Source organism: Leiobunum rupestre, chromosome 3, assembly GCF_980474605.1.
Source record: "Leiobunum rupestre chromosome 3, qqLeiRupe1.1.hap1, whole genome shotgun sequence".
Lineage (NCBI taxonomy): Eukaryota > Metazoa > Arthropoda > Arachnida > Opiliones > Sclerosomatidae > Leiobunum > Leiobunum rupestre.
In genome coordinates, this window is record NC_143386.1 from 76,736,168 (window position 1) to 76,808,256 (window position 72,089).

At 36.0% G+C, this 72,089-nt stretch overlaps 2 protein-coding genes across 2 annotated transcripts; both read right to left on the reverse strand.

The window, feature by feature from the left end:
• Positions 1 to 33,940: 33,940 nt before the first annotated feature.
• On the reverse strand, positions 33,941 to 34,381 carry LOC149954624 (uncharacterized). The gene has a single exon (XM_090169996.1). It carries the CDS (start codon positions 34,379 to 34,381, stop codon positions 33,941 to 33,943), a length of 441 nt encoding a protein of 146 aa, XP_090026122.1.
• Positions 34,382 to 34,621: 240 nt separating this feature from the next.
• On the reverse strand, positions 34,622 to 37,442 carry LOC149954625 (uncharacterized). The gene is made up of 5 exons (XM_090169997.1): positions 36,824 to 37,442; positions 36,509 to 36,775; positions 35,906 to 36,159; positions 35,405 to 35,648; positions 34,622 to 35,361 (listed from the first exon to the last, which is right to left on the reverse strand). The coding sequence occupies exons 1-5, from the start codon at positions 37,440 to 37,442 to the stop codon at positions 34,622 to 34,624; spliced, it is 2,124 nt and encodes a 707-aa protein (XP_090026123.1).
• Positions 37,443 to 72,089: the final 34,647 nt, after the last annotated feature.

The window sequence follows — 72,089 nt, forward strand, 5'->3', positions numbered from 1 at the left end:
TTTTTCCTCTTTGGCGGCCCCAATTTAAGTTGGCCCCGATATGACCGGCGATCACCGGTTAGCCACCCGGGCCAGACCGGGCCTGCAAACAAACTTAACACATCAGGAGGATTGTGTGTATTCTGACCGTCGTACGTCTTGTTCTTAACTTTTGAAAGACACAAAATAAAATAAATAAAGCATAAGTAACATAACAGCCAGAAGTATGACACTTCCTAATGCTAATTTTCAAACCGAACCTTTTTTAGGCACTGATACTCTCTTTAAGCTGCGACTTGGATTCGCAACTTACCGTTCTGAATGAATAGTTTTTCATAAGAAAATAAGCCTAATATCGGAGAGCACGTTTTGAAGCCCGCGTGCGAATCATACGAGCCAAAAAACATACTTCAGCTCGTAGCGCCGAGAAAAATTTTGATCATTTAAGCCTAATATTCCGCCTATCTATCGGAAACCAGATATTTCGGCTTAGGCAAAAGTTCGGCATATTTTAGACTCTAGGGGGCGCTGTGCCGATAAAAACATCCTGATTAGGCGTTTACTTTGAAAATCAGTTTCGTTGTAAACCTCGTTAATTGTCATACTTATTGTTATTATGTTACTTATGATTCAATATCTCTCAAGACTCAAGTGAAATAGTAAATGAGAGAAAGATACGTTGGCCAAACAGTAAATTACGATTAAATCGACTTAATGTGAAAACATGTAAGGAATCCTAATTTCAATTTCTGTCTAAAGTCACGTATCTCGACTTTCATTTCCAAACACAATGACAAATCAATGATATTACGATCATAGAAATAGAAATGAGACTAGAACCACTGCGCTATCAGGGGCGGATCCAGACCATCAGATAAGAAAAACGTCAATGGTGCGCTAGAAATAAGCCCTAAAAACCAGGGCAAAACAAACCATGTGCTGCACTTGGATCGTTTCGCCATGTGTTTTCAAAATCCCACGGCAAAACGTAATAAAAAGTGTAGAAAGTTCGTTATGCTCTGGGTTTCTTTTGCAAAAATATAAAATGGCAAAACGTTTTTTAATTATAATTACGTTTCTAATAATTTTTTCGTTTGAAAATATCACTCAAGGCGTAAAACTACAAAAGAAATCCAAATTTACTCATTTTTCATAAAAATGTTGGATATTTCGTTTTGCCATGGGACAGCCGTTCTAGTATGGAGGGGCGATCTTGGGCGCCCGCAGACATTTTTGTAGGGTGGGGCAGTGGCGCACTTAGCAACTTGTCGGGGGGGGGGATTGGCAATCAGTCCCAAAACCTTCGATTTGCACCCCTTCTCGAACCCTGAATACATTTCGCTGGGATCTACCCCCACTGCGCGGTCCTGACAGTGGCGTAGCCGGTAGTCCGCAGGAGCCCCACTCACCATAAAAAAATTGATACATAGAGACTTGTCTCAGCTAAGCCAGTGTGTCTTGCGGGGTCTTCGGTTATGCTATCTTCTTCTTTGGTGGGGCAAAATGGGCGAGCTCGGCGAAATATAATTGAAAAATAACGATAAAATTCAATATATGGAATGTGAAAATGTAACAAGGGGCTCTCATTTTCGTTTGCTTAAACAAAGTTTCCACACCTTGTATTCTCTAATCTCTAGAACTTGAAAAAACTAGAAAAAGTTATTGAGCGTTTTGCGCAGTCGGGAAATCTCAAACTAGAATTTAGATACATTACTAGGTTAACAACTATACTCTGTAGTCTTCATCAAATACATATATTTCCTCGTATATTTCAATAACTTGCAAAATTGGAGAGAAAAAAAACTTCTAAGGGGGGTGGGGAATTACAATTTTGTGTATTCAACAGTACACTTACTAGACGATATATACAGGGTGTAGTTAAAAAAAAGATACAGGGCCAAAAACTCAAAATGTGTTTTAGCTGATAATTTTAAATTTTCAGCAACGTAAATTTTTATTTCAAAGTTTATGTCAAGAACCAATGGGCTTAAAGAAATGGTTCCAATTTGGAACGTTTTCATCATGGTGTTTTGCATCGGGTCCGAGACATTTCGACTTGAAATTTCAATTCACACACACTTTACAAATTGGAACTATTCCTTTATATCCATTGGTTCTCGAGATTAACCTTGAATGACCTAGGCTTGAACCATGAGTTGAATGTAATGAGTTTGCAAATTCTTAAGACACCCTACCAGATTAGTTCGGCTAGCAAATTTTGATAATCTAGCATGAATACTTTTCTGAGTGAATAGCCCTTCAACCTGCTCTCTAGTACATTATTTGTATCACGACCTTCTTGTATTTGTCTAATATTCTGCAACTTGTTATTGGTCAAATTATAGGTAGGATCAAAGTAACGTATACCTATAATGTGACGGAGAACACTTTGGCAATTGAAATCAGCTTTGTATCTCTAATGGTACTCGAGCTAAATGTTTAATGACCTTCATGGCATGGTTCAAGGTCATGAAAATTTTCAATGGGTCCTGAAAATTTAAAATTTGTACCTAAAACGCATTTGGAGTTATTGGCCCTGTATCGTTGTTTATGTAACAGCCCGGAATTGAAGTGTTTCCAACATTCCGGTTAAGAAGACTGCCTTACCAGGCTTCGGTAGTAAAACAATGAATGGATTTCAATATTGCAAATTTTTTATCGTGTCTTCCTGAGACTGCAGTACATGTATTAGGAACACTTACACGGGTCCATAACAACCATATCTTTAAAAGTAAAAATTATGTTTAGAATCTATAGAAATGTTTTCATTCAACATTTACCTTCTGTGCCTTCTTAGTAAATTGTCATTTACGATTTGAAACAGTTCAAATAATGAAATTGTATTAAACATTACCATTACTACAATTGTCATTAACTTTACGGTATTCAAAAGTCCACAAAACTTATATTTCAAACCTACTAAAATACAATCGATGTCTTCTTCTGTCCACTAAATAAGTTATTTAGTTTTTCACTCGAAGACCTATCGGTACAAGCTATTTGTAAGTTTTTAAATTTCTTCAAATTTGTTTAGGGTTTAGATTTTTATCCCTTTTCATAATGAACTAATCTACGTATTCGCTAATTTTATCATCCTTTGCATTGCAGTCCATAGGTGGTTTTTTTAACGTTATTTATCGTCTTTATTATTTCCTTTACGTGTGACGGTGTGAGTGACTGATGTCACCAAAGAAAAAGGGCTAGCTAGATAAATGTCTTCGGATAATGGCTTAAGAAAAAAACTTTAATTCGTTACACAAAACATGATTTTGTGCCAACCTCTGGAAACAGGATCGTTTTTAAGCGGTCACGTTCTCACTTGTCTTGGCGAAGTTCTCCTTAAATTGGCCTTGTTCTCACTTCACTTGACCAAATTCTCACTTATTTTGGCTAAGTAAAGTACGCTTCGCAAATCAGACGAAACTGTCATATAAAAAAGTAGAGAGAAGTTTGATAGCGCGAGGGTATAAAAATTTGACAGCGAGAAGGTATAAAAATTTGACAGCGAGAGGGTATAAAATTTGATAGCGAGAGGGTCAATAATTTGATAGCGAGAGGGTATAAAAATTAGACCGCGAGAGGGTCAATAATTTGATAGCGAGAGGGTATACAAATTTGATAGCGCGAGGGTATAAAATTAGATAGCGAGAGGGTCAATAATTTGATAGCGAGAGGGTATAAAAATTAGATAGCGAGAGGGTATAAAAATTTGATAGCGAGAGGGTATAAAAATTTGATAGCGCGAGGGTCAAAAATTTGATAGCGAGAGGGTCAAAAATTTGATAGCGAGAGGGTTAAAAATTTGATAGACCCCAAAAATTTGATAGCGCGTGAGTGTATGAATTTTGTCCGGTTTGGCGTGCCATAAATTTTGTCCGGTTTGGCGTGCCATAGTATTTCAAATATGCATTGACATCCTTCTTAATTCTTTTCATTAGGTGCAACGCATTCTTCTTTATTTTGATTTTCTGAGAAGATATGGAAGACAATAACACTTGTGTGATCATCAATTCATTGTGTGATGATAAATTAAGCATCATTTTATCAAAATATCATTTCATTTTAACTATTTTGGAAAATAATTACACGGTTCTATTACTTATTGCAATGTTTTTGTATTTAATGTACAAATTCTTAAAGGTAAGAAATTTAATTTTTTTTATCACAAAATAATTATCAAAGTAGGAGAGTAACGTAAAATATAAGATTCTGTAAAATATAAATGTGTTTTTTGTAAAACAAATTATCTTTAAAAAAGAACGTTACTTATTTTTAGACGGTACTACGTCTTGTCTTTTTTAAATGAAGCAATACGGTATTTAATCAGGTGGAGACCAAACAAAATTCTTTACAAATCGGGTTTAAGTTTCAATTGACTCATTTAATTTTTTTATAATTTCAAATATTTATGAACAAATCAGTAAAATGGAAGTATGAAGAAGCCCCACACAAAAAAGCCTTGTAAGGATACCGAATAAGGCACCTTTTTCATCCGTAACTTATTATTATGACTTTTTGCACCCGTGGTTTTTAAAGGAAGGTCAAATTATTTTCGCCGGGTTCGGGTTCAGGTTCGAGTACGGGTTTAGGGATTTAAGGGGTTAAATAGGGGTATAATCGTTGAAAAGTCAATGTTTTTATGATATATTTCGCGACGATTTGTTTTTTCTCATATCAATATATGTTTTTCAGGACCCTCTTGTTTTTACATTATCTTTATCTCCGCGTATCTCGAAGAGTACACTTATATGGTACTTGAACGTACGGCTTGTTTATCTCGCGTTTTATCGTATGGAATAAGTTGAAATTATGTTATGATACTTAATAACCTAAAAGACACCATTTTCATCCTTATCGAGCGACACTTCACCAAGGACTGCATGACGGTGATATACATCGCCGACTCGACTTCTGCAATTGGTTTTGCCTCATGGCTGACGCACATCAGGATTTTCACGATCAACTACTGATGTCCGACGAATGTTCATTCGGAAGAGATGGGCCTTTCAACCGTTAAAACCAACATATGTGGGACTACGAGAATCCACACTGGGGATTTCCTCACCGCCACCAAGTGCAGTTTCGCTTAAATGAGTGGGCTGGTCTGTTAGTTGACAGAATTATTGGCCCGTTCTCCCTGCCAAATCGTCTGAACGGTCAAAACTACTTGGAGTTCCTTCAAAATGAAATATCCAACGTGTTGGACGACATTCCTCTGGCCGAGTACAGACGCATCTGGTTCCAGCAAGATGGGGCGCCACCTCACCAATATCGTGACGTGGTTGCATATCTAAACGACGAGTTTCCTGGAAGATGGATCGGAAGAACTGGTCCTGTTCGTTGGCCTGCAAGATCCCCTGATGTAACACCACTCAACTTTTTTCTTTGGGGATTCGTAAAGGACTACGTATACCAAACACCTGTGACGAGCGTTGAAGATTTACGACAAAGATTCATCGAAGCATGTCGCCGGGTGACTCCAGAAATGGTTCGGGGAGCATTTCCAATATGCAACATCGTGCATATTTGTGCATTGCATCAGAAGGTGGCATTTTTGAAAACATTTTGTAGAAGTAATTAAAAAACATTTGTCACTCGGGCTAATTATTTGTTTATTTTTCGAAATCTTATAACTGAAATGCATGTTACCTACAATTCGTTAAAGGCTATTTACTGCTAGTACAACTTGTTTTTCCCCCGACCTCCAAACTCAGTGAAAACTAGGTCTTTTTCAAAATTATTTTTACACTTTCGACTATGCCCTACAACTTTTCTATTGAAACATTTTGCGTGACACCTACCGGTGAAAAAATAAATTTTCCAAAACGGCACAAAATCGTTCGATTTTTCTGAGATTTAGTAACCAAAGCCTTCCATACCTAACAAATAAACCCTGAAAATTTCAGAACCCTAGCATAAATACATTTTGAGAAATATGGCCTGATTGAGCAAATTGAGACACCCTGTATAACAGTTTATATCTTTAAAGTATTGACACACTTGAGAAAAAAATAAGCAGAGGTAAAGATAACGCAAAACAAGCCGGACCTGTGTAACCAAAAATAGACCAAAATGGACTAAAAGTACCCTAAAAGCGACCAAAGTCACCATTACCGGCTCTATGTACCCTATTTCGGACCAAAAGTACCCTAAACTGGACCTATTAGCTTTATTGTAATGTTAAACTCTCATAGAGATTCACCTAAAAGAAAAAAAACTTGCGGTCCAATGTTGGGTACATGAAGTATTTCGGAAAGAGAACCCTCACTACCGCGGTAGGCGTGAATACGTGGATGTGGATTTCACAATGTTTACTTGGAAATACCAGTCTAAAGGCTTACACACCGGTTTTCCCTCGTAACTTCCTATAAACTATCAAATATTCCATGACGTCACTTTTCAACAAAATCCATGTTTTAAATTCAAATTAACCGCGTCCCAATCCGCGCACATGAAAACCGCGCCCCAGGTAATTCGCGCACGCGCACTATCTCCCACTTAAGTTATTAAGTATCGTAACATAATTTCAACTTATTCCATACGATAAAACGCGAGATAAACAAGCCGTACGTCCAAGTACCATATATGTGTACTCTTCGAGATAAGCGGAGATAAAGATTACGTAAAAACAAGCTGGTCCTGAAAAACATATGTTGATATGAAAAAAAAAACAAATCGTCGCGAAAAATATCATAAATACATTGACTTTTCAACGATTTTACCCCTATTTCACCCTTTAAATCCCTAAACCCGTACTCGAACCTGAACCCGAACCCGGGTTCAGAGTGTCGACCTTACTTTCCTTCTACTTTGGTGCATTTTTATTTATACAAGTATATAAGATAAGGAAATAGTACTATTAGACTGAATGCAAGTCCCGAAGAGAGTTAATTTTTAAAATTTTTAGCCCATCGTCCTTAGGTAATAAAATTTGGCCATTATTAGACCAAACATATTTAAATCCCTTAGTTTTGGTATAAGCCTTAGTTTCATACAAAAGTTTTTTAACAGTGGACGGAAGTATTTCGTTGACATAAAATCTATCGTGTTTAAGACGTGGATTAATATTATTACAGTAGAGTTGAACTCTATTTGTTTTAGCGTTTTCAAAAAATTTATCCCGCTGGGTATTATCTTGAAATTTTATTACTAAATGCAGTTTATTAGCATTAGTATAGCTGTAGGAGGTATATATCTTCGGTAACATTTTACAATTTCATTAGTTTGGATTTTTATATTGATTATTTTGCCTACTGTTTCTGCAATTAATAATAAATCTTCGTTTTGAGTTTCTTGAACTCCTGATATTTCTAGACAGTCTTTATTTTGATTGAATTCCAAATCAGCTACTTTGCCTTCCAAAAATTGAATTTTTACATCTTATTCTTTATTTTTAAACAAGACGATATCAAATTATTTTTTAATGTCAGAAAGGGATTTTTTAAAATCAAGTATACGACTACCAAAGTCGTCAATTTTATCAGAATAGAATTGAAGAGAATTTTCAAAATCGTGAATCTTGGTTTTAATAAGATCTAAAGTGTCAAGCTTCTGGGACATTCATTAATCTTATTCATAATTGCATTCAAGGCATCAGGTGGGGTTTGACTTACAACATTAATTGCGGAATCCTCTCGTTTACATGGTTCGCACTTCCATGTTGTTTTTTTTTCGCACCCAATTTACGTAAATTTTCCTCAGTCTTCAGATTGGTACATTTGGCATGAAAATATTCAACGCAATCTCCTGTGCACTGAATGATATCTTTAGTTGAGATAAATTCATCGCTACAACCCGTACATTTTTCCGCCATGATTCAGGACAACAATATTTAATTTAATTATAGATAAGACGGAACCAGAAAAAGCATGACCGCCATCGCCGAATTTTTTCTATATTTGATCGAGCATAGGTGCCGGTATTTTTACCACCTCCCTAGACCGTTGCGTAGTCGGGTGAGCAATTCAGGCCAGTTACGGGCATCGAACGCCTTTGAGTTACCGAGGAAAGTCCTCAGTAATAGGCCGCCATCAGAGCGGGAAGGTATTCCAAGAGGAGAATCGGTGCGTCCTTTCCACGAGCCACAAAATAGTTTAATTATTATTGTTGAAGACATTGTTGAAGCAAGGCAAATTCGTGGTCTCTCTGTAAGAGAAAGTAAGTCTTCGGCGAAAGTACCATTGATGACGCAGTAGTGAGTCGGGCCGATACGGAGTCCGATACGCGCACGTAGGAAACACTTGAGTGGCTCCAATGCCAGGGAAAAAAGTAATCCCGAGAGAGGGCACCCTTGGCGGATATCTGAGCGGAATGGAATAGTTTCGGTGATAGTGTTGTTGTAACGGACTCGAAATAACGAGCTAGTATTAATCACACACAGAATTGATAAACTGGTCGGGAATGCCGAGACACGAGAGCACGCGAAAGAGATATTCGTGGCCGATGCGGTTGATCGCTTTTTCAAGGTCAACGTTAACGATGGCGAGTGTTTCGTCGAGACCATTGGCTAAGGCAATGAGGTCGTGGATAACTGATTAGGTGTCGTATATGGTGAGACCTGGTAGAGCGTACGTTTGCGAAGTGTGGATGACGGATGTAGCGGCTGATCGCAAGCGAATGGTTAACAGCTCGGCGTAAATCTTGTGGTCAGCGTCAGATACCGAGATCAGACGCCAATTTCGAAAAATGTGAAGGTCTCCTTTTTTTGGAATCAGAGAGACGAGCGACTCAGCGAAAACGGGGCCGAAACGAGGATTCATTTATAGATCACTGTAAACTAGTTAAAGAATCGGCACGAGAATATCTTGATAGAGGCTGTAGTATTCGATGGGTAACCCTTCAATGCCGGCAGCTTTGCCACTCGGCAGAGATGAGATCAGCTACTTCACGTACTGTTATAAGGATAGTCAGATTATCCGGGTCAGCTTCAATTAGTGTAGGGAGATCCCGCAGAAGATAAGCCTCCGAGGATTCAGAGGTAAGGGAGAAGATAGGAGGTAAGTAGAGGTCGGTGTAGAAATCATCAATTACGTCACGCATTGATTCGGTGTCACGCATGAGAGGCGTCGTATAGACTTTGAACTACGGACGAAGAGCGAATCTTCTTGTCTAGGCCGTAAAATTGTTTCGGTGGAGTGTCGACAGCGCGAGCGAATTGGATACGGGAGCGAGTAAAGGCCCAAACACACATACGGTTCGCAAGCGATTTCGCCTGCGAATTTTCACGCACGCGCCCATGCGCCATGACTTCCATTCTATTTAAGTCACGCGACGCGACACGATTTGCCAGTGAAATTTCGCGCACGAAGGCTTTGTGTGCATCCGCCTTTAGTCATTCCCGCGCTTTCCCGAGAAGATGATAATTTAACCGTTCCGACATATGAAGTAGGCTGGGGAGTCTGGGTATGAGCGGACAATTCGATCTCGAGGACAGTTCGATGAAGAGCCTCGTTGACACGAAGTTCGTGAGACAGATGGATGAGGAAAGACTTAATGGAGGGTTGGAAAATTCGAAGCCATCGGTAACTCCGGGTGATAAACTCGGGACGTGCGCGAATTAGGGCTAGAATCTCGGTACGGACTTTGGCGGCAAAGTCAGTGTCGAGAAGCATTTCTGAAGGTAGGCGCCAAAAAGGTGGTCGTGGTAAGGGGCGTCCGGGGTACCACGGGGCAGCCTTACGTAGAAACAATGACCGGGAAAGGTGTCATGAAAGATGACCGAATGGGCGAGGGTCGGGGATTTGCCTTAAGAGACGCCAGCGCCTCGGACGGAGACGGCGTAACTGTGATAAAAATGGGAAGGCCACGTGGTCCAAAGTAATGAATTCGTAAAGGCGGGAGAGACATTGGTTTCTTGCGTACAAATAACAGTGGGATTGTGACGAGCGCCAAAGTCGCGAATATGCAAATTTGTGACACCGGTTCCAATGCCACGAACGTAAACGGACGAGACAGAAAACGTAAGGGAAAAATACAAAAGGGTGGAAGGAGTGAGAGAGGAGAGAAACAAGGACCAAAACATGATGGTAAATTAGGAAGAGGGAATCGAGTCCGATGGCTGAAAATCCGGAAACGCACGCATGAGACTTAGAAAGGTCGGTGAAATGGCGTTAATTTCAGGATCGGTAGAATAGGCAGTGCAGAAAGGGAGTTAAAGACGGCTGTGGTGGAGAAGGCTTGACAGCGGCGGCGACTTTAGCCGGCTTCTTCGCCTTTTTTGACGGAGCGTGCTGAGTAGGTTTGAAAGCTGTAACCAGCAGCTCCACACTTGAAGCACGAGGGCGATGTTAGAAACGGTGGCCGGCAGAGCAAATTTTCCCATGGACCGTACCGAACAGAGATAAAACGTCGGAAATCACAGAGTCTAGAGTAAAAGTGGGTACGCGAGACAGAGTGACACGTTGAGGCGTGATACCGACCGGAAGGACGTCGAGACTTTGGCCGCGAAACATTAAACCACCAGCAATAAGTTGGAGGGCAGAATGAGAGGTCGTAAAATGAATTTGAGCAGAGTCACCGAGACGGGAGGCGTTCGTGATGGAAGCGGCGGGGATACCGGTCGCGACAATAGCATCTAAATAGTCACGAACCCTTACGTTCTTGGTGTGGGTCAGAATTGATATTCCACAGTCAATCGGAGCAAGGCCAGCATCCGGTAGAAAGGTGCAGCTCAACGATAAAGTTTTCTTTCCGTTAGCGTTCTTGTAGAACCGAGGTGGGCAGTTAGCGATAACCTTTGCCGCCGGGTTCGTGTTGGAGATAGCCGGCCGAGTAGCGCTGGCCATCACTTAACGAAGGTTTGGTGCGAAACCTGTGTACACTTGGCTGCATTTGGCGAGCCGTTGCTAGAAGGGGTAGAGGCTCCAGTTAGCGAACCGGAAGAAAACGAGAGTGGAGTCCCTCCAACTGTTGTGGAATTGCCGGGAAGTACGCCGCTGGCATCTTCCCCGTCTGGATGATTTCCGTCTAAATTTCAGACCGACGAGTGTTCGGTTGCCCAGAAAACTATTTCGAAAAAACCAAAAGGGGGCCAAGGCCCGGAAGCCGCGTTGGCGACCTCAGAAAAGATCAGGTTAACGCGAAAATTAATTAATTAATTAATGCTTACGAGTGACTAAGACACTAATAAAAACTAAACGTTAGGTAGAAAAAGACTGTAAAACCGTTGAACGGGAAATAAGAACCGGAGCTAAAGTGGCACCATACCAAGGGGGCACATTCAATATACGCGTTTAGTAGTTTTCCCGATACGGCTAGGATAAAATTTATCTCCGACGAACTCACGTCATATGTGGGCTACTCATTGAGCGTAGCTCTCTAAGCAGCGAGTTCTATGAGAAAGTTTTGTCCGTCCGTCCGTCCGTTAGTAAGTTTCTAAGGAGGGGGGGCGCAACATAAAGAGGAATGGTATGAGCCACGGGTTGAGAGAGAGAGATAGCGAGAGGGTAGGGGGCGCTAGACGGGGATAGGAGCGAGTTGTACGGAAACGTTTTGTAGAGAAGTGGAGGGAGATGGTAAGGGGGTGCTAAAGGGTGTGTGAGTCTAAAGGGGGTGTCCGAGGCCAACGTATAGCGTTAGAAGAAGAGAGAAAGAACGAGAGCTGGTGGAAATTTTGTCCGTTCACGCTCCGCGGGGATGCTTGAGAAAAGGGGTAGATAGATAACGACAGCATAAAACCATTTCGAATTTTTAGATATTTATTCTGCGATTGGATTACACATTTTTTACACTCTTATTTCAACTTATTTAAAATAAAACTCATGACATCTTAAACTTCAATGGGTATACCACCACTGCCAGTTTCCTCCACCTCAACTACTCTTCTCCCTAATTTAATCACAGTTTCCCCAGACTGTAAAGTGAACGGTATCGAACTGGCCAATTTGTCGAATTCGTCGTCACTGTCGACGTTAAACTCCAGATAGTCCGAAAGGTTTCTCCTTTTAGAATAACGTTATTTAATAATAAATACCATATTTTAGAAATTAATTAACGGGAAAAATATTTACTTTACTGGAGGGGCGGCTGCCTTTTAACGGGCGTTTTGTGGGCCGGAGAAGTATTGAAATCAACGGCTGGCGACGACGGAGTAGGGAAGCGGGTTGATTTGGTGGTTGTAAGTGGTCACGCACCAGAATTTCAAAGGGAATGCCTAAGAATATATTAGAAACGGAAGGCAGACGTAATTTTATAATGACAAACGTACCTTAATTTCTTTAAATTTGTGTTCAATATTTGAATTATTTATATTGTCGCTAGCTCGCCCCGCTCAGGTTTTTGTCAAAAATACCCGTTGGGGTTTTGTGACACCCTAGTATTTTAAGGGAGGCTTATTTTTATATATCTAGTGGTCTGTCAGAAGCAGCCATTGAATTGAGTATTTTTATAGATGTTAAAGCATATTATTTCTATGCTGCCTCAAATACATGATTTTATTACCATCTTCAATAATTTGTTCCAATACTACCTAAATAGTTTACTTAATAGGCTTAAGGTGTAATTAAAAACTAGCTATTTAAAAAATTAAGTGTTAAACATTATATTAATATGGTATTTTATCAATATAAAAAATGCTTATTAGGAATGCATATCAAATTAAAAAAATTAAATTTACGGAACATTTATTAAAATACATTTTTATAGACTTTAAAAAAAATTACAGTCAAATTTTAGAGATAAAATGACTTAACTAGAAAATATTAGTTATTATTTAGCACGAGATTTTTTCGAAATACGTAATAATTAACCAAAATACATAGGAGACAAAATAACCTATTAACATAAAACCTGTAGTGAATGAATTTCTAAGATTTTTTTTAAATATCACAGTCATTTTATCAATATAAAAAACTTAACCTTCAGGTACATTAAAAAGAGATTCCACGAGATAACATGACTTAAAAGAAACCTCTTCATAGGATTGATTTCTTATATAAATATAACAGACATTTTATCAATAATAAAACTTAACCTTCAGGTACATTACAATGAGATTCCACGAGATAACATGACTTAAAAGACCTTTAACAGGATTGATTTCTTATATACAGTTTGAAATATCAGAGTCATTTTATTAATATAAAAACTTAACCTTCAGGTACATTACAAGTTCAAGTTCAAGTTATTAATTGTTATCAGTAGAGTTACATTTTAATGTTTAATTGCCAAGTCATGAGTGACTTATAGCCATAATAGCCCTGCTTATATTATTTAAAATTTAATAACATTTGTCTATTTTATTGACATATAAAATCTTGTAAATAGAGTCTCATATATTTTTTTCATAAAAATTGGATATAAGTTAAACAAAAATAACATACCTTTAAATTTATACTAATATATCGAGTCTAAAGAAATAAGTTAACTAGTTTGTAGAGAATTCTTGTCCAAAATATGTTTCTTTAGTACATTTTTTAACAACGCGGCTGATGTGATATCTTTCAACTTAGTATACAATGCATTAAATTGCTTAACTCCCGAATAGAATATCGATATTAGTTTTTTTTCTGTATGACATTGGGGGAGTTTTAAAAAATCAAAAGATATCGTATTGCTTTTAACATTATTTCCAGGAAATAAATTGATAATTTTATCTTTTATATATTTTAAAATAAACAAAATACTAGCGCTCCAATAAATTTGTTCGATGTTTAGCAATTTGCGTTTTCTGGATAGTTCTTTGTGGGGTGTTGCCGCTCGACTTTCTAAATGTTGCGTATCGCACGTTTTTGCATTATTAAAATTTGATTAAGATAGTTTTTTGTAGTGTTACCCCAAGCTACTATACCATACAATAGGAGAGAGTGAAATAAAGCTGTTCTGGGAAATATATCTTTGTATTTAAAGATTTAATATGCAGAACTGGCAAATTTTTTGCAATTTTTTTTAACATGTTCATTCCAATTAAGGTGGTTATCAAACCAGACTCCTAGATATTTGTAATTGTAAACTCTTGTAATGACGTCACCTATTATTTTAATAGTGCACATATAATCTGGTATAATTTTACCGCTGTTGGAGAAAATAATATATTGAGTTTTCTTTTTGTTTAACTTTAGACCATTGTTTAGGAGCCACGCGTTTATTGAGTACAAAATTTTATTACCGGCCTTAATTAAAGAGTCTAGCTCATAGCCCTCTAGTAGGAGTAGGGCATCATCGGCGTACAGGGTCAGGTACCCAAATGGAAGAATGCATATAAGGCAGGGGCGTAGGAACCGGGAGGGGCAGGGGGGGGGGGCAATGCCCCTCCCTAGAATTTTGTTGGGAGGGGCAACTAATGTTATTGCCCCCTCCAACATTTTGGTCAGTTGAAATTTTCAAAAGGCTCAAATTATCATTTTAAAAGCATATACAGTTTATAGAACCTCAACTGTGTTTAAATTTCAGTCTTTTCCCGCCAATTTACATAGTAGTAAACAGTACACGTGCATTCGGAGTAGCTACACCCCTTTAAAAATTCAAAACCATTCTCCAGACCACTTTTTGTTTCTCTTTGCCCCCTCCAACTTCTAGAACGTTCCTACGCCCCTGATACAAGGTCATTAATATGTAAATTAAACAATTGTGGTGAGAGTACAGAGCCTTGGGGAACTCCAATTTTTATGGGCTGTTGGTCGGATAGTAAATTTCTAATTTTTGTAACACATTGCCTCTGGTTCAAATAACTCCTGATCCAACTTAGCGCCGTGCCTCTTATACCCAGACATTCTAGTTTGCGAAGGAGTCTGTCATGGGAGACACTGTCAAAAGCCTTCTCTGGGTCAAGAAAAATGCAAAGGCAGTACTTGGAATAATCGATTGCGTTGAGAATGAATTTATAAACAGTAGCTATTGCTGATTCGGTATTACGTCCTGTCCTCAAACCAAATTGGCGGTCTGAAAGTATTTTATTCTTCTTGCAAAACGCGTTTAGCCTTACTAAATGGCATTTGTCTTAAACCTTGGCGAAAAAAGAAAGTACGGAGATAGGGCGGTAATTATTGGCAACATTTCGGTCACCCTGCTTTAATATTGGAGTGACCACAGCATTTTTTAATCTGTCAGGATAAATGCCCGAAGTGAATGATAAATTTATTGTAAAGACCAACGGAGCGAGAATGAGGGACCCAATAAATTTCATGGGTTTTGGGTGTAACCCGTCAATACCCGGGGCACTATCGGGGGTAGAGAACTCAATAATAAAAATAGGGCACAAGTTGACTAATTTTTTTTTAAAGGCAATGGACAATCTAACTATTGTGGTAAAGTGGACATTCAAGTTGTTAGGGCTAGTTGAATTTGGAATTGAGTTGGAAATTTTCTCTATACCTAGTACCTTATTGATCACACGCCACTTCTCCCTTATCGAGTTAGCTGATTCTAATTTATTCCTTATAAAATTTGACCAGGTTTTTCTTATTATATTGTTAGAATGGTTCCAAAGGGTTATATAATACAATCTGTTACTCTCGTACGCGCTTGTAACGTGTGTATGCTTTACGTTGAAGTTTAATGACTTCCAGGATTTTGCCCGTAATCCAAGATTCGCGAGATAATTTAATTTTTTTGATGGGGAATCTTTGGTTGTAAGCCTGCTGTAGTGTATCACTGAAATAGTTGTAGGCTTCATTAACATTATTCATTTTAAACAATTTATCCCATTTAATTTTAGAGACAAGTTTAGAAAATTCTATAATTCTTTTATGTGAAAGGTCTTTAGTCAATATTATAGGGGTCTCATCAATAATAGAGTTGTAAGAAAAAATAATCGGCGTGTGATCAGAAACTTGAAATTCGTTAAGTACGGTAGTGGTTGCTGTGACATTGGAGAAAATATTATCAATGCATTTTCCGGACGCCGGCCTAGTAGGCACAAACACTTTTCTAAGAAGGCCATAACTTTTAAATATACTAATGATTGTTAGCGAATCAAAGTTAAAATCGCCTGTAATAATTTTTTTTACGTTATCATTCCCCAGTTTCCTAACTAAGGTCTCACATTTAGCTAGAAATTCCTGAATTTTTGAAGAGTGAGGACGGTAGATCACAAGAAAAACATCATTAGACGGTTCAAGGGTAACGCAGTGGCTTTCTGTGTCTGAGTCAAAGAGGCATAATTCATTCCAGGTTGATGGAGATAAATTGGAGAATCCTATCAACCAATTATAGAAATTACATCAAGGTTTCATAAATACAACAATATTATGGAATAATAATAAATGAAATTAATTAAACATTTGTTTTGGAGGCTCTGACGTTACAAAATTTGCCAACACTATCAGGATACTGAAACCATTTTCTTTGCGCAAGCTACCATATAACGCAAGCTGTATCGTTGTGGCCACAAAGAATAACTATTCGTTCTTTTAAAATATTTCTTCTTTCAACATATCGTATCACTATCCCAGCAGATATATTGGTGAGGCTTTAACGTTGAGACAATTTAATTTTAAGCTACCCTGACCAAGGGCTTGGGCTGGCGCTGTTGACAGTGTTGACAAAGTTTCGTATGAATCTACAAAGGCTTAAGGTGAAGCGAACCACTGTTTCATTTTCGGATAAAAAAAGGTCAAGTAATGCAATAGAGTCAGTCACGATGAGTTACTGGTGGTTTAATATTTTAAAGCTATCCATGAAGTCTTTTCTAATCCGCCTCTCTCACCAGTTTCGCGTTGAAGAGGCTATACAAGTTTTAGTGCTCCGCAGATCCGGATCCTAAGTCGGAGCCGGAGCCGACACGGTCGGAACCGGAGCTGTATTGGAGCCGGAGCCATGCGGAGCACTATATACAACGCACTACCCTAGAGATAGAAATATTCTCGTATTCACCTGACTCTATAGCTTATTCCGAGTGTTGGGAGAAATTATTCTCTCTACTTCTGGGCAGGGCCCAAGACAGTTTGGTTCGCTCTCGCGCGGAATACGCTTGGGCGACAGACTTCCCTTCTAAGCAATTTTGTGGCTTGGAGAAAAAGGTTCGAGCCTCCTCTGTGGTCCAAGGGTTATACAATCCCTCTAACGTGCTGATTCGTGACACCGTTTCCATACGCGACGTCGTTGTCGATAGCTATTCAAATCTCTACTCACCCCCCCTTTCGTCCCCCACGGCTGATCTTTCTCTAGTTCTCCCCACTCTCAGTGGGATCGATGCCAAGAAATTAACTCTCCCCATTACGGCACTGAAATTTTGGAGTCGCTGTCGCCATTACCTCATGACAAAGCCTCCGGAATAGATGGTTTGCCCGTGGAGTTCTACTTTTTATATCAAGACCTCCTCGTGCCTCTTCTTCTAAGCGTTTATCATGATCTCCAAGAAAACTCGGCTTTTACGCGTGCATTCGTGGAGTCGGTAGGTTCACTTATACCCAACAAAGGATATTTATTCAGCCTCCTCAATTGGCGCCCCATCTCCATCACCAACGTGGACTACAAAATCTGCGCGAAATCTCTGACCCAGCGCCTAAAGACTATCGTTACGTCAATCGTCCATGAGTCCCAACCTTACGCCATTCAGGGCCGAACGATAAACGACACCCTATCTGTTCTTCGAGACCTCATTTCGTTAGCTAATAGTCTCGACGAGCCGCTCACCGTCGTCAACATCGATTTTGAGAAGGCATTTGACCGGGTTGGCCACGACTACCTTTTTCGTTTGCTATCTCGTTTCGGAAATCTGAAATAATTAACGGACTCGATACGGGTCATCTACACCAATTCAGCCTTCCGCTTCCATTTTAATAACGCGCTAACAGACCTAATTCCGTTCCGTCGCGGCAACCGTCACGGTTGCCCTCTGTCCGGTCTACTCTTCTCACTGGCCCTTGAGCCCCTCATGTGCCTACTTCGTCACCGCATACGGACCCATCTCGGTCCAGCTCATTTCCGTATCATCAACGCCACGTACGCGGACGATTTTAACTCGTTTAAGCGCGATAATGCTGACTTCGATACCCTTCGTCAGTGCCTCGACCAATATTGTGACGCGTCAGGTGCGGTGGTGAATTTTATAAAATATTTCGTCTTGGAAAGGCCGAGTGGATACTCCACTTGATATTCCTTCTCGTTCCCCTGGAGGATACGAAGCCCAAAACGGCCCGAACTTCTCGACCGTCTCCGCAAAGTTTTGGGGAGCTGGCTCAAACACCGTCACCTCTGCTCTCTCGAGGGCAGGGTACTTTTCACGAACTCTTTCGCATCTAGTGTCTTGTACCAGAGACTTAAAATTCTTCAACCCCCAGCCGAATTTGTATCCGCCGCCCAAAAATTGCTGGTCAATTTTCTCTTGAACGGCATACATTGGGTGTCCACCTCCTCGCTGTATCCTGACAAGTGCGCTGGTGGTCTCGGCCTCGTCGTTATCACCGCCAAAGTGAAAGTATTTCGCGTCGTTGAAGCTCTCTCTATATCCAACGGTATTGGAGCTACCATGCCTCGAGCAGTTACCGCCGCTGACATTCTCCGCGAGTGCGTCTCTGATTTTGAGTCGCATGGAGCGCTTCTACTTCGGTGCCCCCGTTTTCCTCTCACGAACACTTTTTTCGACGCCATCTACCATAACTGGCATTCTTCCGGAGTGCGCTTTTCGACACACACGGTCACTTCGGACACCCTTGTATCCTTTCCTGTACTGGACTCTCCTTTTGTTCAATCGGTGCAAGGCGCTACGCTCTCCACCGCGTCCTACGGCTTCTTCGTTCGTTTTTGCTGCGTTCACCTCTCTGACTTTCTGGACCCCGGCTCTGGGTCTGATTTTTCACCACCCAATATCTTCCTAGACTCTCGACCCACTCGTGGTATGTTTCTCGCCCTTCGGGAATACCACGCCGCCAGTATTCGCTCTTTCCCCGGCGCGTTCGCTTCTTCAGGAATCGTTCGTACTTTAACATTCGGTACCTCCACAACGCATGGCTACGTCATGGAATTCCCCTCATTTCGGGGTATATCATGTGTTGCTCTCGACCACAACATCATCACCAGGTCGGTTTACTATCTCTCTCACTCACTCTCGCTATCCTGCAATACAGCTCTTCAATTTCGGGTTGACGATACGATGCGTAAGGCTTGGTGCTGTCCTCTAGTTGCGTTATAGATGGCTCATAGCTTCTTTAGTAGGGGGAAAACCGCCCAACTGGCAACCCTGAGAGAGAGCTAGAGATAGAGATAGATCGCTGTAAAAACGCTACTTTACATTGTTGAAAGTTGCGGGGTTCGTATAAGAGTCGAAAAAACCTAACTTTGAATTAAATATAAGTTACGAAATTTTAAATCTAGGTTATATGGAGCCACATGTATTCAAAATTAAAACTTTAATGATAATCGGACTTAATTTTAGGAACGTTATGTAGATTTTTAAGCGAAAAAAAATCACGAAAATGGGGGTCCCGTAAATTACTCTCAACACCTAACATAAGTCTGAAGTTTCCTATTCTTCACATGCACAAGTTTTCCTGAGAGCTATTCACCGGACAGACTGCATTACGGGCTTTGCCACCGTATCACGCGTAGCTTTTGAGAGCGCCTCGTCTGGGAAGATTTTCATCTGGTGATGACCTCACTCCTTTACTAGCTCAAAGTGAAAAATTTATGGAAAGGTATTATAGACTTATGGTACAAATATAACCGAAGATATAGGTACTCTGGGTCCTGACCTAACCAAAAATATATTTTTTGACGTTATCGGACCTTATTTTAAATAAAATATATAATACACAAAGCGTAAACATTAAGTAAATTATAATGCTACGAGAAACCAAAACACACAAATCACTAGGGTTTGTGTGAAAAAAAGCCTTTTGTTCATTTGAAATTTTCTCTATACAACAATAAAAATGTAGCTGAAAAGTGTAAATGTTACGATTTTTCCTATTTTTGAATAATTTTTCTGGTAGTATGGGTTAGGATAGATGATATTATAGTAGCTTTATATTTGTTTAATTTTTTCTACTAGATGGAATCACATGCTTATGTTGTATTTTCCTTATTTCCCTTTTTATTTATAGAACCAACACTTGCATTACAAAAATCCTCCTCGTACACGTGGTATTGCTACCACCCCTGCAGCACAAATGAATTGTTTCAGAGTCGGGCCGACGTCGACGAATTATTAAAAATATGTGGTCGGCCGACCGTACTATTTTGAGTCGAAATGTCCTACCCGAAAAAGGGTCGGCCGACGGTCGGCCTACCTTTAACGTTTGACTGTATGCCAACTTAAAAAAGTAATCCCCTGTAGCAATTTGAGGTCGGGCCGACGTCGACAAAAAAGGTCGATCAGCATGGTCGGCCGACAGTTGGCCGACCTTACTTTTTTTAGTCGAAATGTCCTAGCCGCATATGGGGAAGACAAATATTGTCCTAGTAGAATAGTGGTCGGCCGACCGTCGATCGACTACAAAATTTTACTTAATATGGATATATAACCGACTCTTAAATGACTACTGGCCGAATCTGAAATAACTCTGAGCCGACTCCGAAACGACGTTGGGCCGACGACCAATTTAACCGTATTTCCGACTCGGATCAAAAAAATATACCAATTTTATTTCCTAAAAGATATTCAGCTGTGTTTGTATTGGTAACATTTTTTTATTAGTTTGTAAACATGAATAAACGATTTATCGTAATTTCAGATTTAATCCTAGCAGCTTAAGAGGCAGAAAATGCTTTAGTAGTGCCCCCAAAACATTACCTCGATTTGAATTAACAATATATTTCCCTAAAATATTTAATAACACGAATATGACCTACTTGAGTTTAGAGATTTTTGAAAAAGCAAACATTTTCAGGCTGAATATATGATCTTTTTCGACAAAATAGAGTAAAGAAAAGAAATTATTTAAAAAACTGTTTTAATTTGTTTCATTAAATCGCTAATTTTCACAGTTCTGCGCGATTAATTTAAAAATAAACTGTTGGATATAAGTCGACTATTAGTCGTGTTATAAATGTGCAATGGCTTTTTCAAGTCACGACAGCAATTACAATTTAAGGTCCACGTTCGGACTCTAATTAATAGTTGCATTGATAAGACTTATTGGATCGGTAAGTGGTCCAATCTATTAGGTCACCATACCGACTTTAAAAGGGATAAAAAACGTTCTTACCTGCAATTATCGCCAAAACGTTTACGACTTTTAGAGTCGGCATCTGGACTAGGACCGAAAAGCGACTTTACGAACAAAGCCCGAGCCTAAATCAACTCTCTGTAATTAAGGCGCGGCATTACAGGGTTAACAGACTTACCAAAGATTGTCAAAACACGTGGAATAAAAGCGACTACTCATATTTTATTCTACGTGTTGGTTGGGTTCGAGTAACAATCTTTTAAACATTGGCGGCTATTTTCCAAGATGGCGGAAAATCCTACTAGAATTGATTCCGGTGTCTTGGTTTTTCGTATAAGCCCTCTAGCATCAGAATCGATACGCAATAGAAATACGCAATTTTAGGCAGTCGGCCCGACGAAGTTTTGGAGTCGGTTAACCATCACATTAATAGTCGTTATAGAGTCACGGTTTGAAATTGGGCCAACTGTGGCCCAACGTCGTTTTGGAGTAAGAAACAGGTGCATTTCGACTGAAAGACCAAAGGTCGGCCAACCGTCGGCCAGCCTAGCCATTTCAGGGCTTTGTCCGACGTCGGCCCGAATTAAATGTGCTACAGGGCATAATAAAAAAGTGTGTTTCTTATTTACTACCTTAATTTCGTTACTCATATAAATTAATACTAAACTTAGTAAGGTCGTTTTTGAGTCGGCAAGTAGTTGAAAATATTAGGTCACCATACCGACCTTAAAAGGGATCAAAAGCGTACTTACGCGAAATTATCTCAAAAAGGTTTAAGACTTTTAGAGTCGGCATTTGGACCAGGACCAAAAAGCGACTATTCGACTAAAGCCCGACCCTAAATCGACTCTTTGTTCTACAGGGGCAGGGGCCGACTATCGACCTTTTAGTCAGTTGGCATTGCTATTCAAATCTTATTAGGGCACAAGGCCTCTGTAGTATTCAAAATCGACAATAGATCGCACCACACTTCTACTTAGTTTAAAAATAAAATGCTAATATAAAAAAATTATTACCTTGTATAAAAGCAGCGATCTGAATAGTTTGGTATGGCAGTATAATATGAAAGTTATGACAACCAAAGTCTAAAGGAATATACTAGGTTTATTTATTAAGTATGTTTATTTGAATACTATTCTTACCTTTTTAATGCATCAACAAAAGTTAATGATTTATGCGTAACTATTTCATCATTCACCGACAAACTTAACAGCACCTTAAAACATTTGTTCGGCAACTGATTTCTCACTAAGTAACGTTGTAATCTATATAAATTACCATATTACTGGATTTCCTAAATTGAATATAAGTCAGTGAAAACAAATTTTGTTAACAACCAGAAAATGTAACTTTTCGGTCAGTATTCATGACCACTGTATTTCTGCTAACGATAAACCGAACAAAGACAAATTCATACTTTCGTAAGGTCTTAAATATAATATTTGAAAAGCGATACAATGACCATGTAAGTTATCTTTCTAGACGGCCCCTAATTGATAACTTAGTTCAACTAAACCTTGAGTACGCTAAAATGAGGAATGATGGATAATTGTTTAAAATATAGTGTAATATTTGATAAATATGAAGAACCCCTTACTTTCATTGTTTATTCGAAAATTCGACTGACCAAACCGTTTTGAAAATTTTATAAATTTATTTACAAAAATTCGAATTTTTATCAAGAGTTTATCCGTTCCATTTGATCACATATTGATTTAAAATTTTCTTTATGGCAATCGACACTACCAACAGAGATAATTGAAATTTTATTTATTTTTAATATAACGAGTAGACCTTTTTAGATTACCCCAACTTAACTATATAAATAAGCGAAGCATTATCGCGAAACTTGGATACACTTAAATGAATAATTTCCGAGAATAAATAATTTTTGGTAACGTTTCAGCCGAAATGAACAACCTCTGAATAACGGACACTACCGAGTGATATACATTTAAAATCTTGCGAATTCTAGAAAAAGCTCTTGTGCGGTAAAGTTTTTTAAATTAAATAATTTTTTTTCTTTTAGAGACGACCCCTACTTGAGTATTTGAAAAAGCCGAGGCTCCGAGCAGCCATAAGACTAAAAAAATCTAATTTGCTGAAATTAAAATTAGTATTATTACATTGCTCATTATCAATCGAAGCATTGAAATGCAAGCCCCGACTCTCGGGGGTAAATAGCACGACACGCGCGGCCAAGACTTTTCACCACCGAAACAGAGAAACGTCAGATTTAGGTTGGAAAATAGCATCGATCAGTAGTGAGACTAATAACCACCGAAAGCAGGGCTGGCGTTAGGGAATGGGTAAGCGTGGAAAAGTACCCCAGGCCTGGTCCTCCGAAAGTGTCCCGCCGCCCGAGTGACTTACTAAAATTTTCTGACTATTTCCACAAAAAAAAACATTTTGGAGTAAACAAATTTGGGTGGATGGCAGGGGCCCGAGAACGCTTACCTGGGGCCCGAAAATCCTAGCGCCGGCACTGACCGAAAGTAGGAGCTTCGGCCGTGCGATCGAGTCTTTTTGCCAACGAAAATAAGATTAATTAAGGATAACAAACAAGAAGGTTATTAAAGTAGTGTTGTCCTGAAAATACTTGAAAGACAAGAGTGTACTGAATTACGTGGAAAAGCATAAAACATATCCTCGAAGGCGAACTAATCTTCATAGGAGATTTCGGAGAAGATTTTTACGAAGCCAAAAGACAAATGAAGAACCGTATTATATCTTGTTTATTTTAGTTTGAGGATACAATTTTGACTAGGACGTCTCAAACCCGGAACCGGTTTTATCCACAAAACGTTGAGCGGAACGCGCGCGCAACCATAATCATTTAATATATTTCACATATTTTATAAGGTTAGTAATAATGTCTAAGATCTTAATTATAAGTTTTGTAAGATGTTATTTATAATGTTAATAATTATGTACAAAATAGAACCTTTTTTGAAAAAAAATCCTGTACACGTATTAGTATTTTGGGCACAACGACAAATTTTATCTCTACTCGCCCCCGTTGTCCTCACCCCTGTCCCCACGTATCCCTCCGTTGGCGTGGCCGTTACACATATATCGCCCTGTTCAATCAGATGGTGCCTTCGCCGGGCTCGTGGTCTTCTCAGACTCAAATCAGCCCTTTCTTCTTTGAATAAAAAAAAGGCGTCGGACGAACACACAGTCAATTTTTCTCTTTCCTCTCTTGTACCGGCCCCGTTCTTTCCTCCCCCAAAGACAACGGACGAACAAACAAAAATTTTCCCATCGAGATCACGACAATGAGAGCTCCACTCATTCGCTTCGCTCGCTCGTTCTGCTCAATTAGGTTTTTAACAATCATATGATTTTCAACTTTAAAGAATTTTTATGGTGGCTTATGTAACTTTTCTTAAAATGTTAAATACTCAACCACCGAAGTAAATTATTTTTATGGTGGTGTATATAATGTTTCATAAACATAATTTTAAACAGTTGAATGCATTTAAAAAAATAAAAAAGGCAAACAACAGATTAGATACGTAAGTATGCTTGTTAGAGGTAAAACGCTTTCAGATAAAAATTTATAATTCTTTGTATGCCGAAACAACAAACAAAATAAGTATTGAACAAAATTACAGAAAAACTAGAGAATCAATACGCTGGTAGCACTCTATTTAAGGTTTTCACCAGATAAGGAAGACAACATTGCCGGCAATTCGAGAAAGTACAGAACCTTAAATTGAAAAACGAATACTTAAGCAACCCGATACTAGTTGGCAATTCCAAAATTAAATTTTAGTTTCTCGATATTACTTTTGAACGACCTTCAAGGTTTGGTTTAAACTCATATTAATTTTCATTATCTAATGATCCTTTGCGTGATTTCTGTCATCTTAAACTTTCAACTGACACTAATATAAACCGTGTCTCATTTTACTAAACCCGGTTGATAATTGTGCGCGAATAAAATATTTTCAGAAATCTGATAAAAATTTTTTGAATGCAAATGAAAGCTTTAAAACTAATATGAGATTGAGCAAATTGGCACCAGTCTATCCTAATGGGTGGATTCCAATTGTAGCGTCGAATTTAGTCAAAAAAGGAAAGAGCACGTCAGTAACAGCCTTGGGTAAGTAATCTTTTAATAACAATTTTCAACTGTAGATAAATGTGTCAAATAATTAAATTTATGATTGTTTCTTGTATACAAATGTATTTAAATCGAAACAAATGAGTACCAACAAAAATTTTTGAGATGAAGTTGTTGAGTTGAAGCTTCAGACAATATAAATTATAATTTGTGTTTTAGAGCAAATTTACAATTTTTATTCAAAATCTATGAAGTGATCATTGAGAACTCAAGCAAGTTTGGTAGTTTCTATACACTCCGTTTTAGTTTATTTATAAATTAATTTAGTTCATAAGCGTACACCATGACGGTGAAATTATGAAAAATGTACAAGATAAAAGTTATCATTTGCAAATAGTAAGTGACAGGGCAACCAAGGTAATGTATGGGGCTACTGATAAAAAAATGCATTTGACTCGTGACAGGTTTTTTGCTGTCTTTGTCTACACATTCTTTTTCTGACGCCGTTTTTACAACATTATGTATTTTTTTCATATCTCCCAATGCAGGTCGAGAAGGTTGACCGCAATCATGTATGAGACCCTAATATAATACTCTGTTACTATTTTAGTGTAACAGGATTTCCTCTTTTTTCTACTCTAGTCACCCGAATAAAAGAGGCTGCACTAGAGCAAAAAACGATTAGGAAGAAATTGTTTGTTTGTAGAGCAAGTCTTTTTGTGCCATACAGTGGGAGGGATTGATAATTTTCAACTTCGCAAAACGAAGTTCACTAGTCTTACATTGATAACTTATGTGTAATTCCAAATACAATAGCCACTCCTTAGTTTAAATAAGAATTGCGTGCAATACCCCTTTCTTCAGTGTTATATGGGACACAATTATTTTGCATTAAAAAATACTTACACCACAAACCTTTCTTTTAGAATAACTTTAGTTAACAAGGGGAGCATTACACAGAACACATAAATACTCAGAATTAAATTCTTAAACTAGCTAAGATTACTCATTTTAGCCTCTCGTTAATTCGTTGTAATAACTTAAGAAATATCAACGGCGTCATCCGCGTATCAAACCAGTTGCGTTTGCATAATTCCCTAAATTTTGTATTTGCAATTTAGTTATACTATCAGTCTCCCGAAACAGCTCTTATCCAAACAAACAAACTGACAAACCAGCAAACCTACAAACATTCTCTTTCATTTAGATTTATTTTACTTGTTCCTTAGGCTTGGTTAGTTAATTCGGCTTATTGATAAGACTTCCTTAATAAGTGACGCGTTCTATTTTTACGTGAGGCTGCGAACTGGTCGTGTTTCGAGGAGAAGGAGGGGAAGCATTTGTTCTGGACGCTTACTGCCCACACAACGGAGCTCATTTGGGAGTCGGCGGAATTGTGAAGGCCGACTGCATCGAATGCCCCTTCCACGGATGGACTTTTGAGGGTTCTACCGGTGACTGTAAACATATTCCGTATGATGATAAGAGTAAGTCTAACATCGAAAGAACAATCGAGAAGCTCTTTCATTTGAAATTCCCTGTTTGTTTAGATAAAGCTACATAATTCCTTCAGAAATGTCTGAAAATTTCTTTAATTCATTTAATTTTAAAATGGTCTTCTTTGTGAAATGGGGATTTTTAAACAGTGACGTAACTCTACAAGGGCTGCAACTCGAGTTAATTTCCATCGTGTAATGGCCCTAATCTCCCAATCAGTCACCACTGAGGGCGTTACAAGATCTACTTACGTTATTTTGGATTCTTTAAATTCGATTTAAAAAAAAGAAAATTAGTTTCTTTTATCTTCATGGTTTTCAAAACACTACTATGACTTAGTATTTCTTCATCAATTCAGCCTGCAAGGCACAAAATAATATAAGGGCTCTAAAGAAGGCTTTTTATATATTATTTGGAACTTCTTTAAGAAAAAATATGTGTAAGCCATTCTCATGAGTTACAAAGTTATTTATAAATTTTATAAATACCAAATTATACATGTAAAAATATTTTCGTCGGTTTTTCAGAGCTTAAATGTTAATAATCAAAGTTCAGCATTTCAAAATTTAAATTTTATTAAATGTTTAGTTTCGGGACTAATAGCTTCATTAATGTGAAATTTTTCTGAATTGACAAAGAATTTATCTATACAAACAGATTTGAAATATCTTTAAAATATTTTAAATGTGTCTTAAAAAAATATCCTAAAGTTTCTACACTCTAAAAAAGATTGAGTCCCAGTTGAGTAAAATGTTACCCAGAATATGCGGCCGTATTACTCCTATCCAAAACTTTGGTTAAAGTCAAAACAACCCACCTTTGGGGGTGGGGACCAGGGGAGAGGCTCCCCCCCCCAATGCTTTGGAGAGTTGGCAAATCAAGGTGGACTTGGCAAAATAAAAATTATGAAACATGTTTGTTAATTAAAAAACTACTAAATGATGTTGCAGCAAATCATTTAGAATTTCCCAGCAATTTACTTCCCTAAAGTCATTAACTATGTTTGAGATTTCTATGTAGTTGTTTCTCCTTATGTATAACTTACAAGACCTGATTTCTATGCTAGGCAGCTAGTTTGTCGGAGCTTTAGTTCAGCCTTGGGGTAAAAGCTTTTAAAATAGTCATTTTTCCTACAGCACCTTATAAAAATCAAAGGCAGATAGACGCGTGATAGAGAATATCGGTTGTTCATTATTATTTGAGTGTTAATTTTCTACGTTAAATTTGGCAATCTGTATAAAATTTATAAAAATACCTAGTTTTAATTTCTATAGGAGATGTTAGTTTTTTTAACTTTGGGTAAATTAGGTAAGTCGTGAATATTATAATGATATTCTTTAGGAAAGTGAAAATTTTACAAGCCAATATTCCTAAAGTTGCGTTGGGTAAAGATAACGTGTGATACAGTGTAGGTTGTTCTTACGTTAATATTTCAGTAACAAGTGTTTGAATTGTTTATGTTATATTTGGGTATGAATAATTCCAGTAATTCAAAGCTGTTCAGTTAAACATCTACTAGTATTCGTCAGGATGAAATGTATCTATTTTTTACTATAGCGGGTACACGACGAGAAAATAGTAAGCGGGTTTAATGCGATTTTTAAATTGCTGTAGCATCGTTCAATCTCTTTTTTCTTCTTCGTGTATGATGTATTTCGTTTTATATATAAAGAGAGTACGCAAATGCTTCACTCACTATAACTAGACGCCGAACCGTTTTCGCCATTGAATTGGGAATTGTACCGCTAGAATGAAATAGGCGCGTTCGGTAGTCGTGGTTTCGCGAAATATAATATATAATAATTTTAATAAAACATTAGAATTTAAATCTACAGTAACAATCCAAACTTAGACGACTTGACAAACTTTGTTCTTTACTTGGCAAATTTCACTTACCTCCCCCCCCCCAAACGTACTCTATTCGGTACGCCCCTGGGTGAAACAGAAATTACCTAAGAATTGGGTACTAAAAATTCATACAATAAAATAACCCAAATGAGAAGGATAGAGGTTTTTTTTAACTCAAATAATTGGGTTATTGTTTTTCCTCATTTTTTTGGTTTCATCTCAAATTTTCGTAATTTCGAAGTTAAGATTTACATAAAGTAGCCATGAGTGAAGTGGGGGTAAAAAATTATCAGAATAAGCTGGCAGCTCTGCACTTGGACGGACATAAGTTTTGTAGCTTCTATCTGTACATTTCCTCTTTCGTGTCACTGTTCGTAGCCTCATTACCTTCCTAATCAGCTTCCGCTTCGTAATCTTCAACTTCTCCATTTCAATTATCTCTTCGCCATTGGCAGTGGCGGCCTAAGGGGGGGGCGTCTGCCCCGGGTACCAGGGCAGCAGGGGGTGCCATCGGAGAAGCTCGAGGGGGGGTGCAAATCAGAACGATTAAACTTGAAGAAGACGGACCCGTGAAAATTTCTGCATGGTCCTGGGGGGGTGTCACAAAACACTGCCGCCGCCCCGGGGACCCAGCCTTCTTAAGCCGCCACTGGCCATTGGAGTGCTCTTTCTCACTTTCTTTGTTTTCAACCACAGCTTTTATATTTATGTTCATAGAAAAAGCAAAATGCCGGAATATATAATAAAAAAGATTTCCACATTTTCCCATTTTGGATCAAGTAATATTTATTTAGCCAACAAATTAGTCAGAAGAAGCTCGCAGATGAGTTACGCTATGCATAGAATATAGACCTATATTCTATAGGTCTATATTCTATCAGCTATGTTATATCTTGGAATTTGGTCATTTCTAGGTACATTTTCATTTTGGCCGAAGTTTTAAATGAAAATAAGACTGAGATATTTTGGCAATTTTCCAGAAATATCACATGAATATTTTGAACTAATCTTATAACCCTACCTTACACTTGACTTAAGTTTGCCAAAAAAAAATTAATTTATCAAGTTTGATAAATTTTAGGATTTATTATCGTTAATCATAATAAGGATTAGCCATGGGGTATATATGTGGTTTAGGCTACCGATAAAACGTACAAATGTTGGCACCTTGATTTTAGGCTTAGCTTCTGATAGGCTTAAAGATTAATTATATGCTAGTTATTTACTACATCATTTCCATAACCGTATATTTAACCAGTATAGTCTCATTTAAAAGTAAAACAATTTTCACAACGACGGATACTTCATGGTACTATTTTTATTAAAATAATTAAAATAATTAAAATAAAGTAATTGTATTACTTTTAAATTATATATTAACCATGGTAAAAACATTTAACCTATATGACAGTATAGTCTCAATTATTAAAAACAAAAAGAAATGTCAAAGTGAAGAAAAATTTTAACTATTCAAGAAGAATTAAAATATTTGGCTAGCTACTAGTAGCTAGGAGCTTTATGTTTTCGTAAAATGGTAAGAAATAGGAGGAGTTTATACGTTTGAGCGGGAGACGTTATCAAATGATGTTACAGAATTTCAAGTGGAAGAAGCTATAGCAGACTATCAATTTGTTGTCACTAAATGTTTGGGTAATACTTACCCCAGCTGGGCTAGACATGTTCTTTCCATATTGACCCAAATGCATAGGGTTTAAGTGAATTACCATAATTACTGATAATAACCCAAAATTGGTTACTTTACCAAATTTTGGTCAAAAGAATTTTTTCCGAAACTTTTTACCCAACCTTTTTTAGAGTGTGCAATCGTATATATAGTTTTTGACATAATTAATTATTTGATGTTCATTTTTCTCAATCCTAATTTTCAGTTATCAAATTTCCTTTTTTGCGATTGAATTCGGATATTTAAATAAATGACGAGTGTTTATGGAAAATATTTTAGACTCTTGCGAGAAACCCTTCAAAAATAGTATGACTTTTTATAAAATTTTTAAGACTTCATTAAAAGGAAGTAATTTTCCCTAAATTATTATGTTAACTTGACTCATAATGTAACCTTTTTAAAATTTTTAAATATAAACTTTTTAAAAACTTAATCTTTTGTCAGATCTTTTTCCTCGCCACCTTCGTTAGTACTGTAAATAATGTCGTACGTGGTATTTTTAAAATAAAATTGCCTTATATTACATATTATATTATATCTGAAACCATTTTGAAATCTACGAGAATACCTATCACGGCATTAAAAACCTGCTTGTACCTAAGTTAATACTTATATTTCGTTCTTAAACTAATCATTCGATCGTTAAAGTACTTTTTTATTGTTTAAAGTTCCTAAAGGAGCTGGAGTAAAGGCTTGGACGACTTGTGAAAATATTGGCTTTGTTTTTATTTGGTATCACGCTGAAGGCGAAGGGCCAACTTGGAATATTCCAGATTTCCCGAACATCTCTTCTGGTCAATGGACCGAAAAATGGACAAGCGAGGAATACGCTTATTGTCATATTCAAGTAATTTCTTGTGTCGGCTAAGATTTATTTCTACGTATTAATTTTTAAGCCAATGTTTATATTTGTAATGACTGGTTAAACTCGTTTCTAAACATTATGCTTTGGCGTTTTATAATTTGTGAATACAGGAAATAATGGAAAATGGTGCAGATGTGCATCACTTTAATCAAATTCACAAGGAAAATATTTTATCTGGAGGAAATTTGAAAAAGAAAACTGGACTATACACTTGGCTTCGGCATACCTACAATTTTCGATTCAAAGTAGAAGATTTTGCTAACAAACATATGTGGACTATAAATGTTAAAGGAAGCAGCAAATTTTTAAATCAAAGACTACCTATCTTAAATTTGGATACCTCTTCTTGTCAAGTTAGTTGCTATTTGGTTTATATTTCTTTGTACTATGTTTTTAAATAGAGTTTTTAACCCTTGAGGCTAGCTAAAGAGTAAATTTAAGTGGCATTATTTGGGACAAGAAGTTCTCGTACACATCTTTAAATTGAATAAAACGATTCGCAGTCGGGTTAGATTTCAAATATGTTTATATGTATGAAAAACCTTTCTTGGTGAACACCCTACTGTAAACGGTAAAATAACGAAATCTCAAAAACTATAATTTATACTAATTCAGTAACAGATTTTTATTTGATTTGGTTTACCCGAGTTAAAACTAACTTTAGTTTGAGTTATTTTTTTTTTCCTATTATATTTTGTTGATACATTTCTTAACCAAATATGTAATACCTGTCACTAAGAATGAACCGCCTGTGGCTTAAGCCTTTTGAATTTTCAATTAGTGGGAATGGCTATGTGGAGAATAAAATGCCGTGCTGATTTGAATGGTTTCGGTTAAAAATAGCGTACACTTTTAGCGTGAGGGGGACTTGGAACGGCTTTAAAAATCATCTCATTATAATCATTCTTCCAAATATTAAGAAATTAATTCTTGAAACGTATATGCAGGCCTACGTATTCTCTTATAAATATTTTATACCGACATTTTCTTCGGTAAGCTAAGTACTGATACATAGTTATATTTGTTTTGATGTTCCAGATTGGTCCAGCATTAGTGCATATATCGTTTTCATATTCAATTGTTCATTGTTCATTGTTTATATTTCTTACACCGGTTGCAGCACTTCAACAAAAATTTAAGATGTGTTGTTATTGCGATTGGAAATTTCCCAGCATTGTTGCGAAAATACATTTACCTATAATTAAGCTCCAAGTAAGTTTTATTTTCCGACGATTATTTGAAATAAGGAAATTTTTTGTTAAAAGAGAAATTGAAGTTGTTACTAAAACTTTTAATGCAAATATTATCCAGCTACTTAAGGAGAAAGCCTACGATCGTAATAATATCCCCTTCGCCAAAGAAGTGATCCATCCTAGGGTCCCGACCTCATGGCTTTTTTTAAGGATTCCAAAATTCCCAAAGCGCAAAGTGACCAGTGGCACTATGCTGCTATTGTAGCCTTAGTTAAAATCTAGTTAAAATGCAAATAAAGCAAAGTGGGCAAGTAATTTCTTGTGTATCGTCTACATCTTTGTTGAAAACGTCAAAGCTATCTATTGAAAACTACGACAGCTATCGCGGTACGCTGAGCTCAGGCCAAATGGTTTTCCCCTCGCATAGTCCCTAAAATACTGGGTAAAAATAATAATACAGAAATATGATTTATAGACTGTTGGTCTTCGTTTAGTTTTCCCTGAGCGAAACTCAGTAAGTTGTTTTGCTGATTAAAGCGCACTTATTCTAGTCACCTCTGATAAAACGAGGATGAAGATACGTGTTCTGAATAAGAAAAAAATTGAAGAAAGACCATAATTTTCGTTTCAGCTAGAGCCTCACATTTTATTTAGTAGATAGAACATCAGAGACTGAAATTAAGCACACCTTTCAGTGTCAATAAAGAAAGTTTTAAAAGTTGGAAGAGCCTTTATTTTCTAAATTCAAAGTGAAAAGTAAACCAAATCATTCCGGATGATAATGGACACCCTAGTACAGGTTGTAATCTAATAGCAAAAGGATGAAAGTAGGGCCAAGCTGCAGCTTTGGGTATAGTTCACATGTTATTTCTTGAGCGGACGATGCTTTTTTAAATTTATCATTCAAAATAAGCTAATTGCTTAAAAGAATAGGTGTGACGTAGTTAAAGTAGTACCTAGATCGAAATCTAGTTCCTTATTGGTCATTCAAACACTCTGTCGAAAGAAAAATATGAATTCAAGAATTCCGGGATGTTTTTAGAAATAACTGTTTAAGATTGCAATATAAACGAAATTTTAAACATATCACAACATTTATTGGTATCAGGTATATAAACAATTGTAATCTGAAACTTTATTTGTTGAAATTGTTTTATATTATATCATAGACTTTTTATAGATGTTTTAACTACAAACCTTGGCCATGCCTCCGAGCAAAACTGAAAGACCCTCAACCTCTACTCCAGCTATTCAATTTAAGAATCAGTCCACCCAGTGCAATTTTGACCTAAAAGAAACTGCAGCTAAAGCAAAACAGAAAGATAGCCCATTTTCGAGAAACAAAGAAAGATAACAATATTCTAAAATGCTCCAACACTGTAGAATACTTTTGGTTGGGAGAGACTAAATTTACTTAAAAACCGACTGAAAAATTTCCAAGTATTAGTTGTAGGTATGAAGTGGAGACGACGAGGTTATTAACATTTAAACACAATTTAATACTTTCGATACAGTTATTAAGTTTAACAACTTGCTCTTATCGAGCAACCGTGACTTGAATTTAAAATGGCATTCCTCTCCTTTTCTGGAGAGGTTAGGAAGTTTGGACCTTCTGGGTCCCGCGCCGAAATTGCAAGTGAGAAGCCTCGAGAATATTTTCTCGGGGCTTTCTCAAAGAGATGGAAAGTTTTAGGGTTATTCATTTTTATTTACTTCTAAAGCGTATAGGAGGGATGTGGGACGTCGGATAATATTCCCGTTTCAACCGTTTGGGGTGCGGACTAAATACGATCTCACGCTTCCATCGCTGCTTTTCTTAACCTCACTTTTAATGACTAGTTTCCACATTTGCTTTGAGACCTTCTCTTCGTGGATTATCACAACATCTCCTACTGCCATCTCTCTGTGGGATTTCTTCAGAAGGACTTGGTGTGCATTACGTAGTTCCATCGGGTATTCTTCTTTCCATCTCTTCCATAGGCGCTCTACTAAAGCTACACGTATCTTTAAGTTTCTTGACAATTGTTTTTGGGAGGATGGTATGTGGCTTTCCTTTGGTCGCTGTGGTGGCATGCAAGTGAGTCTTTGTCTGATTATATATTGCGAAGGTGTAAGTGGTGTAGGATCATGGGCGTCGCTGAAGACGAATGCCATTGGGCGTGAATTGATGATAGCCTCTGTTTCGGCTAGCACCGTTTCCATCTCTTGGTACGATAAGGTGACGCGTCCAAGAATTTTTCTTAAGATGGTTTTCCCTGACTTTACGAGCCTTTCCCAAAAACCACCCCACCATGCGGCATGGTAAGCTATAAATTATCTCGTGGTGTCGTCTTTGATGGCTTTCCAAATTTGCTTTAGGTCTTCACTTCCTCGGATAAACGTTTTGGCGTTATCGGAGTCAACGAAATGAGGTACTCCTCGTCTGAAGGCCACGAGGAATTCCTATGTGGTCTGGTAAGGAAATAATTCTAGATGGATTGCACTGGTTGTAGCGCAAGTAAATAAGCATATGTCGGCTTTGATGATCTCTTGTCCAATTTTTACGTAAAGAGGCCCGGCCAAATCTATGCCGACCGTCTCAAATGGTGGCGTGTAATCCACTCGGGTGGCGGGTAAAGACGCCATGGGTGCTTCTCCTGGCTTCGCTTGTTCTCTTCTGCAAACCATGCAATTTCTCGTCACGAATTTTGCAATCTGTCTTCCTGTGATGACGCAATATTTGCCTCGAGCTTGGGTTAGCGTAGCTTGTACCCCCGAATGCAGGACTTCCCAATGACTGCGTGTCATTAATAGAAAGGTCAAGTGTTGCTTTTTGTGCAAGATGATTGGGTGCTTTTCATCCTCTGTGAGTCTGGATCCGTGCAAGCGTCCCCCTACGGCTAACAGTCCATTTTGGTTTATTATTGGTCTTAGTTTGGTTGTTTCGGATTCTCTTGGAACGGTTGCTCCTTCTGACAAGGCTTTGATTTCTTTTGCGTAATCAAGTTTCTGAACGCTTGTGATCCTCACGATTTCTGCTTCTGCCATTTCCGTTGCTGTGATGAGTTCATTTTCTTTGGTGATTTTCTTTAGGGCATTGATAAAACGGTGGATGTAGGCTGTGATTCGCATAACTTTGTTAATCGAGCTATAGGCTTTCAGGTCCATTACATTGGACATTCCCCTCCCAAAGTCTTCGGTTTCTGTTAGAATGGCAAGAGCAGGTTTTCTGGCTTCGGTTTGTACCCTTTGAGCACTTAACTTCTATTTTTTCAGATGGCCAGTGCCTTGGGCCTTCCTTCAACCTGCGGGGTCCATCCCACCAAAGTCTGTTTTCCGCTAAATCTGCTGCTTTCGCTTCTCGACTAGGGATGTCGGCCGGATTTTCTTGACCGGGACAGTGATTCCAGTCTTTGGGTTTGGTTAGCTCTACGATTTCTTTCACACGGTTTTGGACAAATGGCTTCCAGATTTTAGAGTTTCCTTTTACCTAGTAGAGCGCCACCATCGAGTCACTCCACAAATACTCATCCATGGCTTCGACCTTAAAAGCTGATATGACATTCCTGATGAGATGAGCTCCCAAGAGGCAAGCCATTAACTCTAGTCAGGGTAGTAGGAGGTCCTCGAGTGGCGCTACTCTAGCCTTACAAGTTTCGAATGAAACTCCTAGTTTGCCGGATCCGGTGATGTAGCGTAGGCTTTGCCGCTTGCGTCGCAAAAGGTATGAAGTTCTTGTTTGATTACCTTTTCTTCGGGGTAGTAACATCTGTTTAACTTGATTTTGCTAACTGTTGGCATTTCTTCCCGCCATTGATCAAACTCTTCGTTGATGATTTGGGGTAGGTTTTCATCCCACGTGAGTTTCTCCTTCCATAGCTTCTGGAATAGCATCTTACCACGTATTACGTAAGGAGCTAACATCCCGATGGGATCGTAGATTTGTGCTACGGCGCTGAGGATGTGCCGTTTGTTCGGTTTGACTTCTTGAATTGCTATTTCTATGTTTGAGAGATCGAATGAGAACTTGTCTAATTAAGGGCTCTATTGTAATCCTCAGATTTTTTCGGTGTCTGACTTAACATTTATCTTCATTGTTTCATTGGACGGCTGCATTTCACTTCCCCATTTTTCTCTCAATTCCGAAGAGTTTTTCTTCCATTTTCATAAGGTCATATTTGCACCTTCCTTGCTTCAGCTGGTGTTTAACGATGGCTTTGTAGTCGTGTTATAGGATCGGGTCTCTCTTGAATATTTGTACGAGACTTCTGGCTCTCTTGGTGGCTAGGGTTAGGTTGCTAGGTAGGTCTTCTTCGGGGCGACTCCAAGGGAATTTGACTTGGTACCTACCCTCCTCGAAGGTGGTTTCTTTCTCAAATCGCTCTAGAACTTCTTGTCCGTTGGGATTTGCTTCTGTTTTGTCTGTTATTCCTAGTGATTCAATATTCCAGAACTTGCTCATGGCGTCCTCCAATACGGCTCCTGTTACGCTGTTTTTTAAAAGGGTTACGTGGTTCGAATTTACCGGAACATTATTGAGGTTTACGGGTCCATGGATGACCCATCCGATAGTGGTTTCTGGGGCGGCTAGTTTTCTATCTATCATCTTGGTTCTTCCTTTGGAAAAGTCGTTATATTGGTCCGCTCATATTAAAAGCTCTATACTGCTGGCGTTCGGCGTATCAGTTGATTTTTCGTCTGCCAGGATCATATTTCTCTCTCGGGCTAACTCTTGCACTTGGTTGCAATTTACTAGGGTTAGGGCGTTACATAGGAACGGCACCTCTATAGCGTTGATCTGGATCACTCCGTCTGGTTCTCTAGTATTTCTCCGGGCTACTCGAACGACTTGTCTGGTGCTGGTTCTTGGGCTGTCGTTCATAAATTCGGCTATCTGAATGGATTTTTCTCCAATGGTGGGCAGTTTGAGTTTTCTAGATATCTCCTCTATTATAAAGGTGGCTTGACTTCCGTTATCCAAGAGGCTTCTGATTTTCTTCGAGCTTCCGGTATCATCCGGCGAGCTGATTAAGGCCATGGCAGTTTGTAGGACAGCCATGTTTTGGCTTCCCTTGACGGTGCTTACGTTTATTTTCTTTATTGTGGTTTCTTCGCCGACTTGTTTTTTCTCTTCTCGGGTGGGCTTACGGAATCGGTTTTCTTCACAGATAACGGCGTGGTGACGACCGCGACAAAGCTTGCAAATCTGAAAATTAGAGCCGCAAACACGTGCATCGTGTTCTATCCTCGTACATATATAGAATCTTCCTTGGCTTCTTATCATTTTCTTCTTATCTTCTAGGGTGTAGTTCTGCCATTCTACAGTAGGGTGTTGGGATACCTTGCAGAAAATGCTAAAGATTCGGGGTCATGGGGCGACGTTGACGTTTAGAGCTGATGTGCTTGGTGGGTTTAAGTATCTTGGAGTGTTTAAGTAGCTTGAAAGAGTTGAATAGCTAGATCTTGATTTTTCGCGATATTCGAATTTGGGCGCGAATTTTGGCTTTTCAAATTTTGCCGTGCGCTTTTCAATTTTTGACGTTTTAAGCATAGCGCTAGTTTCTCGACCTTCAACTTCAATCTTTAGAAATATTAACAATTTGTCCACATCCCAAGCCTCATTATTACTTCTCTGCATACTAAACTTTAATCTAATATCGTCCGGTAAACACCAAACAATAGCTGGGCATAAGGTAGATGAATTAACCTTTATCTCTATATCTAAACCATTTAAACTTCGAATATTGGTTTCGCAAGCATCGTAAAGCTTCCTTAAAGAGGCACTGTCATGTGAACTTTCTACGGGATCTAACCTCAACAGCTGGTTCATTATAGAGTGAATTACTAGATCAGTCCTATCGTAATGTTATTTAGTAATGCTACTGCGTGCTCATAGTTGGTATCTGACACAATAAACCCATTTACGGCGCTAAGCGCCTCCCCTTCCAAAAGTGACAAAAAAGAGTTGACTTAGATAATTTCCTTCCGTCTACGATTAATGAGTTAATTTGACTCTAGAATTGTGACCACTCTTTTACGTCTTCTTTGAACTTTCTTACGGTGATTTGTGGAAGCCTGGATTCCTCTCGGACGGTAACTACAGTTGAGTTTCCCGCTCCAGTTCCTGATGGCATGGTTGATGATCCTCTTGCATTCGCTATTGACGCAATCTTTCGTTTGAGGTTGTTTTTCGCCAGGGTTATTTCGTCGTGGTAGTCTTCTGCAGCACCGGTTTCCTTGGCGATTTCAGGATCGTCCTCCGACTGGGCTACCATTAGTTTTGCGATAGTAGCGTCCAACTCCTTTAAAGATCCTTCCCTTAATTCGAGTAGGGACATCTGGTCTTCGTGATCTTCAATGGTGGTTGCCGGTAGTGTGGATTTTGGTGGTGCTGGCTCTGACCTTTTTACGAATCTTTTTAAATTTCTGGAAAGGTGCTTCTCTCTGCGCGTCCGAGTCTGCCATTGTTCACGTTCACTTTAACAGTCCGATTAAACTTAGAATATTCCAATTTGCACCACTAGTTCACGTAGTCCGGTTTACCGTTTAATTTTAATTATAGGATCCTTGCGTTTGTTGTGTATCCCGGGTTAAGGCACCAAAATTATGAAAAATACTTTTGGTTGGAAGAGACTAAATTTACTTAAAAATCGACTGAAAAATTTCCAAGTATTAGTTTTAGCATGAATTTCAAAATACCGCTTGACGAGGGGTCTCGAACCCGAAAGTTTCGGAAACATGTAAATTTTAACTGTTTTTAATAAAATCAAGAATACCATGAAGTATCAGTCATGCTTTAAACAACTATTAAATGAATTTATTCATTTACCCATGAATATGGATCCGTAGGCTATAGCTATGGTACCTTCATCGTCAAAAGGAGGTTGGACTAACTTTCGATTTACGTCATTCAAAGTTTTAAATAAACCAATCGGAGGTTACGATTTTATTTTCGGAATTCGAATAGCAGACGACGCGTACCAGAAAGGGCGGAGCCGCGAATGGCGCGAAGTTTATAGACCAACCTCGTTTTGACGAGGATGCCTACAGCACTATAGCTGATCCATATTCATGGGTAAATGATTAAATTCCTGGTTTTAGGTATTAAGTGGAGACGACGAGGTAATTAACATTTAAACAAAATTTAATACTTTCAATACAATTATAAAGTTCAACAACTTGCTCTTATCGAGCGACCGCGACTTGAATTTAAAATGGCATTTCTCTCCTTTTCTGGAGAGGTTAGGAAGTTTGGACCTTCTGGGTTCCGGGCCGAAATTGCAAGTGAGAAGCCTCGAGAAGATTTTCTCGGGGCTCTCTCAAAGAGATGGAAAGTCTTAGGGTTTTGTTTGAGGGGCAGAAATTCTGCAAGCTCCGAGCGTCACTAAGTCGGGCTGCCACGGTCATTTATGGACCGTCCGAAGGGATTACAGGGAAAAACCCAGGAACGCTCGGCGCCAGCGGAATTTCTTTACAATTGCTTTTCTTGGGTCGGAACAAATTTACAGATTTTATTTTACTACCTTTACGGTTTACAGAAATCTTAATATAAAAAATTAGGTTACAAATCGGTTTTTATTAATTAAGCAATATTATAAATTACAAGTTATATTTAAGTCACATTTAATTATTGAGTGGAGCTCTCACTGTGGTGACATCAATGGGAAAGTTGGCTGTGTGTGTGTGGGTGGGTATGTGTGTGTGTCGCACTTGGGGGAGAAGAGAAAGGGACCCTGAACGAGACGGAGAAGAGAGAGGGAAATTCGCGGTAATGTCCGGAAAAGAGGGGGACAAGAAAAGAGAGGGGGGGACAAGGCACTGCCGTTCAGGATATAATTTTAGCGAAAAATAAAGTGGACTAATTATAAGTTATAAAAAAGATTGGACTAATAAAATATTATTTAGGCGAGGGAGACCTTCGCCGGGAGAGAGGGGGGGACAAGAAAAGAGAGGGGGGAGCGAAAAATAAAGAGTGGACTTATTATAAATTATAAAAAAGATTGGACTAATAAAATATTATTTAGGAGAGGGAGACATTCGCCGCGAGAGAGGGGGGGACAAGAAAAGAGAGGGGGGAGCGAAAAATAAAGAGTGGACTTATTATAAATTATAAAAAAGATTGGACTAATAAAATATTATTTAGGCGAGGGAGAACTTCGCCGCGAGAGAGGGGGGGACAAGAAAAGAGAAGGGGGAGCGAAAAATAAAGAGTGGACTTATTATAAATTATAAAAAAGATTGGACTAATAAAATATTATTTAGGCGAGGGAGACCTTCGCCGCGAGAGAGGGGGGGACAAGAAAAGAGAGGGGGGAGCGAAAAATAAAGAGTGGACTTATTATAAATTATAAAAAAGATTGGACTAATAAAATATTATTTAGGCGAGGGAGAACTTCGCCGCGAGAGAGGGGGGGGACAAGAAAAGAGAAGGGGGAGCGAAAAATAAAGAGTGGACTTATTATAAATTATAAAAAAGATTGGACTAATAAAATATTATTTAGGAGAGGGAGACCTTCGCCGCGAGAGAGGGGGGGACAAGAAAAGAGAGGGGGGAGCGAAAAATAAAGAGTGGACTTATTATAAATTATAAAAAAGATTGGACTAATAAAATATTATTTAGGCGAGGGAGAACTTCGCCGCGAGAGAGGGGGGGACAAGAAAAGAGAAGGGGGAGCGAAAAATAAAGAGTGGACTTATTATAAATTATAAAAAAGATTGGACTAATAAAATATTATTTAGGAGAGGGAGACCTTCGCCGCGAGAGAGGGGGGGACAAGAAAAGAGAGGGGGGAGCGAAAAATAAAGAGTGGACTTATTATAAATTATAAAAAAGATTGGACTAATAAAATATTATTTAGGAGAGGGAGACCTTCGCCGCGAGAGAGGGGGGGACAAGAAAAGAGAGGGGGGAGCGAAAAATAAAGAGTGGACTTATTATAAATTATAAAAAAGATTGGACTAATAAAATATTATTTAGGAGAGGGAGACCTTCGCCGCGAGAGAGGGGGGGACAAGAAAAGAGAGGGGGGAGCGAAAAATAAAGAGTGGACTTATTATAAATTATAAAAAAGATTGGACTAATAAAATATTATTTAGGCGAGGGAGAACTTCGCCGCGAGAGAGGGGGGGACAAGAAAAGAGAAGGGGGAGCGAAAAATAAAGAGTGGACTTATTATAAATTATAAAAAAGATTGGACTAATAAAATATTATTTAGGAGAGGGAGACCTTCGCCGCGAGAGAGGGGGGGACAAGAAAAGAGAGGGGGGAGCGAAAAATAAAGAGTGGACTTATTATAAATTATAAAAAAGATTGGACTTATAAACTGCTTGTTTTTCCGGCAAAAAAAAGAACTAGAAAGACTTAAATTACTAATGTTGTAATTGTACTATTTGTACTAATAAACTGTTTGTAGCTTAAAAAATATGTGTAGTTTTCTTTCGGTATTAATGTTCAATTAACATAAATACGACATTACTAAAGTTATACAACTCTTCGACAACTCCGTAATTCACGATTATCGTAGCGCCACGCTCCGCTCAAGTCTTTGTCGAGAATGCCGGCTCCGGGTTTTGAGACGTTCTAGTTATGATAATAAAACAATTGGGTACAAGACCCTTGTGCTACTATAAAATATTCAACAAACACAAACCCTCAATGTAAAGTTTCAAGAAACAAACATCACCTGAAACCCAAACAAACAAACTAGCAGACGATATTTTAGGCCAATCGCTAGAATATTTTTAAACATTTAATTTTCCAACTAAAATTCCATTATGTGGTTTGCTTTTGTAACCAATAACCTTATTTATCTTATTTTTATTTCCTAATTGTTTTATTACATATATTTTAATATTATACTGATTAAACACGATATCTGAAAGAATGAATTTTGTAGCGCATAGCCACACTTTCTATAAACATTCGGTGAAATGACGAGCAAGTCACGTGATGTTAGCTACCGCTTTACAGAAATCATGCGGTGATACTTTCCCACGCGACGTAAGAAGAACCGTTGACCGTAACACGGTTCTCGTCTCGGCCCTAGTGCGAGACTTTTGGTATGAAGTCTTATAAGAGTTTTGCTAATAACTTACATAGCTCTTTATAGAAAGTCACTGTTATTCTACTACAATCGTCGTTTCGTAAATGTTTAAATCATTTATAATAGACGAGTAAAGAAAACCACTTTCCTCTTAAAATATTTTTTACGAACTTCCGAGGGAATTGTTGGTAGGAAGGGAGAACCTGATTGGCTATTACAGGAGTCTCCGCAAAACTTATCCTAATTGTGCCCTTTTACAAAATGTTCTGGCGAAGTGGAGGTTCAGTGTTCACATCTTAAACAATTTCTTTACTCGTCTATTTATTTTACTCCATTTATTTCCGTCGTACAAATTTAACTTGAGTGGAGATATTTTGCGTTATTAAGGCCTCATTTTAACAAAAACATATTATAAAATCATAACTTAAAAAAGAAAACAATGACAGTTAACAAAAATTTATTATTGACTTATTCGTATTGATTATTATACAGTATGTTACGTACAAGAATGTCAAAAATTTCTTTGGGTCCTAATGAGCCAAAAATGTACTATAATCATGAGTCTTAAAACGCTTTGTTTCTGAGTTTAAAACCAACAGAAACCCGTCCCAAAACAACGAAATAGACAGTTCGGTATTCGGCCTTGAACCCAATTGTTTCCATTTATTTTTCATTTGTTTTTATAACAGTGAAGCGATCAAATCAATAATCGACACTACATAAATAGATTGATGATTTAGTTTTAAATTTAGGATTTTAAACGACCGTTAAAAATGGTCAGACATTGTAAATAAGCAACTTGTTCGAGGTGAATGTCAATTCAAAGTATTTACCCCGATAGATGCTGGCATAGTGCTTCTTATTTTGGAAAGCGTACAAGAGCGAAATACGAGTGTTAAAGACACTGTTGAGAAGAAACTACAACAGTTTGATTTGCGTAAAGCCAGACTAATAAGCCTAGGCGGAAAAAAATATACTTACAATAGCACACTGAACGTTCTTTCCTAAGCTGAATTTAATGAGACCTAACGCTTCTTGTGTAGGCCTTATCTATCGTTATCTCCTGCGAACGCATTAGGTCAGTGGGGTATATTTCAATTTCGTTGTTTGGCTCTTTTGAAAGTCTGCGAGGTACTTTAGACTTTGTCCTTTTATTATTAAAAACACACCAATTTTTGTCATTTACTTTGTTGCGATTTCTTAATAACATGTATTAATCTTTAGATTTATAACGATTTAGTTCATTTGTAATAATTATGGGACTTCTAAGCACTTTTTATTATAAATCGTAATATGAGATAGCTTAGTATTAGTAGGGTTGCCGTTTAGAACCGAAGGAACCGGAACCGAAATTACCCGTTCGATTCCGGTTCCAAGAAATGGGAACCGAAGCCACTTAGGTTCGGGTCCGGTTCCATCTAGAACCGAGCCGGAACCGAAGGATAACAGAACCAGATCGAATCGAAAGAACCGAATAATTTTTGAATTCTATTACTTTTAAAAAAGCCGCGAAAAAGAATTAATAAACCACTGACAACAGTGACAGGGACTATTATCTCAATTGGAAGGAAAAACCGTTGTATTTAGAAATCACCTAATTTCGTTTTGTCTAAACTATTGGGTTTTATTTCGCCGCGTGTTCTATGTTACTTTCAAAAAGGTGGAAATAAGCAAAAATAGCTTCGCCGCCTGCGCGAGCTAGTTTTCCTTTTGTTCTCGACATTCTGCTCGGTCAAGGTACGAAAATGAGTTCATATAATTTCGGTTCAGTTTGGTTCCTACTATTTTTCGGTTCGGTTCCGGTTCCTTCTGAAGATGCCTCTGTATTAGACGGCGAAATTAATCGTGCGCTCTGTAAAGCGTATTAAAATTGTAATTTGTATATTAAAACGTTTTTACTGTGTAACTAAAGTAGTCTGTCTTCGTTTTTATTATAAACCATAGGTAACTGAATTTAATTGGAAAAAAATTAAATAGGATTAGCATAAATATCCAATCCAGGAGCTGATTTAGAAGGCAGCGATTTTAAAGTTTTCTTAATTTCCGAAGCAGTTGTATCGAAAAGAGCGAAAGTTGAATCATTTATGTTATGTCAGTCAATTGGGCAATTTGAATTTTCCAGACAATACTGGAAGTAAAATATTTGTTAAAATCGTGGGCGGAGTAGTGATGGGCTCACTAGGCTTTTGATTTCTGCAGTTGCTTGGTTAAATACTTTCCATTTATCTTAAGGACTCTTTGCTTCGGAATTGTTTTTAAAAAAATGTTTTTTCGGCATTGGTCGTTTTTTTGAAATTGTATATAAACTTTATTTCGTTTTATTGATTTTTTAGGTTTTGTTATAGTTATTAACCAATATTTTCTCGTAAGTTTAATTTGCGTCGCTCATCTTGTATAAATTATCCCAACTTTTTCTGACCTGTCTATTTTGAAAATTGAAAAAAAAAACCTTACACTGAATTTCTCCGATTTCAAAAGGCTTATTACTCATGGGGAAAGATTCAAAGCTAATGAACAGGGTAGTGGTCGGACACATCCAGTGTTTCCTGGATACAAACATCTTTATTAATAAATAGAAACACGTTCTTAGGTATACTTTTCTACTGAAACCAAGATTTGCCACAGGACCGCCTATACTTTTTTGACATTGCTATTTCCTAATTAATTTAAAAAAAATTAACAGTGGGTTAAGAAAGAGCCGAAATTTGCACTGTGAGGCCCATAGATAATAATAAAGACTGTTGTATTTGTATGAAATATTTTGATATTATTTAGCTTATAAATTAGTTTTTACTGATTGCAATTCGCATTTTTTTCATTTGAGTAAACAACGTTCATTTTCTTAAATGAATTACTACGAGTTACTTCTATGAAAAACGAAAATAATGTTTGGTTTCCAATTATTTATATAAATTGCCATTATATTCCACTGTAAAATTTGATTTGAATTTTGCTTAGCTTTTACCTTTTTCTTTTCAAAATTTTTTTAACAAAATCCGGCACTGTCTTCACGGACAAATAGGTTACGATAAATAAATATTTTAGAACCTTTTAATTTATAAGCATTTTTCATAAGCTCGGATTTTTTTTGGGAGTTCATAAATTTTAAAACTATTCTGTGGTTTTCACTCCTGCCGAAATATTTTTGGAAAGCCATGAAGGTATCTAGCGTATATTTTTTTGGCCATTGGTATGAAAGCGGATTTATTGAAATTTTCGGTAAAATATTTAACGACCCAATGTTAAGTTGGAAAATTTTATTTACTGCAATCTGGCTTTTTATAAAAGAATTATTTGGCCAAATATAGGTACGAAAGTCAATGAGAATTATCCAAAATATTTGGGTGTCAAGTGAATAAAATCGTATTACATACAGAATAGTTTATTCGTTAACCGATTTAAATAAAACTTTGTCGGAGCGTGAATTTAAACTGGGAATTCACTGGTATGAGGGAAAAGTTTGTGGCGATTAATGTCGGCAAGAAAAAAACAGAATTAATTTCGAATTTTACCGTCTCAATACGCTCTTTCAATAGATGCTTAAGTTTCAATCAATAAAATATATTGCTCTTTTACGAGCGGAAGATCCCTCTCTTGATTATCAGACCACCCTCTTTTCATTGAAAGCCATAACGATAAAATCTGTAGCTTTGGCTATAGAAAGATGAAAAATGATTGATTCACGATTCTATTTTAATCCTAATTGGAAGGACGCCGTTGAAGAGACTTATCTGCCCCTCGCTTGCTTATAGTGCTGCTGAATTTTAAAAAAAAACTTTTTTTTTTTCAGTTTCAGAGGGATATGATCATTTGGAATAAAAAGAGGTACACTCTAAAAGGGAAACTGACAAAGGAAGATAAATACATTGTAAAACACCGCCATTGGTACTCTCAGTTTTACTCCAAAAATAGTCCAAGTCTTAAAAGCATCTCTGAACGGCAAATAGATTGGTAGATGTTTATTTTTATTAAATATTATACGGTTGAATGGAAATGGTATATTCCACCTAAAACTTGTTTAACAGTCCAATTAAACTAACAAAAACATGTGTTTTCTGGATTTTAATAAAACGTCTTTTAATGTATCCTACCTTAATAAAATGCATCGTAAATTGTAAATCAAATGTTAAACTTTATTTCGAAAACACCAAAAATAACAATACTTTCTTAGATGTGTATCTCCATAATTAATATTGAAGCAAGTGTAGGCAAACAAGTGCAGGCAGTTTAAAAGTTTACAAGAATCTGAATTTAATCGAACAGTCAAAACTTTTATATACAATTGATAAAAAACAAGGTAGCAAAGATAACAGCAAATCGTAAAACATAATATTGTTGCGACCGCTACAGCCCCCCCCCCCGAGAGTGAGCACGCCGTGTGACGACACCGGGAGGCGCAACAGACGCAGGAGAGGATTGAGTGACTGCTCCGTCGTCGGCGATGAGAAAGGCGGGCTTGAGACGATCAATGGAGACGACGGAAGTGCGGTGAGGCAACTGGATGGTACATGTCTTCGCACTCCGAAGAAGGACTGGGAAGGGCCCCTCATATGGCGAAGTAAGGGCTCGACGAGCAGCGTCAGTGCGCAAGAAGATGTGGGAGCATCGCGAGAGCTCAGGATGCACGAAGGTGGTACGACTCGAAGACTGGCGCACCGGAACCGGCGCTAAACTCCGCAAATGTGTTTGAAGATCGGCGAGGAATGCAGCGTCTGTACGACCGTCACAGGACTCGGCAAAGAAATCGCCCGGTAAGCGTAGAGTCGTGCCGTAAACCAGATTGGCGGCGCTGATACCAGAGTCGTCCTTCAAGGCGGCACGTAATCCCAGCAAGACGGTAGGCAGCGTTGGAGACCAGGAAGGCCCTGCACATTGAGCCATGAGCGCAGCCTTTAACGACCGTTGCCACCGTTCGACCATACCATGCCTGCGGATGATAAGCCGTTGTGTGAATGCCCTGAGCTCCCATCATCTGCAGCAACCCTTGGAAGAGGGCACTCTCGAATTGACAGCCTTGATCGGTGGTAATGCGTACGGGCGCGCCGAACCGGGAGATCCACCCGTTGAAAACGACTCGAGCTATAGTTTCAGCCGTGATGTCAGCCACCGGGAAAGCCTCTGGCCAGCGGGTTCGTCAATCGACAGCCGTGACAAGATAACGCATCCCTTGTGATTCAGGCAGCGGTCATACAATGTCCAGGTGGAGATGAGCGAAACGGCCAGAGTCCTCAAAGCGGCCCACAGGCACGCTAGTATGGCAGTGCACTTTAGCACGCTGGCAAGGCACGCAAGACCTGGCCCAAAGCCCGACGTCCTTGTTCATGGATGGCCAAAAAAACGTTGCTGAATCATACGCCGTGTAGCTCGGATTCCCGGATGGCTAAGATCGTGCACCGCATGGAACGTCATCCGACGAAAGGCAACGGGAATGTACGGGTGTGGCCTCTTGGTGGATGTTTCGCATGTCAACGGAACCGTGCCAGGGATGATCGAGCAGGTGGCAAACTCCAGATTCGTATGCAACCGCAAGACCGGCAACTCCTCGTCAGCCGCTTGATGACGCTCCATGTCGGCGTAGTTCAATGGCGACGGATAATAAATCGCCGCAACCCTTGAGAGCGCATCAGCTACCACATTCTCAGGTCCAGCGACGTACTGTATGTCGGTCGAAAACTGCCCAATGAAGTGCAAATGACGGACACGACGAGGAGTTTCACTCTTCAGATGAAGCGGAGAGAAATGCGTAGGTAAGAGGCTTGTGGTCCGTAAATACGGTCATGGTCCACCCTTCGACCATGTGACGAAAATGCTTAATAGCCAAATAAATGGCAAACAGCTCCCGATCATACGTGCTATACCAGCGCTGAGCGTCAGTGAGTTTCTTCGAGAAAAACCCCAATGGCTGGCATGACCCGTGCATCTTCTGCTGTAAGACAGCTCCCACGGCGGTGTCGGAGGCGTCAGTCATCAGCGACAAGGGAACGGCCGGAAACGGGTGGTGGAATAAAACGGCCTCAGCGATTGATGCCTTGCACCGCTCAAACGCCGCCATAGAGGTGGCTGTCCAGGGAATAGGTGTTTTATCGTTCTTCTTACTGTTATGCAAGAACTTATGCAACTCAGCCTAACCGGAAGCGGCATGCGGAAGGCTTGTGCGATAGAAGTTGACCATCCCCAAAAAGCGGCAGTAGAGAGTAACTAAAACTTAGCACTTTTTTCCAAGATGGCCGCCAAGATGGCCGCCAAAACAACCCCCCACCCCCCCCCCAAAATATTTTCAAAAACAAAAATTTTTGTCCTTGGAAAAATTAAAAAAAATATTTTAATTTAAATCTCAAATTTCACCTTGAAGATGATCTTTGACCTCGACGCCTGACACCTGTCCACAACCACTAAGCCTCGGTCTATCAAATCAACAAGTTTGGTCACGATCGGACAAGGTCGAACCGAGATATCGGCGGTAATATGTGACCCCAACCAAATACTTATGTTAATTTACTTTTGGTGTCATTTTTTTCGTTTTTTCGTTTTTTCGCCGTTTAAAATGCTAATTAGTTATTTGCGAGATGGGGAAACGAATTCGCGACCTTCGCTTTATACCCTTGGCAACTTTTGGCCACAGCCAATCACGTGATATCCTACTTACCCCTGTTGAAAATTAAACTTTATTTACTTTTTGGAAATAAATAAATATACAATCAATACATAGTTTGCATCCCTACGTCATCAATGACGCAGTTCCAAGTATAGATATAAGAACCAAGAATAAATATTTAATTTGAGCTAGAATGAACTATGCCGCCATTTTGCCGGTGTAGATTTCTTAGTAAAACGGGAGGGTTAACAGTTTCAATCGTCTGTTTGCGGATTTTAATTATTTTCAAATGATTAAGAAATTAGTTTCACGTTAAAAATGGTTATCTGCCTGGTTAAAAATTGTTCGAGTAGTTCAATTACCAAGGGAGAGCGAAAATTGTTTATTCGATAGCGAAGGTAATTGTAAAAAGGATGACCGCAAAGGCCTAACTTTGATAAGCTTTATCAACTTCTTTTCGTAGATATTTCTGTCGTAATTTGATATTTTATTTAAATAACCCGGCCTTAGAATCTTATCTGACTTTGTTTAGGACCCATTTAAAATTTGAAAGCATAAATCTAAATAGTTTTGTCGCTTTGACGAGATTACCAACAAAATGGCTACCTATTTAGTAGCTACGCGCGAAATGGTTTGAATTTTTGATCGCCCTCCCAGTTTCCTTGGAGACCATAGGCCCCTCCCTTCGGTGCAAACTATGTATACACATTTTAAAACAAATTACAATGGGGCTGGTCAATATCCGCCCGAGATATAGCCCCTTATGTATAACCCCGGTCGAAATAAAATACAATTTAACTTACCCCTGTCGAAATAAAATACATATTTTAAAACACAACAAATAGGCCTGATTGTTCAATATCCGCCCAATAACTTATGTTTTACCCCTGTTGAAATGAAACTTTATTTACTTTTGGAGATAAATAAATAATACAATAACGACATAATAAACAATCAATACATATTTTAAAAACACAGCAAATTACAATGAATAAAAGCGGTATTTATTTAAGTAATTGTTTGTTTTTATTTAAATAATAGGCTTATTCACTTTCAATTATTTAAACATTTTGCAATCTTTATTAAACTATTGGTTATTTAAATAAATATTGAAATATAGCCGAGCTTATTTTATTCATGGATTAATCTACTGCCGAGCACTAACTTTTGCAACCCAAAAGACTATAATTTTACCCAAATGGATGGCTGGTTAATTTTTAATAGTAAAATAATATATTCTAAAGTTGGAAAAACATTTTTAAGTTACATAATCAATAAGAATTCCAAGAACCATTTATTGAAAATAAATAAAAAATAATTAACTTTTTTAAATTAAAAATAGCAACATTGTAAATAGAATTTTCTCTGACTATACACAGTAAACGAACGGGTATTTATTGGTGGCTAAATTAAAACAAAATTAAGTTTATTAATTTGAATTATTTTCAAAATTAAACATTACTTACTTTGATTTATAAGTTTATTTTTCTGCTGAACAGCGTTACCAGAAACACGCAAAGCCATCGTACAAGACACGGTATATGAAATTCGGCCGGATTGCGAGCTATATCTTTAAATTCATAAATAAAAAACTACCTCTAGGATATAACTGGTTCAATTGCATTAACCTTGTAATTTGATACCCACCCCTTAATTATTTTTACGTGTAAATGTTATCAACTACAATTACAGCCTTCTAAAACTAGTTTGGATTTTTCAACAATTTTCTAACAAACGATAAAATTATAAACGCAGATCACGTTTCACAAGGAAACATTCAACAGAGCCAGTGAGAAGAAAAAACTGGTTTTTACAAACAAATGCTAGATATTAATAAAATATCAATTTATAAATCCTCTAATTTGAAGAAAAAATTGTAAATAAAAATGAATGTTTTTAAAAACAAAGCTTATTGACAATTTACTTTTTGAAGATAATTGTTTATATTACTTAACAACTATTAATAATAATAGTAATAATAATAATACTTCTTTCGCAAAAGACTAAATGTATTGGCTACCAGGATATTGCAATAAATAAGATAAAAAAATTTACACCAATAAAATTATTTTTTAAACAATTGCAAATTAAATTATAAAATTAATAAGCATTTTAAAAATAAGACAATCTCAAAATATGTACAAACTAGCCTATTTAATTAAGAGATAATTAGTAATATGAAAAAAATTAAAGGTTGTAAAAATAGAACATTAAAAAAATTATAAATATTATAAGGATACAATTAAATATATTTATATTTACCTTAATCCGTAGAAGATATTTCTTTACTACGAAATTAGGTATCAGGTTTGAAATTCGGGCTAAAACTTGTAATTGTTAAATAGTATAATTAAATAAATATAATGATAAATATTAACTAACAAATTATTTGATATTATGCTGTTGTAATGTGTTTACGTTGTTAAAAGGGCGGTTTTTATGCTGAATTTCCCTACACATTTGAACAACAGCATCATTGCTAATAATGGAATGGATTTGGTTTTGAATATAAAAATGTTTTTAAATTTAATTGTTTTCTTAATTTTACATTAACTGTGGAATTCAAAATAGAAATATTAATTGCAGAAGCATGTTCCTTAAAAAAGAGGATATTTAAATCTATTTTTTTAATTTTAAACCTTAATTAACGTGTCATTATTAATTGTGTTTAATTCACAATGCGCTTCTGATTTGATCTGTCTGTTTTAAAATTTAAATATTCAGTTTTTCATGTTTGCAGATTGAATTTCGTCAAATAAAATTAAAAAAATACTGGTAGAGATAAAAATATTAAATTAAAATTGATAAAAAGTAAATTAAATCTTATAAAGAATCTGGAGACTTTAGTTGATTGAAGAGTAGGTTGGTTTCTTCGTAGTACACCTCTGACAGGTGGCTCAAAAGTTCTTCCTCTTCTAGCAAAACGTATTCAATTAATATTTCACACATGTTTTCAATATTAATATAAAATTACTCTTTCGTGTTTATAATTTCAATTCTTAAATTACACAACTTAACAATAAAGAACCGATATCATATTAGTGTTCTTTTCGGAAATGTGGTACTGTAGAACTCAGGATTAAACTTTTTAAAGGCTTAGACTACACTACAGTAAAACCCAAAATTTATTAATAGGGCGTGAATCACCAGATATTATCTATCACACAGATAACACTTCTATTTTTTCGAGTTAAAAGTATAAGAAATAAAAGGTAATTGCCATGGTACATACATACGTCTTATTTTATTTATTATTTATTTATTTATGGTTATTTACTGTTTATTGCTTTGAAAAGCAAGTTTTCTAAAACCACCTCAATTTGTTAACCATTGGATAAAATATTTATTTGAACCGTGTTGTATTTAATAACATTTTTACATAATTTCACCGCTAGGTTTAATTATGGATTCATATTGTACCCGATTAATGTTTTTATTGCATTTATCAGAATTACGTTAACATAACATGAAATATTTGACTTGATTTCATATTGTCTCGGATATATTTTAGAATAAAATGTTTTAATTTTTATTAATTTTGTGTAAAACATTATGGATTCATATTTTACCCGATTAATGTTTTATTGCATTTATAACATGAAATATTTGACTTTATTCCATATTGTCTTCACGCGTACGGATATTTTTTTAGTATAACAAATTTGTATTTGTATTATTTTTGTTTAAAACATTTGCAGTTAAGGATATAAAAACAGATATAATTGGATTGAAAATATTGCAAGATAGTTGGAAGAGAGCAGAAAACTAGAAAGCGTGTTTACAAAAGGTTCTTTTAAACGTAACTTAGTACATTAATTAAGTATTTTTAAATATTTGAATATCGGAATTGTATTTTGTTGCATTAAAAGTAGAGTTTAGATGTTTTTCTAGTATTTTTCTATGTATTTGGATATCTGAAATATATTTTAACCGATTTAAAGTAGAGTTAAGACATTTTTGTAATATTTTCTATGTATTTGCGTATTGGAAAAGTATTTTAACGTATTAAACGCCAAATTTAGGTGTTTTTGTACTATTGTTCCACCTATATTTGCGCATTGAAATATATTCTAACGTGATGAACGTAGAGCATTTTCCGACCTTTATTTACACATTGGAAAGTTAATTTATCGTATTAAAGTTGATTAAAGAGTTTTTATAGTATCTTTCTGACTATATTTGTGTGTAAAAATTTAATTTTACCGTATTTAAAATATAGATAAGTGGTTTTTGTCTTATTTTTATAACTATATTTACATATTAAACATTTTTTTAATTTTAATTTTCCTATTTACAACACTATCTTTAATATATAAGTTTATTCCTAAATTTATAAGCTTGTTACAATTGACATATCATTTTCGACTAATCTTACAAAAATTCTTTAAGAAATAATATTTGTAATAGGAAAATCGTGGATGTTAAATTACTTGAAATACCGTAAGCCTATGTAGTATTTTTCTACCTATATTGGCATTTCGGAAATATATTTTAACGTATTGAATGTAGAGTATAGAGATTGTTGCAGTATTTTTCTTCCTACGTGACTACACCAGAAACGTCAATGTTATTCTCCTTATTAATCAAGCCGACACTGAACATATGTTTTACACTTTGTTCTACGACGTTTTAACATAAACCATTTCAATACATTCTTAACTTATTCCATACGCTATTTAAAACACATGAGATAAAGATAACGAGGAAACAAGTTGACTCTGAACAAATATGTTTTACTCTACGGGAAGGATGTTGTAAGATTAAATTCATAATGGTTAATGTGAAGTATTTTTCTACCTTTTTTGGTATTTCTTTATCTATATATGTGTATCGGAAATGTGTTTTAAAGAATCGAACGTAGAGTAAAGAGTTTTTTTTAGTATTTTCTGTCTATATTTGCGTATCGGAGTTGTGTTATGTCGTATTGAAAGTAGAAGAAGAAGGAATTTTTATTTTATTATTCTACCTATTAACATATCGGAAATTTATTTTATCAAATTTAAAAAAAAGGGATTTTAGTAGTATTTTTCTATCTATATTTTCATATTTGAAATGTATTTTAATGTATTAAAAGTAGAATAAAGTTCCATAAGAATTCATCTTTCTAACAAGAGTCTTACCAATCATACATACATCATCTAATCTGGAATTTATGTTTAACAAATGGATGAATTCGTGTTTACAAAAGGTTCTTTAAAACGTAACTTAGTGCATTAATTAAATATTTTTTAATTTGAATATCAGAGTTTTTTAAATTTAAAGTGTAATACCTAGAAGGATGTAAGACAATTTTTCCGAAAAAATAATAACAATTTTACAAGTATATTTAATTTCAGCTTCCGAGTTGAAAATTATCTTATAACTGTATTATTCATTTTGAATTTTTGTTTAAAAACAAAATTTGGAAAAAAGTTATGTTATCAATTTTATTCAAATAAGCAACACTCGTTAGTTGTAAACTAGATTAAGTGTTAAAAACTAAAACCCAAAATTTGTTAGTAAACCATGATTTCCAAAAATTTACATATCAACCTCACAGAATGCTAAGCTTATCAGACAGTAAAGAGAGTCATAAAATCGATTGATTTAAAAGTTATTATAAATCCTACAAAATAAAGGTGTTTCGGATAGTTAAATTGTTCTCTTGGTAATTTGTATGATCGCTTACATGTATCGACTCCATTTTTTAAATTTCAATTAATTTAGTTTTTCATGATATTTATTATAAAGAAAAAATATCCAAAATAATGCAATAAAACCTTTATATAATATTTTACCTCCGCTAATCTCGTAATGAGATTTTATCAAACCGCAAAATCTTCGTCACGAAATTTAAAAAAATATATAAAATATTAAGAAATGAAACATCTACATTTTAAGCAAAAAAATAAAATGTTATATCTATCTTCGGGGCAAACGTTTCTAATATTACGCAAACATTTAAAAAATTTCTTGTGGTTTCGGGCTACTATTTTTTGCATTGTAACACATTTTTCGTATACAGTACCTGTTTATTTATTTGATCTGTTTTAAAATACTAATTGTCTGATTATTATAGGACAAGAAAATTTACACTTATACGAAATGTTTATTATATTTTCTACAAAAGCATGTTTGGATGTATTATGTAATAATCGTATGATTAAATCTTATAAGAATTATCGCGATGTTTAGTGTTATTTAAAACTTTGAATGCTTGAATTAGTAAAATATTTCAAACCAGGCAAGAATAAGTTCCACTTAACCGAGCGAAGAGTATATGAATCGCAAAACACATTCTAGCCGGGGGCCACACTATTAATGGATAGGTAATTAACTTCTAGTCGTTTTACCTGTGGGTAAAAGTGATGAAAATGGAGTCAATCGAACCTGTAGTAAAACTGGGGTGTTATCATGTTGCCGAGCTTGTTCACCTTGGTATTAGGTATTATTTTTACGGTCTGTTATTGAACGTTCACAATTCACTTCTCTGTGATTCAATAGTATTTATTGACCATCGCCTTGATTAATGTGCATTGTATGTTACAATTATTACAATCAGTTTAATTTATTCCGATAGTTGGATTTACCACATACTATACAAATAATCCTTTAAAGTTGATCATAGCAAATTTAACATATTAATAATGGTGTCCTAGGTAAAATATTTACATGCCAAAAGAACATTATTAGATAAATAGACCAAGCTTAAAGACCATTTTCAATATAATAATATATCAAATGGGCTTTGAATTTTATAATGTAAAATATATTATAACAGATTTGACATACTATGAATTACATTATTTTTGCGGTATTTATGAAGATTATAGTAGAATATCGCATTAGGAAACATTTCCATAATTTTAGTTTTAATGTAGTATGCAATTGTCAATTTAAAAGTAACAGTCCATCAGTTTGATATTTAAGAACATTTTGCAAATTATGTGATTATTAAATTTTAGAGTCATTCCAGGTGAGATAATATTAAATTATTTTAGAATAAAGTCTTTATCTTTCAAGATTTACTGGTTCTATTAAATAACATGGAACAATGACAACATTTTTATCATCAGAGTAAATCAATCCTATTTCTTTTGAAAGAAATTGTGCACCGTTTTTGCAAAATAGCGCAAATTAATGTATCTTTTGTTGCGATAAATTCTATATTATTAGTGATTTGAAGAAAAAACCCATGGACAATTTCATATAAAATGGGTAAATTTGAATACATTTCGGCTAAATCAAATTAAATTGGGTAAGTTCTTATATTATTGGATTAACTGAAATTATTATGATTGACTTGATAATAAATTGAAAACATACATTTTGGTAAATGCTTGTATCTTGGGTTAATTGAAATAAATAAATTTAGTAGAAACAACATTGCCTACATTTATATAAATTTTAAGAAATTCAAATGTTATTTTTTATTTGAATAATTTTTGGTAAATTCCAATGATATTGCATAATTAATATCATTTTGTTTAGTTTTTTTAATTTTGACTAAGTTTAATTTACTAAGTGTAAGTTCATTTACCATTGGGTGGTGCCTCAGGTATTAACTTAGGTGATTATTATTATTAATGGGAATAATATCGATACATTTATTATCTAATTAAAATAAATATTGGGTAAATTTATGTAATGTTTTTGTAAATAGATAAGTGCTTGCAACGAACAAATAGACCGAATTATTGAAGAATAACTACGGATTTTATCAGAACATGAGGTATTTGGTGGCAGGTGTTTTGAAAACAAATGGCATAATTAAGAACTAGCTCAAAAACAGGTAGCTGATTTAAACAGCCCTATAATATTACAAATCTTTGTAAAACTTTAGTTTTGGGAAATACCGCTAGAAGACGCCAGTCACATTTAACCATCATGTGATACGAGCGACTACAGCAACTTTTTCTTGATTTTTATAATCATCTAGCATTTATCAACGAATCTTTTCCAATGACTGACAGTCAGTAAAATACGTAAAAAAATGCATTTTGAAAGTAAAAGGATAAAGAGTTTCAACTCAAATTTTAAGGCAACCCTTTTTAAATGTAAACGAGTTGGCAGTTGTAGAAAGGGTGATCATCCTTTACTAATTCATATACAGCGGTATCCGAATTGCAAATTTGTTCAGGATGAATATACAGAAAATGTTCCCGTGCTACGCATAACGAACAATCCTTGGAATTTAAGCCCAATGCGATCTGAATTGGTACGAATACAATCGTTTAAAAATTTCCCGCAAAATATTACCCGAGATGTAAATTTGTTTTAAAGCAGAACTGTGGTAATATACCGGGCGAGTATCGTTCAAATCAAAAACCCTATTCTAGCTTAAACGAGAAGGTTTTGGTCTATTGTTTAATTAATAATTTAATTAACAGTCTAGATCGAAGGAAATCTAAACCATTTTGTAGCATTTTATAATGAATTTTTTAGCAAAATATCGGTCGATCGAGTACTATAAAAAATATTATTTAGTTAACATTTAAATTAAAACAAAAGATAAAATAAATATTAAATTGTTTGTAATTTAGACTAAAAATATTACGTTGAATAATAAAAAAAAGGTAGTATGAGTTTGAAAGACTTTTATTTTTGAACATGTTTTCAATACTTATAATTGTTTCTAAAACACTTTTTAAATATTGTACGTCATTTAAACAATGATCCATTAATTCCCTTACGTCAAATGGGCAATAACCTATAAATTGATCCAAAAAATCTTCTTCCTCTTGATAATCCTGTGAAATACGAAAGGCAGCGTAGATTTCTACGAAATCACAGAGTGCTTCTCGCTAATATAAATCAAAACAAATTAACGATGTTTCGTGTAATGAAATTGATTTCTTACTATTTTGTATGATCGCTTAAATGTATCGGCTCTTTCCGAAAAAATTGATACTGTTACAACTTGTCGACTGTCCGACCTAAATTTTAAAGATACTACAACAACAAAAAAAACAATTTTAAAACAATATAAGTTATTTTAAAAATACGCAATTTTTGCCGAGTTAATTAGAAATTCAACGTAACGGCTATAAAACACAGTAAATTTAGTTCTAGCTAGATCGAATAAAACGTGTAGGAATGTTTTAATAGAGAGCGTTTCTCACCGTTCTTCCTTATCGTAAGGTTTTTTCTCCCGGTATACCCTGGAGTTGGTGCGCGTAACGTTTTCCCTCACGCTAAGATAGCCCGCCGGCTAAGACAATTTGGGGAAACTCCGCCTTGATGAGGGTTGTTTTATCTGATTGTTTAGTATGTAATAGTATTATGTAAATTTATAACATAAAACTCAAAAATGAATAATACAATGTTATAAAATAATTTTCAACTCTGAACCTGAAATTAAATATGTTTGTAAAAAATTGTTATAATTTGTTTTTAAATTATCTTACATCCTTCTAGCTGTCACACTCTAAAATAAAAACTCTGATTTAAAATTAAAAACTTTTATTAATATTTTACAACATTTTTTGTTGACACAAAGGAACTATCGTTAACAACATTTAACACGCTATCTATAAAAACCACTAAATCGTCTATCACCTTTAAGAACCCAGTTTTTGGGGCTCCTTCCAAAAGCATTTCGTGAGAATTATGCTCTTTTTGAAAATATATCATTCTTTGTGCAATTAAATCCATTTCAAGATTTCGATTTAGATTTTTCAATTCTTTATTTAAATGTTTAATCAGTTCATAATCCTTAAACGGTTCCTTATTTTCTTTATAAGTCATTATTCGCCAACTAGTTTGTATAGAAAGCGATGTGGTTTGTTTTTTCTAACAGACCACGTAATATAAACTACATTAACAACCCCGATTTTAAACAGGTTACACAAAAATATTTTATCGTTACACCTTGAAATAAAAATTATAAATAAAAAATTTTTAAACTTTTTTTTGTGATATTATTTTACATTTCCAATTTGGCAAGAATAAATGGACACAAATGAATCTGATTACCGCGAACTATTAACGGTACATCACAATCTTTCCGTCTTTCAACAATTAAACCGTAGAAAGGGCGAAAAAGCTCCAGGTGGATAATTCATCTTAACTCAATAATCTTTTTCTTCCGAAATCCTTTGCAAATATTCGTTAGATAGGTTCCTTTCGTATGAAAGGTAACAAACTTTCAAGGAGTATTCTCTCTGCTATATATTCCGCTTGAAGTTTTCGTTTCTGTTTTTTCAATTCTATAATTGTATGTTGTAGTGACAACAATTCATTCTCCTTACACAATTCCTTATTTTGTTCAGCACTCATTTTTTTCGACTGTCGTCAACAGATTTTATTCTGTTATGTGTCAAAAGTAATGAAATAGGCAAAATCCATAAAAATCAAAATTCTTGGTATTTGTTCATAGAGTGCCGGTTTTAAATAAAATTCTTTTTTTAATCATCACACTAACATCATTATGGAAAGCACGTGCCAGTTCTATTATTCCCGCCCATTATTTCGTTTTCCATGAAACCTAACGATCGTTTTGTCGTTATAAAATACCAACGAGCTTGTGAAAATGATAAATTGACTAATCTAAGTTATATATATATTATATTTGCTGTTGCCAATAACTAAATCTTTAAACCGATCTTGTGACGTATACGCTAAAATATAAAATAATAATAGATGTCTGTATGTATTAAAAAATGCAATATACATACATGTTTGTAACGAAATTTTCCATTATTTAATATTTGTACCCAATTAAATTAATTATAAATATAATTAAAATGAAGCATAAGCAAGCGACAATAATAACCATTGACTGTACGCTTAATAAAGAAACCATTCAAATTAAAAATACAGCCCTCTAGAAATTATAATAGTGGTAATAATAAATGTAATTATAAATGTATTTCATAGTTTACACATAATATAGGTTGTTTACATTAAAAGACGGGAGATAAATAACTCCATATGTCATCTTCAAAACTTATTGTAGCCTATTGAACCAGAAAACGTACAAATACAATAAACAGACTAAGATACGATAAGAACGATTTATTCTTAATTTGTTACGTTTATTCAATACACGAAGATAAACGTTCACGAATGCAAATTTTTTCACGCGGACAAATACATGAAATTAAGTTTTAATACGCTTATAGTAGTTAAGATACCTAAAAATTCCAGATAATAAGACGTACGTAAATTCTGGTACCTTTTAATATTCATTTACCTAATTTTAAGTTTAATTTACGCTTAGATTTATCTTTGTTGTCAACTTATTTCAGAAAATTCAAACTGATCCCAGTTTTTTACAAACTCAGTTAAATATTTCATGCTTCACATTTATAATTTTTAAAGCTTTTAAATAATTTTGTGTGGCAATATAAATTTAGTTTGAGGTCGATGCTATCAATTGTTAATAAAAATTATACGTTATTGAGTTTTTATTACTAAACTTGGAGATACTTATTTTATCAATAATTATATTCATCAAACAATCATAGTAGGGATGATCTGATTTAGAAAGAATTGGTCATATATACCCAGTTAATTTTTTAATCGGAATTGTATTTATACATTGTTGTTTTCTTGTAATAAAATTATATTAACTCTATCTTAACAAATTCTATATATAATCATATATACCAATATTTGTTTATATAAAAAATTAAATAAAACATTTTTTAACTGTTGGTTAAACATTTATTTAATTATTTTACATAAATTAAATTATAAACATTAAGTTGTGTTAGTTGGTTGAACCGAACCCATGACATCCTCTTTCCGTTTCTTTAAATTTCTGTTTAATAACAAGAAATAGTATATTATGTCTAAACTTTAGGTAAAGTCTTGGTTAAACATACTTCACACTCTACTACTGATGGATAAAATATTATCTCACAAATCAATTGCGCTATTTTATCACCTCTTAAAATTTTATAATCAACTTTCCCATGATTGATTAAAACAATACCAATTGGTCCAGTATAGTCTATGTCAATAACTCCGGCTAAAACATCAATTCCGTAATGAAGGGCCAAACCACTGCGAGGAGCTTTTTAAACATGGTAAATTAAGAACTCATTTCTTAAATTTTTACAACATTTTGAAAAATTTTACCAATACGACCATAGGTGTTTTCGGGAAGTAAAATTTTTAAATCTGTTTCTATTAACATCCTGTTTCCAGAAACCAATATATAATCATATGCAGATTTTAAATCTAAGCCTGCTGAAAATTTGGTTGCGCGAACTGGATCGAAAGCATTCTTTGATATTTTTACAAATTTTATTTCCATTTAAATCTAGTTCACTTTTATGTAAGAAAAATGTTCAAACACTTGTCTTATTTGAACTACGTCCCCGGAACGAAACAAATTTGTCAGTCAGTGTGCTTTCCTACCATGGAAAATGTCACCTTTTTATACAGAATGTGACTGTATGTGTAATACTATTAACCGTAATTTTTTTAATCTGACAACGCCCTATTTTTATAGAAAAGAATACGCATATCTAAAAAAGATAATTAACATTTAACTATACTTAATGTATAATATATCCAAGGTTAGTTTTATAATTTAAAAAATAAGTATAGTTCATTTTTGTTTTAAATTTGAAATCACCCTTTTAATATGTTTAAAGGATATGTATTTACGAGAATGATGAATTATAATTTACGTTTGATATTAAGTTAGAAGGTTACACCTATTATTTATAATTATAATTAATTATTTTTGAGACATAGATATTTGATTAATCATTTCTAGAAATGTTTTTTAAATATGTTACAGTATTAAAAAACTGCACCTTGACACAAATTAGATCAATATTTTTATCTCTCAGCATTCTAATTTAAATTCTTTACTAATTTATATATTTATATTTATCTCACAAAATAAATAAAAACTTGAGAATTTATCTTCAATTAGTTAATAGCAAGATATTTTTGGTTAAAACAGTTATAAGTAAATAGATATATTACCTCATTTTTTAGTTAAGAAGAAAAACTTCTACGAAATAATGTAATTATAAATATTTTTAATTATATCGTTTTTTCTAGTTTTTTACAACCATTATTTTTTTCATATTCCTAATAATTGGATGGTTTATTTTGTACAGATTTTTGGAATTGAATTATTATTAAAATCTTTATAAATTGTATAATTTATTTTGTAATTCTTCGCAAAAAATGATTTTATTCGAGTAAAATTTTATTTATTTTAATCTAATTAAGTGGTTTGTACTAGTATGGTATTCGTTACATATAGACTTTCTGTGGTCGCCTACAAATTTTGTCTTTGGCAAAATAAATATTATTAAATATTATAAAAAATTGTATCTTCAAAAGTAAATTGTTATTGAATTTTGTTTGAAAGAAATCTTACGTAGGAAAATAATAACAGTGGATTTTATAGAAAACGATTTATTTACATGTTTTAAATCATTTTACAAGTTTTTTCAAGATTTTGTAATACTTTAATAGAAGTTTCCGCATTGTTGGGAATTAAAATTTGATTATTTTTACAATATTCTTCAAAATAAATAAGTGCTTCCAACTGATTATCGCTCGGCATTTTCAAATCGTTTGTAAGTACAGGATTAGACTCCATTAAAGAATCCAATGTTTCTTCAGCCATGTTAAGAATATTAGAATCTATACTTTCTTCTTTACTAGTTGGTTCAACATTTGAGTTCAAAGGTTGAATCTTACCGTAGATTACTAATTCATCGTACCATTCTTGATTTTTTACGTTAAACTCGTTCAAATAATCAATAATTTGGTCGTCTAATATTTCTTCTTCGCTTGTGTATTTCGGTTGATTTGAATGAAGACAATCGCAAACATCAATATTAAGAAGTGTTTTATTAGAATAACTAGATGTCAAATGGTTCATCAGATGCATCTTAAAAACTCTTCGTTCCAGAAATAAAGCTTGACAAACCCAGCATTTAACACTAAATTTAAAACTATCTATAAAATCAAACGCGTGTTTTCGACATGGCTGGTCAAAATAACATTCATTATCAACTAGTGAATCGCATTTAAATTCTGGTTTCCCCATAAATAACTTCATTTTTTTTAACTTTTAAAGAGGGCGATTTTTGAGACATCTCGCGTTTTCCCATTTCAACTGTGATATAATAAAAAAATTTACTCGCAATTAGGTTTTACATTGATATTATACAACTCAACAAATAACTTATATTTTGAAAAATATTAAATTCCTCAAGGTTAGCAGGTTTGTGTATTGATGTGGGGAAAGCACATTCCAACGATACAAACACCCTTTTAATATATAAAAAGTACATGTATTTACGATAAATTTGTATTATAATTATCGTTTAATAAGGTTGAAAATAATTACAAAATATAAATTATTTTTGAAACATAATTATTTGATTAATTATTTCTAAAGGTGATTTTAAATATACTATATTATGAAAAAAGATTTTACCTTGACTTATTTTTATATAACCTGAAATCTTCGGGGTTTTTAATTTATGATAATATTAATATCTACACATACATAATTTGTATAAAAACTTGAATTATACCTTTAATCATTAGAAATATATTCGCCGTGTAAACGAGAGAGTTGAATATTAAGAAATACAGTTTTTCTTCAATTTTGGAAATAAAAGTATGTTATTTAGTAATTTTAATATTCTTTAATTATATTTTTTAATTATTTCTTCATTTTATGCAAAAATTTGTTAGAAAGAGGTTCTGTTAAAGTACAAAAAGATGGTTTTATTTGTTGTCCTTATTGTTTTGGATATACTGAGTCGTTAGAAACATATGGTGGACTCCTGTATTATTGTTGTAGTAAACAATGTCGATTTTACTACCAACCTGTTGTTTTTAGACAAGGCAATTGTTTATCAATGAGAATTCCATCGGATGCATTATTAATCTTTCCTCAGCATTTAATTTGTATAATATGTGGTGTAAGAGGAAATAGAAGACGTTCGAGAGATACAGATTGTATAGAATCCGAATATAGTTCGGTATGTATTTATCCTCGCTCTAAGAAAAACACTGTGTATAAAATGAAATAAATCTTTTTTTTTATAAATATTTCTTGTATTATATAGAGAAAAGTTACATAAACAACAGAGCAATACAAAATAAAATTTAATTTTTTGAAAAAAACCGTTTTTTAATTCACATTAAATATATACAACGTTTGTTAGAGCAACCAGTTTTTTCTTCTCACTGGCTCTGTGGAATGTCTCCTGGCAAAACGTGATCTGCGTTTATAATTTTATTGATTAATTCAATCTGGCGCGGAAATGCGAAAGTTGGGAAAAAATAGAGTAGGATCAATAATACCAGATGTTAATAAACATTTTTGCGTTTAATTGATATAATTAGTCAATTGTTGAAAAATCCAAACTAGTTTTAGAAGGCTGTAACTGTAGTTGATAACGTTTACACGTGACGATAATTAAGGGTGGGTATCAAATCAGTTTTACAAGGTTACATTAGAATGTTGAACCAGTTATAGCTCGCAATCCGGCAGAATTTCATATACCGTGTCTTGTACGATGGCTTTGCGTGTTTCTGGTAACTTTGTTCATCAGAAAAATAAACTTATAAATCAAAGTAAGTAATGTTTAATTTTGAAAATAATTAAAATTATTAAACTTAATGTTGTTTTAATTTAGCCACCGTTAAACACCCGTTCGTTTACTGTGTATAGTCAGAGAAAATTCTATTTACAATGTTGCTATTTTTAATTTAATTATTATTATTTTTTATTTATTTTCAATAAATGGTTTTTGGAATTCTTATTGATTATGTAACTTAAAAATGTTTTTCCAACTTTAGAATATATTATTTTACTATTAAAAATTAACCAGCCATCCATTTGTGTAAAATTATAGCCTTTCGAGTTGCAAAAGTTAGTGCTCGGCAGTAGATTAATCCATGAATAAAATAAGCTCGGCTATATTTCAATATTTATTTAAATAACTAATAGTTTAATAAAAATTGCAAAATGTTTAAATAATTGAAAGTGAATAAGCCTATTATTTAAATAAAAATAAACAATTACTTAAATAAATACCGCTTTTATTCATTGTAATTTGTTGTGTTTTTAAAATATGTATTGATTGTTTATTATGTCGTTATTGTATTATTTATTTATCTCCAAAAGTAAATAAAGTTTCATTTCAACAGGGGTAAAACATAAGTTATTGGGCGGATATTGACCAGCCCCATTGTAATTTGTTTTAAAATGTGTATTTTATTTCGACAGGGGTAAGTTAAATTGTATTTTATTTCGACCGGGGTTATACATAAGTTATTGGGCGGATATTGACCAGCTCCATTGTAATTTGTTTTAAAATGTGTATACATAGTTTGCACCGAAGGGAGGGGCCTATGGTCTCCAAGGAAACTGGGAGGGCGATCAAAAATTCAAACCATTTCGCGCGTAGCTACTAAATAGGTAGCCATTTTGTTGGTAATCTCGTCAAAGCGACAAAACTAATTAGATTTATGCTTTCAAATTTTAAATGGGCCCTAAACAAAGTCAGATAAGATTCTAAGGCCGGGTTATTTAAATAAAATATCAAATTACGACAGAAATATCTACGAAAAGAAGTTGACAAAGCTTATCAAAGTTAGGCCTTTGCGGTCATCCTTTTTACAATTACCTTCGCTATCGAATAAACAATTTTCGCTCCCCTTGGTAATTGAACTACTCGAACAATTTTTAACCAGGCAGATAACTATTTTTAACGTGAAACTAATTTCTTAATCATTTGAAAATAATTAAAATCCGCAAACAGACGATTGAAACTGTTAACCCTCCCGTTTTACTAAGAAATCTACACCGGCAAAATGGCGGCATAGTTCATTCTAGCTCAAATTAAATATTTATTCTTGGTTCTTATATCCATACTTGGAACTGCGTCATTGATGACGTAGGGATGCAAACTATGTATTGATTGTTTATTTATTTATTTCCAAAAAGTAAATAAAGTTTAATTTTCAACAGGGGTAAGTTGGATATCACGTGACAGACAAACGTTGCCAAGGATATAAAGCGAAGGTTTCCCCATCTCGCAAATAACTAATTAGCATTTTAAACGGCGAAAAAACGAAAAAACGAAAAAAATGACACCAAAAGTAAATTAACATAATTATTTGGTGGGGTCACATATTACCGCCGATATCTCGGTTCGACCTTGTCCGATCGTGATTAAACTTGTTGATTTGATAGACCGAGGCTTAGTGGTTGTGGACAGGTGTCAGGCGTCGAGGTCAAAGATCATCTTCAAGGTGAAATTTGAGATTTAAATTAAAATTGTTTTTTTAATTTTTCCAAGGACAAAAATTTTTGTTTTTGAAAATATTTTTGGGGGGGGTGGGGGGTTGTTTTGGTGGCCATCTTGGCGGCCATCTTGGAAATAAAAGTGCTAAGTTTTAGTTACTCTCTACTAGCGGCGTAGCTCTTGTACCGTATTCGGCCGAGGAAACTCAGTAATGGCCTGTACGCGCTCTTCAGGTGGCTTGACGCCTTTGCTGGTGATGCGGTACCCCAAGAAAGTCAACTCGGGAGAACCGAATTCGCACTTCGCCAGGTTGAGAGTTACTCGAAAACTGCTGAGACGCTGAAAAACCTGCCACAGGTGGTCAAGATGCTGGGCTTTGTCGCTCGAGGCAATGAGGACATCATCGAGGTAGACGAAAACAAAAGGCAGACCTCGCAGAACCTCATTCATGAAGCGTTGAAAGGTTCGGGCAGCGTTACGTAACCCGAAGGCCATCCTTGGAAACTCTAACAATCCGAAGGGGGTAATGATGGCGGTTTTCTCAATGTCCTCCAACGCAACCGGAATCTGATGGTAAGCCCTTGTCAAATCAAATCTCGAAAAAATCGTCGCATCATGTAAAAGGTACTGGAAATCATGCAGGCGAGGAATTGGATAGCGATCGGGAGTAGTGATGGCGTTCAAACGCCGGTAGTCGCCGCATGCCCGCAGCTCTCCATTCTTCTTCGTGACTACCCTGAGTGGACTAGCCCAACTGCTCATTGATGGTCTGCAAATTCCAAGCTCGAGCATTTGGTCAAACTCTGCCTTAATGCGAAAGTAGCGATCCTGCGTCAACGGGCGAGCTCTGGCGAAGACTGGAGCCCCCGTCGTAGGCAGGAAATGCTGCACGCCATGCTTCGGAACCTCGTTACAGGACATTGGCCGCGCCAGATCAGGAAAGTCATCCAGCAACTTATGATACTCGTTGCCCGTGTCAATAGAACATATTGTGGGCTGTGTTGCCTCTGAAATCGCTCCAATGACTGACAGTTGTGATTTGCCATCAATCAGCCTCCTACTATGCAGATCAACCAGGAGACGATAGTGGCTCAAAAAGTCAGCGCCGAGGGTCGGGCTACTAACATCTGCTACAACGAAAGTCCAACGGAAGGGCTTCCTCAGACCCAGATCGATAATCATAGTCTTCTCGCCATATGTGTTGATAACAGACCCATTAGCGGCGAACAGTTTATAGCTGGCAAGCTCACGCCTACCAGGTCCCGCAGCTTTAAGGACGGAAATGTTCGCTCCTGTGTCCACGGGGAAACGTAACCCACTCCGACGATCCAAGAGGCTAAGGCGATTTGATGGACTCGGGAAGTTGACTTCCGCCGCAGTCAACGTCGTGACCGGTTTGACGACCAGGCAGCATAGGAACACGGCGACTCGCATTTCCGTGCTTTGTCGCGAAAACGACGATGATAGAAGCAAAATCCATTTGTGTCCTCCGACTGTTGACTGCGATGTGAACTCCATCGGGAACCACTAGCCCGTGATTCCGAAGACATTTGCCTCCTCATCGTGGCAACCTCTAAACGTAGTGACGCAAGTCCCTCGGCTAGGTCATCTTTACTGGCCGGTGCAACATCCCGTTCAGAGCCGTTTGTAGCTGCCATGACCGCCGCCAGCCTAGGCTGCCTCTGGTCCCAAATCTTGTCCGCCTTCGTAGCCACACGATCCAAACGTTCGTCAAGCGAGCTCGCTATGATGGCTCTAGCAGCATCTGGAAGCCGGCTGATCCAAAGCGTGCGCAGCAACTCGTCAAGGATACGGTCCTGGCCCAAACTGCGCATGCACCGTAATATCTGGGATGGATGCAATTCCCCAAAATCCGTCTCGTAAAAAAGTCGGTGCAGCCTCTTAGCCTCTGATTCTTCATAAACAGACAATAATCTCGCCTTTAGAGCCTGGTATCTGTCAGTGGTAGGAGGAGAAAGTACAAGGTCGCTGACCACCTCAATGTCCCTTCTCTCCAAATTTGCCACGACGAGGTTAAACTTGTACTCTTCACCCTGACGCTGAGGAGCTACGACGGCCTCGAACTGAGCGAACCATAGCCTCGGATTCTCACGCCAGAAGGAAGGGATTCGTGAAGCAAGAGAAAACGATTAAACTTCGATCAGATCGGCAGTATGCGCCGGACGCTGGGTAGTTGATTCGTCGGTCATTACGTCCAAGTCACCAATAAAACATGTGTAGGCAAACAGGGGCAAGCAGTTTAAAAGTTTACAAGAATCTGAATTTAATCGAACAGTCAAAACGTTTATATACAATTGATAAAAAACAAGGTAACAATGATAACAGTAAATCGTAAAACATAATATTGTTGCGACCGCTACAATATAAAGCTCACGATTTTCCATACCATAGGAACTCGGCCCAAGCCCAGCCTCAAACTTGGAATTTTCTGACAAAAAGTTTTTCCTATAAACTATCAAAGGTGAAGTAGTCAAAACATATGGGGTTCACTTACCATGTAGTTATTTTATATTAATATCAATAATATATGAAAATTTTCAAATGCATAACCCTATTTACTCGAAGAACTGTGGTCTCTGTCACCTCGTAAGGCACAAAACCTTAGAAAAATGCTTATTTGGACACTTTGCTCTATCATTTAAAACTAATTAGGCCCGATTTAAGACTTACCTAACTCTGATTTCGGAGAAAGTTCGCTTTATTCAAACGGTATGTTATAACAACAATTTCATTGAAACTGCGTTCCTAACGCAATAGTTTTTAAAAGGAAAAGTGGCGTAAAGGTCCCTAAGATAGTGTGTTAGAATTTATAGCCCGGTGTACCTAGCAACAGGAGCCATACCACCGGAGGCCTATCATCATAGTGCCGTACGCCAGCGTCCCCAAGCCTGGACCGGTACCATAGGGTTTAATACTCATCGATTTGACGAAACCGGAATCCAGTTATGATTTCTTGCTCCATGGCGAAAAGGCGCAGTCGTAAGCTCGGCTCTGGGGATCTTGTTCTACTCCTTCCGTATACCACATTTCACTTGATTACGTTGTTCACTCGCTCATAAACGTTTTATCGAGGGATCGAGAACATTGCTCGACTTTCAGCGCTGGATCCAAAACTCTACTGGTCCTGACCTCTTTTTCTTTTTGCCTCCTCGCTGGCGTACCGAGGATGACCGCGTGATCGCCAACTCTTTCGGTTCGGGGAAAAACCCAAGACGAAGGTGGAGAGGGGATTCGTTGAGCCACGTTGTTGCCCATCATAGCGGGTAACACAAATAATGAACGGCTCGGCTTATTTATTTTATTTTGTACCGTGTAAGGGAGCCTGCTTTAGGATAAAATAATTTTTATACGCATAAAAACGGTACAGGTTTTTCTTTAAAAATAAGGTGTTTCTATGGGTTATTTTATTAAAAAAAATTAGGTTAAACGTTTGGGTTGAAATCTATATAGAAACTTTTCAACTCTGATTTGGATTTCAAAAATTTCAACAGTGGTTACAATATTTCTACTGATTCTAATTTTTTGTTGAAAAGTAAATTTCGTTTCTACACTAACTGGAAGAAACTGTGTTGAAAATACTTAAAACGAATAATAAAAATAATTCAGCTAGGCTAATACCCAAGGCCCTACCTTAGGCCTAAGTCATCAATCGACTTTTGAAGCCATTATTTTAGGTGCACAGGTTACAATGCGTAGCAGGGTGGTGGCAAGCCCTGCATGCCACGCGAGCCAACTACTCCCTACACTAACTATTACCGTTTACCTAAACAAGTTTTTATGGAAGGGGAAACCCCTTAAACCAGTGGGGAGAGAACCAATAAACTCAACGCCGAATACAACGAATCGATCATAGAAATCCCATAGTCAATAGGCATAGACATATGCTGTCCTCAATTGTGTGATCAGTGTGATAATCATTTCATAGAAATATTATAACCCTATCTATTAACTTTTTTTGGTGAAAAGAGATGGACATTATTTTTATTCTTATATAGCCCCAGGTGGTCCTTATTTTATTTATTTCCGGAATATTGAAGTCTAAATTAGTTTCAATGTATATAGGCAAACTTCTTGAGAAATTTGGTTTAAATTGAGCAAAATTTAGAGGTAGCTCAATGAGCTTGAAAATTCCTTATATTTTAGCATTAGAAGAAATAATGATTTTTCATTCTTATAAATATTTTGCGAGAAAGTTGAAGCTTCTTTCTCTAAAACTGATACATTTCAAGCAATTTAATAGATCACTTATATCAAACTGCTTTTTTACGTATCTAGGAGAAAGAGACATAATACTAAATTACACAAGGCAGTTTGAAACTAGATAATTTAGTGATTTATTATACTACTTGGAATTTCTCAGTTTAAGATAAAGTAACCTTAACCCATAGCTTTCGTGCAAAATATGTATATGAATGAAAAATCATTATTTCTTCTAATGGAATTTTCAAGCTCATTGAGCTACCTCTAAATTTTAATCAATTTAACCCAAATTTCTCAAAAAGTTTGTTAATAACCTCAATAAAGTTTATACAGCCGTAGTCGGTCGACTTTGGTCGATTACATCTTATTTTTAATTTAGTTAGCTAACGGCTGGCCGAGAGATTTACAAAGTGCCTCTCTCTATTCTTAAATTTCTACAATGTTTTTTTTTCTGCCTCCCCGTGCGTAGAGTAAATTCTACGAATTGTAGCCGTCTACTGACCGAAATATAAAATAAATATTTCATACCAATCACTAGAATAATGCTTAAGCATAGGCTTAACAGACAACTGATAAGCAGTGTTACCCCCTTAGCAGACGCTATAACTACAGCGTCGCTGCGCCACCTAGCACCGTGGGAAAAAGGTGGTGGCAGTGGGCAAATGACCAGTTTAAAAATTGCTCGGACTAGTTGATTAATAAAATCGGAGGGGGGTTAGTTAATTCGAGGTGTTTTATTTTTTTGTTAGTAATTTATAAAATACTAAGCTATAAGTTTGTACACTTCATTTTTAATTCACCCTATTGAAAACTTCTAAAAGTTAAAACACGATATTCTAATGTAGCAGAAGGCTTTACTGGTCCAAGGTTAGTAAATTTTAGTAATAAAAGGTTGCTTCGATGCGCTGTGGTTGCTAAGGGCATAGACGAAGAACGGGTAAATCCTGGACACGCGACGTACGCCTTCCACAGTAGAGAGAGAGATTTTGAAAATTGTTCGGAATTTGCTGGTGCGCGACCTGTGGCGTCGCTAGGGTGTTTCAGGCGGCGCTTGAGACACCTGTAAAATTTCTGAAGCGCCACCTAAAATTTCCGAAAAGCGCCTCCTAAAATTCCCAAGTTGAAAAGTTTCTTCGAACTTAAAAATGGGCATCTTAAGTCGGCCTCAAAGATTCAACTTTACAAACCTTTTTTGGAGCTCCCCCTTCCCCCATATCACTCGCCAGAACGCCCCAGACCAGTGCTTATGGCTTAAGCGCCACCAGTTTTGAAATCCTGGTGACGCCACTGTGCGCGACGCTGGCGCCTCTAGTGGCCGTCATCAAAATAACGGCTACTGCGCAAGCGCGAACTGTTGTTTCTCTCTAATTTCCGGTCTCGGGATCATTATCGAGGTGAGGTGTTTTGTTAGCCTTATCCTGCGAGTTTAAATCAGTCTTGCATTTAGTGTGTTATTTGTAAATAGATTATTAGACATTATCGACCATTTACCAAGTGTTTTCCCTAAATAAATAAAACATCATGGATTTATAATTTTAAGTATGTTTTTAAATTTATCCTGTGTTGATTTTAGAAAGTACTTATTTTTATAATCGCATGATTTTCTATAGTAGGCTTTTGTCACCTAACATCTTTACAATGCCTAAAGCCATCACAGTCTAAAGTACAAAAATGTACATATAATATTGAGGCAGTTAGGAAGAGTTAATAGTACTCACCATTAAACATTTCATCAATAAATTCATCGTTATCGTTTGAATTCATCGTTTATTCAAGTCCAATTGCTAAGCCTTAGCTTAAGCATGTGGGATCTCCGCGGGATTCGAAAACGGAAATTGATAAGGAAG

Coding starts and splice junctions, on each gene's coding strand:
- LOC149954624 (XM_090169996.1), bottom strand. CDS start 34,381: ATGGAAACGGTGCTAGCCGAAACAGAGGCTATCATCAATTCACGCCCA.
- LOC149954625 (XM_090169997.1), bottom strand. CDS start 37,442: ATGATAAGAAGCCAAGGAAGATTCTATATATGTACGAGGATAGAACAC. Junction 36,160..36,508: donor AGAAACCACCTTCGAGGAGG/GTAGGTACCAAG, acceptor TCTCAAACATAG/AAATAGCAATTCAAGAAGTC. Junction 35,649..35,905: donor GTTACTACCCCGAAGAAAAG/GTAATCAAACAA, acceptor GCGCTCTACTAG/GTAAAAGGAAACTCTAAAAT.